This window comes from Vombatus ursinus, unplaced genomic scaffold, assembly GCF_900497805.2.
Source record: "Vombatus ursinus unplaced genomic scaffold, bare-nosed wombat genome assembly UNPS02015030.1, whole genome shotgun sequence".
NCBI lineage: Eukaryota > Metazoa > Chordata > Mammalia > Diprotodontia > Vombatidae > Vombatus > Vombatus ursinus.
The window spans coordinates 1,644,299-1,713,696 of NW_020954808.1; the positions used below are offsets into that span (position 1 = coordinate 1,644,299).

Here is a 69,398-nt window from a genome sequence, read left to right on the forward strand (position 1 = left end):
GGTGTGAACTCCAAATTAGGAATTCCTCTACTAACATCAGAGTCTGACGCTTTCCAAGGTCTCTTGGGAAAAGTGTTCTTGGATCCCCCCAGCAAGCGTTCAGGGGGACAAAACATCAAGTTGAGGGTAAATGTTTATCCTAGAGGCAGCAAGATGGCGGCATGGTGGATAGAGAACAGGTCCTGGCGTCAGGAAGACTTGAGTTCAAATCCAGCCTCAGATACCTCCTAGCTCTGTGATCCTGGGCAGGTCATTTCTGTCTGCCTCAGTTTCTCATCAGTAAAATGGGAGTAATAATAGCCCCTACCTCTAAAGATTGTTGTGAGGATTAAATGAGACACTATTTATAAAAAAATGCTTAGCACAGTGCCTGACATATAGCAGGTGCTTCATAAATGCTTGCTTCCTCCCTCCCTCCTTTCCTTCCTTCCCTTCTCTTCCTTTCTCCTTTCTTCCTTTCTCTCTTCTTTCCTCCCTCCTTCAAGAACTTGTACCTACACACAGAACAATTAAGAAAATTCCCTTTCTATCTCCAGTGGGCCTTCTCTCCAAGGCATCCACACAATCTTCCAGACTTAGAATTCCATCTTGCATGACATCTTCCCAGAAAGGAAAAGTATTAAGCAAATCTATTAAAAATGATATTTTTTATCGCATCAAACAGCTGTTTAGAGGACAGCTAACCTCTAAGGAGATCCCCTGCCATCAAGCAGTCTGAGTTTAGAATACCCTTGTGGAAACACTTCTGGAAAGTTCTAGAAATTGTTTCATATACCTGGATTTGCATTAAAGTTAGGAATTACCAAGAGAGATTGCCAAGATAAATCATTATCAAATGGAAAGGGAAATAGGCTTGAGATATAATTTGTGCCATTGGTCTCTAACAGGAAAAGATAAGTGCACACAATAGTTGATTAACGTTGTTCAGTAGTGTCTGACTCTCCATCAGCCCATTTGGGGTTTCTTGGCCGAGACACTGGAGTGGTTTGCCATTTTCTTCTCCGGCTCATTTTACAGAAGAGAAAACTGAGGCAAACCAGGTAAAGTGACTTGCCCAGGGTCACACAGTTAGTAAGTGTCTGAGGCCAGATTTGAACTCGGGTCTTCCTGATTTCAAGAACAGCACTCTCTCCCTCTGTGCTACCTAGCTGCCCTGACCAACAACATAGAAACCTACTAAATTTTGCCAAAGTCTTACACATTATTTAATTTCCAGTTGTCTTTTCATCTGAGACCCTAATATTTTGCTTCCGTGGTATGTATATATAGGACCTTTCTGTCTTCAACCTCCTTGGGATCTTTGCCCACCAACTGATCTCTGGGTCAAAGGGTATGAATGCTTTAGTTATATTTTCCCACCAGCATAATTTCAAGTTGCTTTTTAGAATTGTTAACTAATCAACAACTCCACCAATAATGTATTAGTGTTCCTGTCTTCAGGTAGCCCTTCCAAAATACTCTTCCCCTCTTTTGTCACTGTTGACAGTTTTCTCGGTATGAGGTGTAACTTTAGAGTTGTTTTCATTGGCATATCTCTGTTTATTCGTGATTTGGAGTGATCTTTCATAAGGTTGTCAGCTGTCTGAATGTCTTCTGCTGAGAAGTTTGTTTACATCCTTTGACTGCTTAATCTTTGGGGAATGATTCTTGGTCTTGTATATTTGTGTTAATTCTCTTTTTCTTTTGGAGATTAGAATATTATCAGAGATAATTGATACAAACATTTTTTTTTATTTTACCCAGTTGAGTTTCCCTTGGCAGCTAAGTGGAACAGTGGATAGAGTGCTGGACCAGGAGTCAGGAAAACCTGAGTTCAAACCCAGCCTAACTGGATGACCCTGGGCAAGTCACTTAATCTCTGTCAGCCTCAACTTCCTCAGCTGTAAAATGGGGATTACAACAGCACCCATCTCAAGGGGTTATTGTGAAGATGAAATGAGATAATATTTGTAAAGCACTTAGCACAGTGCTTTCACAGAGTGGGTGCTTAATAAATGCGTATTTCCTTCTCTCTCCCTTTCTGCTTGCCCTCGATGCATTGGTTTTGTGTGAACATTGTTCATTTCTGTGTAATTGAAGTTAATCTCTCTGTTTCTGGTCCTCAGATTCCTTCCCCCCTCCTCTCCTTGTTCCTCGGTCTTTCTCTGCTAGGTTTCTTCCTCTGTTCTTTATCCTCCCCTCCCTTTGTCCCTCAGTGTTCCCTTTGGGTCCCACAGTCACTCTCTTCTCTCGACCTTATTTTTCCTTCCTTCTCTCTTTCAGTCTCCTTTCTCTCTGTGGCTTGGGCTTCCAGAAATGGACTTTCTGATTCAGAAAGTACCTTTACAATGTCCCCAACAAGTAACCACTTCAGCATTGCTTGAATTCCTCCCATGGGGAACCAGGTTGGGGAGGAGAGCCTGCTACCTTCTAACGCGTCCCATTCCATTCTGGGACACCTTTCATCATCAGGAAGCTTTTTTCCTGCTTTCATTTTTCCCATGGGTCTGTGATCTGGTCCATGTGGATGCTTTATCCTGAGGCACAAATCCAACCCAGCTATATCTTCTCACCGTCCTGATCACAGAATCTCAAAACTTTCGATTTGGAAGGGCTCATAGCCTACTTCCCCTCTGGAATCACTCTAATTAAAGCATTATAAATTAATTAAAAATTAATTCAATTAAAATTTTAATTAACTTAAAAGCATTAACTTAATTAATTTTTATAAACGTTTTAAAGTATTTTATTGAGATACCTGAGTGGCCAAGTTAGACTTGGCGTCAGGAAGACCTGAGGTCAAATTTGGCCTCAGATACTTGCTGGTTGTGTGATTCTGGTCAAGTCACTTCCCCTCTGCCTGCCTCAGTTTCCTCATCTGAAAAATAGGGATAATAATACACCTACCTTCCAGGGTTGCAGTGAGGATAAAAGGAGACAACCCCTATAAAGTGCTTCAAAAGCCTTATAGTATTACAGAAATGCTAGCTGTTACTATTTTAAACATCTTTTTAATTTTATTTTTTCCTCAGTTACACATAAACAAAAATTTTTAACATTATTAATTCTTTTTTTAATTTTGGGTTCCAAATTCCTTTCCTCCCCTCCTTACCATGCTCCTTGACAAAGCAAGCAATCTGATATAGATTATGCACTTGCAGTCATGCAAAACATTTCCATCTTAGCCATGATGCACAGACCCAAAAAACCGAGAATGATAAAGTTAGCAAAGTCTGCTTCCATCTTCATTCAGATGCCACCAGTTCTCTCTCTGGAGGTGGATCACCAGTTATTATTGATAGTCTTTTTTAAAACGATGATATCACTCCTTCCCTCCCTAGAATTTTCCCTCCTAGCAAAGACAGTTAACCAAAACAAGTGCACCCACTGGCTGTGTCTGACACTGCGTGCCTCATCCCATGTCGGCATCCCACTACTTCAGTTAATTAGGGGAGGGAGGCATGAGAGTGTGGTGGTTAGGACATTCCTTTCCTTTCACAGATCTTAGTTCTAGAGCTGACAGGGTCCCCAGAGGTCATCGATAGTCCAGCCTCCTCATTTTACAGATGAGGAAACTGAAGCTTGGAGGCAAAGTGACTTGACCAAAGTCCCATGGGTAGCAAGCGACCGATGGAGCTGTGACCCAGCCTCCGTTTGCCTCTTCGTCCCCTCTCTGCTCTGGCTCTGTCCAAGTGGAGCAAGTGGAATCCCACCTCCCACAGGACAGCCTCAAAGGCAGCCGTCATTCCCCCCTGGTATCTTTTTTCCTCCAGGCTAAACAACCTCAGGGGTTGGTATTTTTTCAGGCTCTCCTCGCTGGTCCTCCACTCAGGTGTCTTCAGTGACCTGATCTCTTCTCTGCACGTCCTCAGCTTATGAATACAAGGGGCCCCAAAGGGAAGCCAGTCCTCCAAACAGATCCCGGGGCGGGGTAGCATTGGGTAAGACTATCACTTCCCTTATTCTGGACACTGCTTTGCCCTCGCTGACCGTGTCATGCCTCTGACTCATATTAAGACCCCAAATCTGCGTCACACCCCTCTCCCCATCTTTAGCACGTGAATCCAGCTTGGTCGTACTTCCTTCCCCTCTGTTGTGCACAGAAAGCTGATTTCCTTGGACCCAAACACAGGACTTTTTATTCATCTCTTATATTTCAGGGCTTATACTCATCCCTACCCGATGATTTGGCCCGTCACTTTCACCTGACTCATCGTTTATTTCATTTCATTTCCCCCGAAGATTTAGCCCATCATTCGAAGCTGTCTTTTTAGATACTGATTGTTGCTTACAATGTGTCAGCGATCCTTGTCACCGGCCGATTTGATAACTGCCATCAGGCTTTCATCCAGGTCATTGATAAAAGTGTTAAAGGGCAGAGAGCTAAGGACAGGTTCCTGGACTTCCTCCCAAGCTGACCTTCACCTATGGTCACTACTCTTTGGGTCCAGTCCCAAACTGGCCAGTTTCAAATTCTCCTAAATATTGCATCAACTACCCATCAACTCATACACCACATCACCAGGAGAATGTTTTCCTGAAAACTTCACAAACTGTGTCTACTACATTCATAGAATTGCACCATCTTATTATGAATTCTTTGGACCATTTTAAAGTTTAGAAGGGATAGTAGAGATAACCGGAGGCAGCTAGGTGACTCAGCAGATAGAGCCGTGGTTTTGGAGTCAGGAAGAGCTGACTTAAACTCTGGCCTTAGGCACATACTAGCTGTGTGACCCTGGGCATGTCACTTCACCTCTGTTTGCCTCAGTTTCTTCATCTGTAAAATGGGGATAAATAATAGCCCCTTACCTCCTAGGGTTGTTGTGACGATCACATGAGATAATATTTGTAAAAGAGCACTCAGCACAATGCCCGGTGCAGAGGAAGAGCTAAATAAAGGCTTATTCTGTTCCCTAATCCAGCTCCTTTTTTTTTTTAACAGATGAGGAAACTGAAGTCCAGAGAGGTCCAATGTCACATAGGTAGTAAGTGCAAAGTCAGGATTTGAACTCATATCCCGTGACTCTAGCTGCAGCTCTCCTTTTACCAATCATTCCACTGCATCACGTTTATTCGTACTTCTTTGTTAATGTTTCTCAACTCTTTTGAAAAATGTTTGTTCACTTAGCTATTCAGTAACAGCTGTTAGTCTTATGTATTTGTGTCAATTCCTTATACATCTTGGATATCAAAATTTTATCAGAGTTGATGCAAAGATTTTTTTTCTACTCAGTTTTTCTTCTTATTCTAGCTGCATTGATTTTATTCGTGCAGAAATATAATTTTATGTGGTCCAAATTGTCTATATTTTATTTTTTATGATGCCTCTGCCCCACATTTGGTTAAGAATTCTTCCTCGGCCACAGTTATGAAAGGTAGAGCCTTCCATTTTCCTCAAATTAAAAAAAAAAAGATTAGTTTATTTTTTTAAATTTAATTTAATTAATTACATTTAATTCAAATATCCAAATGGATCTTATTGTGGCATATGGTATAAGATGCTAGTGTAAACCTAATTTCTGCCCATTTGGTGAATGGAGAATCTTTCCCCCAGTCATTTGGGTCTCAAAGTTTTTGAACACTCAGCTGCTGAGTCGGGTAGTTCCTGAGACTTGCTTCCTTAGCCTTTTTTTACATATGGTCTGTTCCTGATGAAACCAAGCTGTCTTTATCATTGTTGCTTCCTCTTTTGTCTGTTCACAAACCATGCATTTAATCCTTCCCACAATTTGGACAGAGGTTGAAGTCAAGCTTACTGGCCTATAATTTTCATAATCCATTCTCTTCCCTTTTTTTTTTTTTTGAAAATCAAGGCAAAAGTTAAACTCTCCTCCAGTCCTGTAGTATCTCTTCCATTCTCTATGATCTTTCAAATATTAAATAACTGTGACTCAGCAATCACACAATGCCAGTTCTTTCAGGACCTAAGGATGTAGTTCATCTGGACCAGAGACTTAAACTTATCAGGGAAACATTTTTACCTGCATTTTTTTTTAAACTGGTACCCCATGTATCTGCATTAAGACTTTCGGGACACCCAGTATTTTGATGACAACTTACTTGTTCTTCCTCTGTTGAAGGAAGAACATTTCTTGTTCTTCCTATGTTCAACCAAATGTTTTCTGTTATGCTTTCCCCTTCCCATTTCTGGATTTCCCCACATCATTGCAAGAAAAGGTGCTAGGAGACCTAAATGAGATAGTATCTGTTAAGCACTCTGCACACTTTAAAGAGCTATGCAAATTCCAGTTTTAAAATTATTATTATTAGGGGCAGCTAGGTGGCACAGTGGATAGAGCACCGGCCCTGAAGTCAGGAGGACCTGAGATCAAATCCGGCCTCAGACCAAACACTTGACACTTACTAGCTGTGTGACCCTGGGCAAGTTACTTAACCCCCATTGCGTAAAAACAAAATTATTATTATTATTAATTAGCCTCTCATCTGAAGATGACTTCATTCCCCAAGCTTTCTCCTATACGTCTACTGAGAATGTTTATAGACCAATACAAGAGTGTGCTGGTAAATGTTTAATAATCAGGCTCTTGGGAAGGGGAAGGGGGAATTCTGCACACCTACTTTTAAGTTTAATGTGCATTATTTTTATACTTTATTAAGTTTAGATCTTCAATAAAACAAGAAATCAAGTCCTGATTTGTAAGGACTGATGATTTCTGAGGTGTAAATGCTTACAATATGTGATCACCTCTAATAAAGGTTGTGGCTAATTCCAATACACCCTTGTAACAAGTAAATCTATTCTTACAACTCCAAACTATCCACCACCCCTTCTCCTTTCCTCTTTGTTTTGAACGAATGGCCCTTTCAGAGCCGTAGTTCAATCTAGGGTTATATTCTTAGCACAACACACAGTTTCTGGAACATAGTATTAATAATAATAGTAACATTTATATAGCGCTTTAACATTTGCAAAGCGCTTTAACATTTGCAAAGCACTTTACAAATATCTCATTTGATCCTCACAACAACCCTGGGAGGTAGGTACTATTATTATCCCCATTTAACAGCTGAGGAAACTGAGGCAGACTTAAGTGACTTGCTCAGGGTCACACAGCTAGTGAGTGTCTGAGCCTGGATTTGAACTCAGATCTCCCTGCCTCTGTCCCTGTAGCTACTCTAGGCACTTACTAAATGATTGTGGATTGATTAATTCCATCTCATCAAGTCTTACAGATAGCTATGGGGCCATAGTAGCCCCCTTTCATTAATGTCTCCTCTTATTCCTTATTACCTCTATGTGGTACCTTCATGTAGGGACATCTGAGGTCATGGGTTTTATTGTTGGCTCTTTTCTTGAATTTTCTCTCTTGGGAACTTCTAGGTATCTTTACTGCTTATTCTCTGTCTTTTAATTTACTGATATATTTTAAATTTTTAATTGATACCATTTTCCTTTCCAAATATATCCACCCTCCCTCCTTTCCCCTTCCCCTTGCCATCCCTTGTAACAAAGAATAAAAAAGGAGTATACAACCAAGCCAACCACAGATCAGTAGTGCCTGACAGTATGCGCAATAGTCCGCCCCAATGGTCCTCCACCTCTTCAAAGGCGGGAGGGAAGTGCGCTTTCTTAAATCTTCTACTGGGCCAAGCTTGGCCATTATAATTCCACCTTGTTCTTTGCTATTACAGCGGCGGTTGTTGTTTCTGCCTCCATTGTGACTTTGTATGAATTGCTGTCTGGGTTCCCCTCATTTCATTTTGTATCAGTTTATATAAATCTAACCTGGAGGACCAGCTGGTAGGCCCACAGGGGCTGGGAGAGTGCACCTGACTCACCCTGTTCTATGCTCAGTTATGTGGATTAGATTGGATTCCGTCCTAGAGAGCCCGCCTTTAATGAAAGGAGGGGTTCCCTTTTTATCATATTTTTGTCTCACTAAACCCCTACCTGGTGCTCCAGATAGAAATCTACTTATAGCTTAAGTTATGGCTCATGTCCAAGAAAGTATCCAATATGAATCAGGTATATGATAGGTAATTTTTTTCCTACCCACAAAAGAAATGCTAACAACAACAAAAAGACTTTCAGTCTGCATTAACAGAATAACTCAAAATAGGATTCAGTAACTTAACTTACTACTATTACAATCTTTTGGGAGGCTGATACTTAGACCTTATCAGAACCTAATGCAGTTGGTGGAATAGCTAAGTAGGCACTTATATTTCACCTAGACTTTGCACTATCCAAATGAACTCCTGATACGTGGACCACTTCTGTTGTTTGTGGACATCTTCTCCAAGAATGTAGCAGTTGCTACCATTTTTGAACTCATGAGGTCACCTCCATTTTGGGATAGATACTCATTTGCCTGAGATCAAGAAAGAACAAACACAAAAGTCAAAAAGTAAGCCAAGGGTATATATGCTAGCTTCCTCTTTCTCTCCTACCCCCTCCCATTGATATATTGAAATCCATAAAACCAAATCCATCTTATGGGAGAGGCGTGGTTAGACAGCTGCTTATCTAAACAAAGATCTGGGGATTTTAGTGGACTATTTGTTGTCACATGGACGTGGTCAACAGGATGCTGGGGTGAATAAAAGCCAGCCATTCCTCATCTTTTACTGGAAATCTCAGGGATATGGGATACCCTTCGGAGAGTTGGTGAGCCTTAGTCAGACTCTTATCTCTTCTCTTAACTGATGCAGTTCCCAGTTATAGGGTAAGGGGAGACCAAGGGACCACTCAAGGTCTGCCAGGTCATGGCAAAATGCAAACTCCTTTCAGCATTGAGTCAATATCTGGCTGGAAGCTGGTCCCAAGGTTCCCACAGAGTTGACCGGAACCAGGAAAGTCAGCTCTTAAGTGTGTTCCATGGGATGGTGGGGATTGCAAACCCTCTTTCCATGATACCAAGTTACATCTTTGAGCCAACTTAGTAACTTAATTAGACCTTAGGTTCCCGGAACACAGAACTGAAAGCAGTTAGGGGAGTTTTCTAAGAGGCAGATTTAGGCTTAAGATCCGGGTTGCTTGGGAGGGACTGGATTCCCTTTCCCTAGAGGGCTTCAAGGGAAGTCAGGACTTACTCAGAATGTTATCGAAAGGGTTGAGTGTCTGCCTACTCAAAGGGTAGCTGCTAAGGGCTCAAAGCCCTTGTGGCAAGAGGTCACAATCTCTGCCTTCTCTCTGTCTCTCAGTCTTCCCCTCTCTTGGGCTCTTAGTCTCCCCATTTTCTCTATTTCTTAGTCTCTTAGGTTTTCTTTCCCTATGTGTCCTCCCCTCTCCACCTCTCAATCTCCCATCTTTTTCTCTTTTTCTGTTTCTCAGTGCTACCCTCATCCCCATTTTCATGTCTTAGGTTCTAATATCTGTGTGGTTCTGTTTCTTCTTCTCTATGTCCATCACTTTCCCTGCTGCCCCTATTCACCAGTCTCTTAAAGAAGTCTATCACTCCCATATACCCTCTGTTCCTAAGTATTCTTGTCCTTGTCTCTATCCTACAGCCTCTCCTTTCTCTGAGCCTTAGTATCCCCTTGTATAATGGTTCACACAATCTGAGTCGGAAGGGGTGTTGGATTCCATCTAAGGACAACTCATACCCAGAGTCAAGATCAGACTTGGATACTGGAAGGAACCTCAGTAGGTGTCTGATGTTTTCAGAACAACTTCCATCTAATTGCTTTCCCCATCTTGTACTTGTGATTTGATTTTTGAACCCAAGTTCAAGACTTTACTTGTATCCCTATTAAATTTCTTCTTATTAGATCCAGTCCAAATCCAGTCTAGCCTGTCAAGCAATTTTTGGGTCCTGATGGCCACGCAGGGTGTTTCCCTGTCTTCCTGCCAGCTTGATATCATTTACCAGTTTGAGTGGCATGCTATCAATGCCTTTATCCAAGTCATTGATAAATTAAGTAAAACAGCCCAAGTTCAAGCAGAATCCCTGGGGCACTCCACTGGTGACCTCTTGCCACAAGGGCTTTGAGCCCTTAGCAGCTACCCTTTGAGTAGGCAGACACTCAACCCTTTTGATAACATTCTGAGTAAGTCCTGACTTCCCTTGAAGCCCTTTAGGGAAAGGGAATCCAGTCCCTCCCAAGCAACCTGGATCTTAAGCCTAAATCTGCCTCTTAGAAAACTCCCCTAACTGCTTTCAGTTCTGTCTTCTGGGAACCTAAGGTCTAGTTAAGTTACTAAGTTGACTCAAAGATGTAACTTCCACAGAGAAGATTTATTAGCAGGTGTAGTTTCATAATTTTTCGTAAGTGATGGCCAAATAGTCTCAGCTAGTAAGTGTCAAGTATCTGAGGCCGGATTTGAACTCAGGTCCTCCTGACTCCAAGCCTGGAGCTCTATCCACTGTGCCACCTAGCTGCCCTGAGAAATTACATTTCTAACAACATTTCTGACACAATGGTTCCCCAAATTTCACAATAATAAGAAAAGAAATTTTAGAGACACAGTAGGAACATACACAATATCCTGAATTTAAAGAAACAAAACTCATGACCAGTTAGGTGACATCAATTCGATAGAATGAAACTCCAAATTTTCTAACAAAGAAAGTCATTCATTTTTATCACTTTTGGCATTCTATAGTAATCACATCTAAATTCAGTGTACAGTAATCCAATATAGAGTAATTACATTCAATTAGAAAATAATAATAACAGCTAACATTTATATAGTACTTACTATGTGCCAGGCACTATGCCAAACACTGTACAATCAGCTGATTCTCACAACAACTCTGGGAGGTGATAGCTATTTTATACCCTTTTCAGATTAGGAAACTAAGGTAGACAGAGGTGAAATAACTTACTTAAAGTCACACAACTAATTTAATTCAGTCTTTCCTGATCCATGAGTTTTTCAGCATTTAGCAAATATATTTTGCAGTAAGTTCTAATTTACTATAATTTTCCTAATAAAAGAACACATCTCACTGTAAATGAGACCACATAATTTAGTTTCAGGACAAAACTCCAAACAAATCAAGTTTGGGTTTACAATCTCAAATGGAGATATTTAGAACTTTGGTCTTCCTAAGGGCCATTTACTACTGTCCTTCAAACTTTAGGGTCTGTTGTTCTTCAGTTAGCTGATTTTTAAAACATACTTGGTGGCATTAAAAAAAAAACACCCAGTAAACCAAATCAATTCCACTTATTTTCTTAATATAGCTTCTTCCCCATACTTTCAGAGGGCAGATAAAGTGTATGTCTAATTTTTCTCCTGAGGCATTTATTACTCTCTGCAGTTTTAACACTGGGAAACCCTCACCCTCACATTCTTATCTTTGGTCCTTGGGAAGACGTTAAAGGGTGGAACTATCCTCTCAAAGACAAGAGTGTTAGCATGCTTATCCAAATAATTTTATTAGGCAAATTATTACTTCTAAGAGTTTCCATTTGATAGAATACATCTTTCGCAAATTGCTAACAGGCATTTCTCTAAAAAGTTTTTCAAATCTTTCTTATCTCAATGGGATCAAAAACTTCTTTCCAAAAACTCTAATTACTTTACAATACCATAAATTTCTGCAGACTGGAAACAAAGATTCTTTCCCTTCTTATCTGTCTCTTGTCTACCTCCCCAACCTAACCAGAGTTAGAAAGGCTGAGAGAGAGAGAGCTTTCCTTTTGAAGTCTATGGAAAGTTTTTCACTTTTTGCACTCTATTTCCTTTGATTGCTCAGACCACAGGAAAAAGTTAGACACAAAACACAGACAATATGACAAGACAGACACATAGAAGTGAAGTTTTTCCTTCTTATCTCTCACTGACGGTTTAATTAAAAAGTCCATGAAAGTAAGTCCCTGTTTGATATTATTGATAGCCGGGAGAGCTGTTTTGAAACTTTACTCTCTTTTCTGATTTTTCCCAACAAAGTGATTTCTTAAGATTGCCATTCTCTCTCTCTCTCTGTGTCTCTCTCTGTCTTTGTCACACACACACACACACACACACACACACACACACACACACACCATGCCTCTGTTGGGGTCTTCTTAGAGCTCTATCCTTAAGCCATCCCTTTCTGAATGGGAAGCTTTCTCTGTTCTCAGGGCCAATAAAAACTTCCTTGTCAGCGACCACTCAGCTCTAAGGAGGTATCTGGCTCTGTATGGGTTGAGAAGACAAGGAGGTCTGGGGATGAGTGGTCCATTGGTAGAAATCTTACCAGAGCATCCTAGGTTATTCCTTCAGTGAAGGTGCAGCCGTCACATGGAGACCTGAAGTCTCAATCCCTTTGTCAGTCACCATGACTGTTATGATGGAAGAAATAAACCAAGTAGTTATGTTCACACAACAATTTATTTAGCAATGCATTCAATTGTAGGAAACAAACTGGATCCAAGGTTCTCAGTAGCTGAGAGCTCAGAACCTTGGTTTACACACAGTTAAAATACAATTTGGAGGGAGTAAAAAACAGGAAAAACAGGATTATAAGGATTGAGATAGCTGGTTTCCTATTGGAGGGGATCAGGGAACACAGAGGTGAGAGGGTGAGGGGTAGTTTTGTGACATTCCTTAAATCTGGCGATCTTTGGGAGGGGGAGTAATTTTGTAACTTCTCCAAAAATCAGGTGAAACTCAGCTTCACAAAATGGAGAATAAAGGCAAAATGAAATCCCTAATGTTATTTATTTATTTATTTTAACAAAGCAATAGGGGTAAAGTGACTTGCTCAGGGTCACACAGCTAGTGAGTATTATGCATCTAAGGCTAGATTTGAACTCAGGTCCTCCTGACTCCAGGGCTGGTGCTCTATCCACTGCGCCATCTAGTTGCCCCTAAATAGTGAATTGTTTCATCTTTTTGTTTTTTCTCTCTTCTTTTTGGCTAGGCAATGGGGTTAAGTGACTTGCCCAGCCTAATGTTATTTTTAATGTAATGCTGGGCACTGTGTTAAGTACTTTACCTATATCTCATTTGATCCTCACAGCAATCATATTTTTAAAAATTAATTCATTTTGAAATATCAACCAACACTTCCACAAGCTTTTGAGTTTCAAATTTTTCTCCACCTCCCTCCCCAAGATGGCGCACAATCTGATATAGGCTGTACATATACATTCCTGTTAAACATATTTTCACATTAGTGATGAACAACCAGATTTTTACCCGTATTTTACAGATAAGGGAAGTGAGACAAACAGATGTTAAGTGTTTGCCCAAGGTCATACAGCTATAGTAAGTGTCTGAGACTGAATTTGAACTCAGATCTTCCTCATGCTAGGTCCAGAGCTCCATTCCCAGCAGCAGTGCCTCCCTGCCTTAAAGGGAATCTCCCTTTTCCTCATTTCTTGCAGTATCCTATTACATTCATGGGCTATCATTTGTCCTGCCATTCCCCAATTAATGGTCACCCCCTTTGTTTCTAGTTCAATAAAAAGTGCTGCTCTGAATATTTATGTAACCATGCAACCTCCCCTATTTTTTACCTAATAAGAAAATGAGCCCCAGAGAGATTCAATGACATGCACTAGGTCATATAGGTAGTAAGTGGCCAAGTCGGGGTTCGAATCCAAGTTCTCCAACTCCAAACCCGTTGCCTCTGAGATAAATTGCAAACTCCTCAGATTCCCATTTAAAGCCCTTCCTAGTCTGGCTTTATTATTCCATATGACTTTTCTTCCTAAATGCTGCATTGTAGCCCAAAGTGGCCCATTTGCTGCTCTCTGACCTCCACCTCGCATCTCCCACCATGTGCCTCTGGGACTATTACTACCCCGTGGTGGGGAAGCATTGCTTCCTTTACCTCACCTCTGAAAATGCGAGGCTCAGCTCGGTGGTCACCTCTTCCATGAAGCCTTTCTGGATTCCCTCATGCCCTCTCTCCCTCCACTTCTGTTAATGCTCTCCTTTCCCTAAATCATCTTTCTTTATCTATTTACGCATTTCATCCCCTAGAAAAATGGAAGCCTCTCCAGAAGAGGGACTTTTAAAAAATCTTTTGTCTTTGCATCCTCAGCACCCAGCATACTTGCAGGCAACCGGTGCTTAAATGGATGCTGAATTGACTGGCGTCCAGTCCCCAAGTTCAACCTCTTCTGGTTGCACTCCAGGTCATCAGCATCTTTCCTAAAACATGGTAGCCAGAACTGAATAAAATTCTTCAGATGTGATCTGACCAGGACAATATGGAAACTCAGTCATCACTCTCATTCAGGATACCCATTCTCTCTCAGTTCCCCCAACACCACCCCCCCGCCCCTTTCAGGAATCCCATTTAAAACATCATTTAATTTCAATCTTCTATAGGAAGGACACCAATTATAAAATTTTTTGTTAATATTATTTTAATTTCTGAATATATTACTTCCTCTTCCTCTATCTGTTGAGCTATCCTTTGTGTCAAAGAATGAGAATGAAAGAGGAAAAATGCAGTTCAGTAAAACTAACCACCAGACTCATCCACCCCCGCCTGAGGTCAAGCTTTCATCACTCCACATCCTGAACAATTTCAATAGCTTCCCAATTGGTCTCTCAGGCTCAAGTGTTTTCCTCTCTAAGCCATCCTTCACCCAGCAGTCAAACTGATTTTTTCCCCTAAATTGCAGCTCTAGTCAGTAAGCTCTGAGTAAATAAAAATTCTTTATATTTGCTATTTGATATATTTAATATTTATATCTTAACGATCTTCACAACCTAGCCCCAATATGCTTAGGACCCAGTACCCAATGTACAATAGTACAACACTCCATTTCCTACCTCTTTGTTTTTGCACTGGCTGTGCCCTCTGTCAGGAATGCTCTTCTGACTCACCTGCACTGGAAGATCCCCGATGCCTGGATTACTTCAACCTTCAGCTCAAATGCCACCTTCTCAAGGAAGCCTTTCCTGCCCTTTCCAGTTGCTGGTGTCCCTCCTTTAACTCCACCCCACTCCCCAAATGACTTTGATTTGACTTTGTGTGTGTTTTATGTGTACCTGTGTATATGTTATCTCCTCCAGTAGAATGGAAGCCCCTTGAGGACAGGGGCCGTATCACTTTTGGTTTGGTGTCCTCAGGGATGCATAATAATAATAAGAGCTAGGATTTATATGGAGATTTAAGGTTTGCAAAGTGCTTTACACACATTTAATTCAGACAATAACCTTGTGAAGAAGGTGTTATTATCTCTATTTTTTACAGATGAAGAAGCCTTAGGCAGAGAGAGTTTAAATGATTTGTCCAGTGAATGAGGCAGATCTTGACTCTAACCTCAGTGCTCTATCCACTGTTCCACCAAGTTGCCTAAAAAAAGCTTCCTGAGTGAATATATACTATATCCTGTACCTATAGCCTACATACATTTTCTCATCTCCTCTCTAAGACCAGTCTTGGTTATTATAACTGCATCTCTCTGAATGAAAACTCAAATAGCATTACTTTTGGTGGCTGCCAAATCATTCCATTCACTTACATTAGCTTGTGGTCCACTAAGACATCCAGATCTTTCCCAATAGGAACTGTAGTCTTTGAAGCCTCCCTCAATCTGTATTTGTGAAGCAGACTTTTTTTTTTAACCAAACTGACCATTTCTGGTTTGGGTAGAGGCAGGGTTATAAAAGTATTCCATTTGGTACAGGGAGTGGGAGAGTTGGAGTTGAGAAGACCTAGGCTCATTTCATTCAAAATAGTGACCGAGTGTATGAAATATTCAGGAGTCTGTCTACCAAGTCACACTCAAGAAATGTAAGAAGGCAGCTACCAGACACTCTTCTCAGAAATAGTGCTTGGCACATAGTAGGTGTTTAATAAATTCTTGTTAACTCAATTTGACCTAAATAATTATAGAAATATGAATTGCTCAACACAACTAATGTGGAAATACGTTTACTGTGATTGTACATGTATAGCCTATAGCAGATTGCATGTTGTCTTAGGGAGTGGGGAGAACTTTTAGAACTCAAAATCTTATAAAAATGAATGTTGATAACTAAAGATAAATAAATTTAATTTAAAAAAGAAATATTAACTGCTCACATAGGTTCTGCCAAAATAATAAAAATAACAATGCTACCTAAATTGATTTATTCAGGGTCATACCAAACTACTAAGGAATTATTTTATAGAGCTAGAAAAAATAATGAAAATCATTTGAAACAGAGGTTTTAAAGTTTTTTCATGTAAGGAGGAAAGGGACAAGCATTTATTAAGCACCTACTGTGTGCTAGGCATTATGCTCATTGCTTTACAAATATTATCCCATTTGATCCCTCACACCATAACCTTATGAGGTAGGTACTATCGTTATTCCCATTTCACAGATGAGGAAACTGAAGCAGAATGAAGTGATTTGCCCAGGGTCGCACAGCTAGTAAGTGTTTGAGTCTGGATTTGAACTCAGATCTTGTTGACTTCAGGCCTAGTGCTGTATCCACAGAGCCGCCTAGCTGCCATGGCCCCCTTTGGCAATCTGGTGGGAGCTATTGACCCCTTTTCAGAATAATGTTTTTAAATACTTAAAATATATTGTCGTTGTTGTTGTTTCATTTTTAGTCATGTTCAACTCTTTGTGACCCCATTTGGGGTTTTCTTGGCAGAGATACTGGAGTGGTTTGCAATTTCCTTCTCCAGCTCTTTTTACAGATGAGGAAACTGAGGCAAACAGGGTGAAGTGACTTGCCCAGGATTACACAGCCAGTAAGTGTCTGAGGCCAGATTTGAACTCAGGTCTTCCTAACTCCAGGTCTAGCGCTCTATCTAATGTGCTACCTACCTGCCCTAAAACAGAACACGTAGGATTGCCAAGGAAACCAATTATATTGAAATATAGTTATCAATATTTAAAAAAAAAAAGTTCACAGACTCCCAGGTTAAGAACCCCTGATTCCAGGGAGAAGAACTGGGTTTGAAGCCTGTATAATCACTCACTAGTTTTATGAACATAAAGAAATGAGTCCCTCCCAGCCTCAGTTTCCCCATCTGTCAGACTTCAGAAGATTGTTATGAGGCTCAGATACCAGATTGAAAGCCCTTGAAGGTTCTATATGGGGCAGCTAGGGGGCGCCATAGTGCATAGAGCGCCCTGCCTGGAATCTGGAAGACTCATCTTTCCTGAGTTCAAATTTGGCCTCAGAAACTGACTAGCTGTGTGACTCTGGGCAAGTCACTTCACCCTGCTTGCCTCAGTTTCCTCATTTGTAAAAAGAGCCGGAGAAGGAAATTGCAAACCACTCCAGTATCTCTGCCAAGAAAACCCCAAATGGGGTCATGGAGAGTCGGACACGACTGAAAAACGACTGAGCAATCCCCAGGTGGTGCTAGATATTCTTACTAATGGCCTCGTGTTCCACGTTTGGTCCCTACCAGGCACTGTGGGTCCCACAGTCAGAGACTACGCAGATTATTACTGGTCTGAAGATTCCCCCGTGGACGGGGCCAGGGAATATTCAGCTTCGGAGATCATCTCCTTCGTGGTCTTTTCCGTGGTCTTCCTGGTGGGCGTGCCAGGCAATGCAATGGTGGTCTGGGTGACCGGGATCGAGGCCCGCAAGATGGTCAACGGCGTCTGGTTCCTGAACCTGGCCGTGGCCGACCTGCTCTGCTGCCTGGTGCTCCCGCTCTTGGCCGTGCCCATCATCAGGCACGACGACTGGCCCTTCACCGAAGCCGCGTGCCGCTTCCTGCCTTCCGTCATCCTGCTCAACATGTACGCCAGCGTCCTGCTGCTCACGGCCATCAGCATCGACCGCTGCATGCTGGTCATGAAGCCCATCTGGTGCCAGAACCACCGCAGCGTGCTCATCGCCGCGGCGGCCTGCTTCTTGGCCTGGACACTGGCCCTGGTGCTGACCATCCCTTCCCTGATATACCGCCTGCTGAAGGAGGAGCCCTTCCCTCCCAGCTGGCATTGTGTGGTGCATTACGAGTCGAAAACAGTCGAGTTAAGCGTGGCCGTCTCTCGCTTTCTGCTTAGCTTCCTGGGTCCTCTCATCATCATCTCCTTGTGCTACTACCTCCTGCTGAATCGTCTGTGGAGCCGCCAGGCCACCCGCTCCCTCAAGACCGTCAAGGTGGTTCTGGCTGTGGTGGCCGGCTTCTTCATCTGCTGGACCCCCTATCAGATTGTGGGCCTCCTGGAGGCCGCGAGCGATCCACGCTCCGTCGTCTACTCCTGGGCAAAGAGGATAGACAGCTTAACCATTGCGCTGACTTATGTTAACAGCTGCATCAACCCCATCATCTACGTGGTTGCTGGCCACGGCGTAAAGGACCGCATGACAAGCTACTTCATTTGCACCAGCCTCCGGAGAGCGCTGATAGAGGATTCTGTTGGGCGAGACAGCAAATCCTTTAGCCGCTCCACGATGGCATCGACCGTGGTCCCTGAGGAGCAGCTGTGAGGCTGAGGGAGCAGAGATGCGTGAAGGGCCCTCTCTCAGGCTTAGCCTGTGGACAGCTCCCTCCCCTAGCCTCCAGCTAGATTCGGAACTTCTCCAGGGCAGAAACTGTTTTTGTCTTTCTTTGGACCATCAGTGCCTGACTCAGGGGATTAATAAATTGGGCTCCCATCTCTCCTCAGAGAATCCTCCATGGCCGCCTTGCCAGCCCCCAGCCCCTCTTGGAGGCCTTCTCTGAATGTCCTCCACCGCCGGGGGAACCACTCTGAGCTTCTCTGCTGTCCTCTTGCCCTCATTCTCCAGGAAATCCTCCCAGATTGCACCCCCCCCCCCCCCAGCTCTTGACTCTGCCACTTTGTTTCAATAAATCCTTTGGCTGGAATTGAATGGGAGTACAGGTGGATTCTGTTCCTGCAGGGTTTGGATGTACAAGGGTGCTTCCCCCGCCCAGATCCCTCAGGGAATCTGCCCTGGTGGGGTCTCCTGACATGCCAACAGTCAAACTCATCTCCAGCTGAATCACGGTGTCACAAATTTCATTTTGCTGTACCGGTGCCTTAAGAAAATAGAAGTGACTGGGGTGGGGCAGGGTGCAGGGTAGGGTGGGATGGGACCGGGTGGGGGCTTTTCAAGAAAGGGAAGTTAGTTCCAGCTCCCGAACTTCCCTCCTCCCATCCCCAGATTTTTGCCCCCTCCACTCCTCAGCTGCCTCCTACAAAAAGCCTTTCTGGATTAACCTCCTCGTCCCTGTTCTCTCCCCACCACTCTGCTTATCTCTCCTTTCTCTCACCAGAGATGAGACATTCAGCGATTCAAATTCATCTTATGGAGCAGGCCCAGTTAGACAATGATATATTTGAAAAGAAGAGGAGGAGGGTGTCTTAGTGGACTTGTAAGTTCAAAACGAGTTAGCCAGATAATGGGGCTGTCAGGCTCCATTTCTGGGATCCTGTCCTCTTATGGGGGTCTTCCCCTAGCAGGCTGGGAGAACTTGGAGCAGAGGGTCTCTGTCTCAGGCTTTGCTTGATCGGCACCAAGTCTGTCCATCTGCCTACCTCTTTTTGTTCCCCCATTCTTTTTTTTTTTTTAGGCAGTTGGGGTCAAGTGACTTGCCCAGGGTCACACAGCTAGTAGGTGTCAAGTGTTTGGTCTGAGGCCGGATCCGAACTCAGATCCTCTTGACTTCATGGCCGATGCTCTATCCACTGCACCATCTAGCGGCCCTTTGTCCCTCATTCTTGCCTCAATTCCTGGGCCATGAGGATTATCCTTTCTCTTGCCTTTTAAGGTCCTGAGTGTTCACTCTTTCCCATCTCCAGCCTCCCATCTTGGCCCAGAAAGCCTTTAGGGAAGGGGCAAAGAAAGCACCTGGGGACACCCTAAGAATGCTAAGACTTTGGGATGGTCAAGGGCCGTCGAAATAAGACATAGGCTTTTAGAAGAACCTAGAACATTTGATTCACAGGATCACGGTTGTAAAGGAGGAGGGGCCTCAGGGGGCCATCTGCTCCAATCCCTTTATTTTTTGGAGGACCCTGATTGTCCAGGGTCACATGGGTAGTAGAGGGTAGGGCTGGGCTTTGAATTCAGGTCTGCTGTAACCCAACTCCCACATTTTGCACTTGATTCTTCCCCTGAAGCCCGAGGGTCTCCAGTCTAATGCAGTCAACATGTTAAGTACTGACTTTCACAAGGTTCTATGTCAGAGCCAGAAGGGGCCTTATAATAGGGTGCCTAATCCTTTTTTGTGCCAAGTACCCCTTTGGAAGTCTGGTGTGATCAATGGATCCCTCCTCAGAATTGTTTTTTTTAATTCATTAGTGATGGAAATGCTCAATTTCAGTTTGAGGTGAGTAAAAATAAATATATGATTTTTTTTCCCCATCAAATTTCAGAAGCCCCCTGAAATCCACCCACAGGGTCCAAGTTAAGAAACCCAGCCGCACATAACCTAGAATGCCAAAGTTGACCTCAGAACCAGCAGCAAGAAAGAAGTATATGCTTGGTGTCAGGAAAAACTAAGGGGTTAGATATGTCCCCAAGTGGAATGGGCTGCCTCTAGAGATGGAGCAGGTGATGGATGGATATTTGGCAGGACGTTCCAGTGGAGGAATTCCTTTCAGGGCCCATCTAACTCTAAAATTCTGTGATTCGGTGAATGTGGGAGTGCTCTTAGCTAAGCACCCCACTTGTGTTTTTATAGGGCTGTAACCTGAGGTCTAGAGGAGGGGAGACACTTTCCCAAGGTCACATGTGAAGCTGTGGGCACAGCCAAAGAGGCATAGGGCCAAGCTATCATTCTTCATTCAACAAACATTCCATGAGCCAGGATCATGGGGAATACAGGGCTTGATAAACTTGGTTTCTGTCCTTGGGGAGATAAGCCTTGGACAAACTGTGCCTGGTAAAGGTTCTACCAGGGCCCTGAAAGTCTGAGTCAGAGGATCTCTGAGTGGGAGCAGGCACTGGGTGATGGGAGGGCTTTTGAGGCAGATACAGAGAAAGCAGCCCTCTTTGAGTCCTGGGCAGAAAGGGAAAAGGAGAGGGCCCAAGATTCACCTCTAGGCCTAGTGAGATCCCAGGCAAATATGGAATCTGGTGAGTGTCAGGGGAGAGGGTCCTGGACCCAACCCCAAAGGTGACAATTCCAGCTGAGCCCTGGAGAGGGGAAAGGCCAGAGTCAAAGGAGAGAGACTCCCTGGGCCCGGGCTGTGGAGGCTTCCCATGCCAAGCCGAGGGGTTGATCAGGGTCTGAGACCAGGGTGGGCAGGCCTGGGAGGCAAGGGCTCTGAATCTGCCTGATGGCTTTGCCCGTCCTGGCTGCCTCCCAAGCCCTTATCCCGTCCTCCAGAGGTTAGAGGAGTGGTGACTCATGAGGAAGCAAAGAGGCCACCACACCCTGCCTGGCACTGGTCTGTATGTGTTCTCCTTTCACAGCCCTTCCCATGGGGTGGAGAGTGTGGCAATGAGCGTGTGCAGACTCAGCATCCCAGAGGGTGCCGAGAGCAGAGCAGCCCTGCTCCCCTCCAACGCCCAGCGCCTTTGTGACGATTCCACGCGTGAGAGAGGTGGTAAGGCTGATCTGGTCTTACAGTGTGGGGTAACGGGGAGGGGTAAGGGAAATGGGGTGTTGAAATCTCCCTGGACTTCCTCTTCTCCCCCTCTGTGCCCCACCTTCTGCCCAAATTTTTCCTGTTGTCCCACTGAAGGGACAGCTGTCATTTGCGTTTGGGGCCCCTTAGCCCAGGAATAGCCCCAGCCCCAGCCCCAAACTGACATCTAACTAGCAAACCCCCTAGAATGGAGAACTCTCTGTCCAACTGGGCAGCAAGTCCTTAGCTCTTCCTTGGGGGAGCCTGCTCTGACTGCCAGGCAGTTCTGCCTTGTCTGAAAGTGGGGGACTTGAACTAACTATGACTTCCCCCCTATGATGGCCCTTCAGATAGCTGAAGAAATGTGCAGGGCTCAAGCAGACATTCGTCCTGGATGAGTATCCCCAGTGCCTTCAACATAACTGCAGTGTGAAAGGTAAGAGTTGGGAGAAGTCCTAGAACATGGGATGTCCGAACTGGGGGCAGGACATTAGAAAGGGGAATGTCAGAGCTGGGAGAGGCCTTGGAACATGGGATGTCAGAGCTGGTAGGGCCTTAGAACAGGGGATGTCAGAGCTGGGAGGGGCCTTGGAACATGGGATGTCAGAGCTGGGAGGGCCTTAGAACAGGGGATGTCAGAGCTGGGAGGGCCTTAGAACAGGGGATGTCAGAGATGGGAGGGGCCTTGGAACATGGGATGTCAGAGCTGGGAGGGGCCTTGGAACAGGGGATGTCAGAGCTGATAGGGGCCTTGGAACAGGGGATGTCAGAACTGGGAGGGCCTTAGAACAGGGGATGTCAGAGCTGGGAGGGCCTTAGAACAGGGGATGTCAGAGCTTGGAGGGGCCTTGGAACAGGGGATGTCAGAGCTGGGAGGGGCCTTGGAACAGGGGATGTCAGAGCTGGTAGGGGCCTTGGAACAGGGGATGTCAGAGCTGGGAGGGCCTTAGAACAGGGGATGTCAGAGCTGGAAGGGCCTTGGAACATGGGATGTCAGAGCTGGGAGGGCCTTAGAACAGGGGATGTCAGAGCTGGGAGGGGCCTTGGAACAGGGAATGTTAGAATTGGGAGGGGCACTAGAAGAAGAGATACTGAATTATAAAATGAGGCGTTGGCCCAGATCAGGGGTGGGGAACCTGCGCATGTGGCCCTCCAGATCTTTAAGTGAGGGCCAGCACTTGAGGACCTAGAGGGCCACATGTGGCCACACCCCTGGCCCGGATGATCTGTGAGGTTCCTTCTGGCTTTCGTTCTATGGTCCTACTATCTCCATCCTGGTCTCACTCATCTGGGGGCATCCCAGATTGTCTTTCCTCAAGTGTGGTACCCAGAACTAAACACAATTCTTCAGGTAGACCCTGACCTTCCCAGTGGAACTAATAGCTCCCTCTCTTTGGATGCCTTATTGCTATTTTTTAAAATTTGATTTGATTTGATTTTCAGATCTTCATTTTTCCCCTCCCCCTCCACCCCACTCCTCATTGAGAAAGCAAGAAAACAAAACCTGTTATGCCAACATGCATGATCATCCAGGACAAATTTCCCCCCCATTCACGTTTCCAAATCTATCTGTGCCTGACCAGCCCTTCATCCTGAATCCATCACCTCTCCATCAGGAGGTGGGTAGGATGCTTCATCACGAGTCCTCTCAGATTGAAACTCTCTCTCAACTAAGGCAACCCAGGATTACACTAGCCTTTTGGCTTATGTCAGCACCCTGGTTGTGCCCATCAAAGTTATGGCGCCACTCAGACTCGCAGGTCTTTTTCACACAATGGCTGTCTAGACACATCTCCACTATCCTACCCTGGGAACCCAAGAACAGGTTTCACATTCAGGGACAGACTCTAGGCCCCGTTCTCTGTTTCCAAACCCAGTGTTCCTTAGGTACTACCTCCTTGGCTACGTTTCATCTTGGTCTCCCCGGCTCAGTAAGATTTTTTGGGATTCTGGTTCTGTGCCTGAATGATCTTGGAGAAGTCCCTTTCTCTTTATCAGACTCCAGCTTTTCCCTCTGTAAAATGGAGACAGTCTCCGAGAGAGCCATCCCGGTGGCACCGGTCTGTAGCTCTCAGTTTCTTTCACCCAATCTTTGAGCTCTTCCTCCCAGTATCACAAAAGCGTTCATCTTCTGTGTCTTCATCCAAGGCCAGAGGGACCTTCATAGGGATGATTCAGAGGGAAATCATCTATCACAGAGGTAATTAGATCAGGCGACCTCTAAGGTCTATCTAAATCTGAGATTCTCTGATTCTAGCAGATTCCCAATGCAGTCCTGTGTCTTAGTTGCTAGAGTTGGCATGGTTTTCATCTTCTTTCCCAGGGCCCCTTGGATGCTGTGCACAGGACTGAAATGGAGAATTCCTCTATTAGCTACGATTACGAGGATTACAGCCTGGGTTCTGACGTGCGCATAGACTGTGAGCCAGGGGGCTCGTGTGTGTCGGTGGATCCTCTTCGGATCTCTCCCCTGCTTCTCTATGCCGCAGTTTTCCTAGTGGGGGTGCCGGGAAATGCGATTGTGGTCTGGGTGACCTGGGCCACAGCACGACGGTCAGCCCCCTCCATCTGGTTCTTGCACTTAGCCTTGGCTGACCTGCTCTGCTGCCTGCTCCTGCCCCTGATGGCTGTGCCAATCATCCGTCAAGGTGACTGGCCCTTCGGCTCGGCCGCCTGCCGCCTTCTGCCCTCAGTCATTCTGCTCAACATGTACGCCAGCGTCTTGCTCTTGGCCGGTGCCAGCATTGGCCGATGTCTGGCTGTGCTTCGGCCGAGCAGGGCCCGGGACCGTCTGTGGCCGGCGTGGGCGGGCTGCGGAGTCGCCTGGGCGCTGGCGCTACTGCTCACTCTCCCCTCGGTGCTGACCCGACGACTTCACCAGGAATACTTCCCAGAGCGCTACGAGTGCGTGGTGGACTACGGGGGGTCCCGCGGGGTTGAGGGGGCGGTAGCTGGCATCCGTTTCGTTGGCGGCTTTCTTGGGCCATTGGGCGTTGTGGCTGGATGCCACGGAGCCCTGCTGGTTCACCTGAGAGGGCAGCCGAAGCCCCGCATCCTGCGGCTGTTGACCCTGGTTGTGGTTGGCTTTTTCCTCTGCTGGGCACCTTACCACGTGGTGGGTCTGGTGATAGCTGCTGCGGCCCCTCACTCAGAGCTCCTGGTCAGTGCTCTCCAGGCTGAGACCCTCGTTATAGGCTTAGCCTTGGCCAATAGCTGTCTCAACCCCACCCTATTCCTGCTCGTAGGCCGGGCTCGGCTCCAGAGGTCGCTCTGGGCTGCCTGCCGCCTGGCTCTGGGTGAGGACACGGAGGAGAAGGATGCTGCTGGGTCCACAAGGAGCAAGTCTACTAGCGAAGGGATGGTCTCAGAGATGGTCTAGATTAAGGAGGTGCTCTACTGCTCATTAAGTTAGTGACCTTGGGTAAGTTCCCATCACCTCTCAGTTTCCCCATCTATAAAATGAGGGGTCTGCAGAAAGTTACCAAGCTGCACATACCCAATGAGGTCAAGGACAGAGGGAAAGGACCCCCATATACAAAAACACAAATATTTCTGTATGTTAGCAATTTTTGTTGTAACAAAGAACTGGTAACAAACTGGGCACTGTCAATTGGGGAATGGCTGAACCAGTCACGCTGCAGGGATACAACGGGACTTCATTGCACTATAAGAAATGAGGAATATGCCAGATTCAGAGAAATATGGAGAGTAACATCTAAACTGAGGCAGAGTGAAGTGGTCGGAGTCAGGACAGCAAATTGCATACTGCCCAGAACTGTTCGAGGGCAGATAGCTCTGAAGGACCTCAGAAATCTGACCAAAGCAGGGACCAATGATGACTTCAAAAGCCATAATGAAATGAACCTTCTGGGAGGGGGTGGGGAGAAGGTAGCTAGTGATCGAAATGGAAAGAACAACCAAAAAAGTTATGGATGCTCTGCATAGCTATGGGCTTACTTTCTCACCTCAAACTGGACTAGGAGGGCAGGTCCCCAGCGAGGCGCTACCACTTCTCCTTTCCTGTTTCTAGGCATAGGTAATCTTGAAGGGTTGTGGCTTCTAAGAAGGTTGCTCACGAGCCCCCATCAGGTGTGTCCCTCTTACTATCATGTAACTGGTGGATATCTCCCCAATATCAATTAACCAATTAACATCAGTTAGCTTTTACAAAGGATATTTACTAGAAGCAAGGACTGAAGCACAACCACATCCCTTTCCCTTCTCTCCATCTCAAAGTGCCTGTACGCGACTAGATGGAACAGTGAATAGAGTGCTGAGCTTGGAGTCAGGAAGGACCTGAGTTCAAATTTGGCCTCAGATACTTACACTAGCTGTGTGACCCTGGGCAAGTCACCTATCTTTTGTTTGTCTCAGTTTTCTCAACTGTAAGATGGGGATAATAAGAGTACTTCCCAGGGTTGTAGTGAGGATCAAATGAAGTAATATTTATAAAAGAAAAGTGCCTGATGTGTAGTAGGCATTATAAATATATATATTTTATTCATTTTAAACTTAAATACAAAGCAAAAAAGATTATTTCCATGTACACAGCAGAACATAACAGAGAATTCAATACAAAACAATACATTTCCATTTCAAGAAAACCTATATAATAAATACCACACATTGTTTCCAAAACTACCCAGCTTTTCTTTGTTTCCTTCTAGGTTTTCTTTTGTCCTCTTCTGTATATTTTTTACTTCATTTTTTCCCCTTCCCTCCCCAAGAAAACTACAATTAAAAGCAAATATCTACATATCTATGTCTGTGTGTATCTATGTCTATATATCTTACACATATATGTAAGATTGTACTATGCATATTTCCACTTATCATCTCTTCCTCCAGAGGTGTTTAGCATCTTTCTTCATAAATCCAAGTCTTTCTGTGTTTTTTTTTCTAAATCAACCAGCTCATCATTTCCTACACCACAGCAGTATGTCAAAACAATTACATCTTATCTGAGAGATTGTCTATGAAAGTTTTTTTCCCCAGTTTTCTGCATTCCTTCTATTCTTGGCTCTATTGGTTTTATTTACACAAGAAAATTTTAATTTAAAATAATTGAAATTATCCATTTTATACTTCAACCATGTTCTCACCTTATAATATAGTTTAATGTCTGATACTGCTGATTCTCCTTCCTTTACATCTTTTTTCCCCGGTTTCCTTGAAATTCCTAACCTTTTGTTCTTCCAACTGAATTTTGTTATTTTTTTTTCTAATTCAGTAAGATACTTTTATACTTTTTTAAAAAATAATTTAATTGATATGACATTGAATAGATTAGTTAGGTAAAATTGTCATTTTTTTATTATATTGGCTTTACCTACCCATGAACAATAAATATTACTCCAATTATTTTGGATCTGATTTTATTTGTATAAAAAGTGTTTTATGTTTATGTTTGTATAATTCCTGTGTCTGTTTTGGCATGTATACTCTCAGTTATATTATTTTATTTCATTTTACTTTATATGGTTATTTAATACTATCTACTTATTTTAAATAGTCTAAAACAATATTGGATAATATTGGTGACACGTAGTGTAATTTCCCTACTTTTCTCTTTTGCTTATATTTATTTTAGCTTTAACTTTGTCTGATATCATGATTACTCCCCCTGCTTTTTTTTACATAATATATTCTACTCCAGCCTTTTATTCTATCTTTGTGTGTATCCCTTATTTTTATTGTGTTTCCTGAAAACAACATATTGTTGAATTCAAAATCTTAATCTGCTATTTGTTTCCATTTTATGGGTAAATTCATCCCATTCACATTCTAAGCTATAATTACTTGCTATGTATTTCCCTCCTTCCTATTTTTCCTTACTATCCTTCTCACCCTATTTACTCTATCCCTCCTCACTCCTTTAATTTACTTCTACTGCTACCTTGCCCTCCTAGTCCTTAACCTACCTACCCTTATAAGGGTCCCTCTTATACTTTCCCCCCACCTTGCCCTTATTTCTTTCTAAATTTAGAAGACTTTTATACCCTTCTAGATATATATGTTCCTTCTTTAACCCATTTTCTTTTCTCTCTCTTTTTTTTTTTTTTTGGCTAGGCAACGGGGTTAAGTGACTTGCCCAGGGTCACACAGCTAGTAAATGTCAAGTGTCTAAGGCTGGATTTGAACTTAGGTCCTCCTGACTCCAGCTCTATCCACTGCACCACCTAGCTGCCCTTTCAACCCATTTTCAATGAGAATAAGGTTCCAGCACTACCGGCTCTCCCGAACTTGCTTCTTCTGTATCAGTTCTTCCTTTTGTGCCTCATTGGAATGAGATAATTACTCCTTTTTATCTCTTCCTACACAGTGTTATTTTATTTTTTTAATGAATTATCCCATCATACATGGCTCAGCCCAAGCTTTTCTTCCAAACTACCCAGATAACGATGACAGTCATCAGAGTACTGATAACATTTTCACATATAAGAAGTAAACAATTTGACCTTTTTGAGTCACTATTTCTGCTTTACCTTCTTGTTCTAGAACTTCAGGGCACTTTTCCTTGGTAATTTCTTGCAATATTGTATCAAGATTCTTTTTTTAATCATAATTTTCAGGCAGTCTGATTATTTTTATATGATTTGTCTTCGATCTGTTCTCTAGATCGGTAGTTTTTCTGATAAGATATTTCACATTCTCTTCTATTTTTTCATTCTTTTGATTTCGTTTTATTATTTCTTGGTGTCTTATAATATTGTTAGCTTCTCCTTGTCCAATTCTAGCTTTCAAGGAATTATTTTCTTCCTTAAGTTTTTGATTCTCTATTTCCAGTTGGCTGATTTTTTTTTTTTTGTAATTTTCTTGATTTTCTTGGACAGCTATTTTTTTTTTCTATTTTTTCCTCAATCTCTTTTATTTGACTTTTTAAAGTCCTTTTTAAGTTCTTTGAAGAGCTCTTTTTGGGCTTGGGACCATTTGACATCTCTTATTGATAAAGGAGTGGCTTTTTTAGCTTCACCATCTTCCTCTGAATATGAATCCAGATCTTTTCTGTCTCCGTAGTGACTCTCCATGGTTGAGTTCTTTCTCCTTTGTTTACTCATTTTTATTTTTATTTTGTTTTTAGCAACTACTAGTGTAATCAAGGTTGGGTCCCAAAGTGTAGGGAATGATGCCCCAAGCCTGGGGTCCTCCTTACTGTTATTTTCTGAGGTCTGTCCCAGGGCCCAACCTTGGGGTCTCTTCTCCACCCCTAAGCCACGACTAGGGCCCCCAGCTACTTTGTCCTACAATGTTGCTCCAGCGGCTGCAAACTACAGCTGTCTTCTCTGCTCCGGAACCGAAACCAGAAGCTCTGCTCTCCTGCAAATGCCCTCAGCCAGCAGGGTCCCAGCCCCTCTGCTACTGCCCTCACCAGGGGTGTGTTAGCTCCCTCTCCCCACAGCCTCCACCCAGGACCTCGTCTGGTCAGCGAAGTTGTGCTTGGTGTCCCCAGGCAGTGGAAAGTCCTTCAGTCTTCTCCTACTCAGCCTTCAGACCCTCACACAGTCGGTGAAAGTGCCGGAGGAGGCCGAGGCTGCCTCCCAACCCCGGCTGCCCCCAGGGCCTACTGATCCCTGAGTCACCTGGAGGTGCTGAGTCCCAAAACTCAGTCCCAGGAGGTCCGGTCTTTCGTGGGGTCTTCTTAGGTTGTCTTAGGGGGACGACTGCTTTACCCTACCCCTGTTTATTTCTGCTGCTCTACGTTCACCCTGGGGTGATGTTCTGTCTTTTTTTTTGTGGAGGAAATTTGGGAAGCCAAAAGTGTTCTGACCTACACCGCCACCCTCCCGGAATCCCCCTAGTAGGCACTATATAAATGCTTATTCTCTTACTTTCTTTTTGTTCTTTAAAGTATGGGAAAGGGCCCCAACCATGTCCATACCTCGAAGCAAGCCCACCATGCCTCCATGTGAGTTTGTATTAGGCAGGCGATATTGAACCTGCTCTAAGCACTAGATTCTCTTTAGCCAATCCACTCATTATGTAATATTTTAGTCATTGAATTTAAGTTAACTGTGAATGGTTACTAAACAAGTCCACATGATTGCACTGATGTTCAATACTAAATTTTCAATGAAAGATCTAATTTTAAAACATTAAATAAAGGGGTTTGGTCTAGTGATCCCTTCCCAATCCAAATCTTAAAATCCTTTGATTCTAATGAAGCACCTGGCTCTCTGTCTTACCCCTGGGAAGCCAGGAGGTGGAGATGAGGAGGGAGAGAATTCCAAGTAGCCACTGAAAACACTAGGAGTCAGAAGATGGAGTAATGTGTTGGAAGAAGGGCCCGAAGCCAGGGTCACTGGATGAAGACTGTGAAGTTGGTATGCGAAGGTGTAAGGCGTAAGAAGCCTGGAAAGACAGGGACTGTACCTGGGATTTCATTGATAGAGGGAACTTCCTCTACCAATATAGGCTGGCATCTTCCGTTCAATTTATAGTCTTAGAGAATTGCCCAAACTCAAGTGACACTTAATTAAATTAGCAAGCATTTATTAAGTAGCTACTTAATACCAGGTACTGTGGTAAGCACTGTTGATATGAAAACAAACCACATACAGTTCCCCCCAATGAGCTCACATTCACTTTGTCTCTCACCCACCAATGGAGAGCTCTTGGCCTTCCAAAAAGTAGCTGCCAATAAAAGTTTGTTGAATGACTGACCGAATGTCTCTTGGCCCCTACTAGATGATGAGTTTCCCAAGAGCGAGACCTTTCCACACCCCATGGGTTTCCTTCTTCCTAGATAGATGGAGCGTCAATCGGTCCAAAGCATCGATTATGTGCCAGATGGCAGCTAGGTGGCGCCATAGTGCATAGAGGGCTGGGCCTGGAGTCAGGAAGACACATCTTCCTAAATTCAAATCCACTCTCAGACACTTACTAGCTGTGTGACCCTGGGCAAGTCCCTTAACACTGTTTCTCTCTGTTCCTCATCTGTGAAATGAGCTGGAGAAGGAAATGGTCAATCACTCCAGTATCTTTGCCAAGAAAACCTCAAATGGGATTATGAAGAGTCAAACACTGATAAATGACTGAATGATAACATGCCAGGCATTGTACTAAAAGTTTAACACAGAGAAAGGAAAAACTACCTTCCCTGACCTCAAGGAGTTTACATTCTAATGAAGACAAAAGGGAGGTCAAAGGGGAGAAGTACCCAAGCAGCGGCGGGAGCCTGCACAGGGCTCCTGCAGAGTAGTCTGGGAGAAGACTTCTTTTGCCATTTTTTAAAGGTAATTGTGAATGTTTATTCCACATTATACACAAATTCTAGTCTTGGAAAGAAACCAGATGTTTTAGGGTAGAAAGCGGTAAGCACAAAACTTTAGTGCGTTTGTATAGATAGTAGCTAAGCATTTTAAATTGAATGCTTAAAAAACAAAGAAATCTCAAAGATCATAACTCCAAATTTTTATATCCTATTGGCAAATTATATAGCAATATGATTATGAAGAAATACAGACTACTCTGTCCAAATCTAGACTAATCTGCCAAAGTACAAAATCATTATATATCTATACATATAATTATACACACAAATATATATTATACATATATACACACATACATACATTAGACACCAATTTTAGAACCTGCATGTTCATACTGGCATGAATTCTCTGCCTTGGAGATATCGCCTTCCTAATGGAATGATGGGCAAGGATGCTTCTGAGACACCCTTTCAAGGCATAGAATTCACACCAGTATGAACATGCAGGTTCTAGAACTGGTGTGTCTCACAGCCTTCAGGGATTCTGCTTCATAACTTTGTTATAAAACTAAGTACAATGAGGTGGTTGCCTCCTAATTTACAAAACCACAAGATCTATAAACATTTTGGCAGTAGAAAGAAAAATAAGTTTCACACCTGTCTCTTGCAATTGGTTTTAAAAATAAAGACTTCTTTTGAAGAAGGTGGACCTGGAGTGGCACCATCCTTTTTCCTTTTCTCCAGACCCCACCTATCACCCTTCTCATCTCTTCCTTCCCCCTCAGCACCTGGCTACTCCCTCCCTCCCCACCCACTCAGGTACAGAGACATCCAGAGGAGTCAGCCCGACATTATATCAGTTAAAAAAAAAAAGGACATTTATTTAGCTCCTACTGAGTACTAGAGGATGCAAAGAAAGGCAAAAGACAGTCCCTGCCCTCAAGGTGCTTACAGCCTAATGGAGGAGACAGCATGCAAACACCTATATACAAACAAGCTATATACGTGCAACCAACAACCCAGGGAAGACGCTAGCATTAAGGGGTAATCAGGGAAGGCTTCCTGTAGAGGGTGGGGTGTTAACTGGGACTTGAAGGAAGCCAGGAGGTGGAGTTGAGGAGAGAGAGTATTTTAGGCATGGCGGGGGCGGGGTTGGGAGACAGGGACACAGCTCTGACATCTTGTGATGAGGACCCTTCCAAGCTATCAATCAATCAGCATTTATTATTTATTAAGCATTTATTAAGCTCATTAGATTGTGAGCTCTTGGAGGGCTGGGACTGTCTTACTTCTTTTTGTATCCCAAGCGCAGCGGCTGGCACATAATAGGTGCTTAATAAATGTTGATTGATTGAGTGAATGTAAACTCCTCTCAGAAGCTTATTGCTAAATTTTTTATTATTACCTAGCACTTACAGGGTACCCTAAAGTTTGCAAAGCTCTTTACAAATGCTATCTCAATCGATCCCCAGGCCAACCGCATTTTAGGAGGACTTGCCCAGGGTCACAGTCGCTTGAGCCAGGGACGTTCCACCACAACTCAGGTCTGGCCGACTCCCGGGCTTGCAGCTACCGGGGCGGGCCATGCTTGGCTCCTCCCCTCCGCTCCCCGCTGGCCCCGCCCCCGGAGCGCGCGGCTCCTCCTATTTCCAGGCGCTCGGCGGGGGCGGGGCCGGGCGGCGCGCGCAGGCGCAGTAAGGCAGGTGGCGCGCGTGGCCCGGAAGTGGCAGCGTAAGGGCTGGTTGGAGAGGTGAGGGCGGGCGGGGTCGGGGTCCTCAGCAGGGTCGGGGTGCCCCCGGGCCCTGACTCTTCCTCGAGGATCACCGGTGCTCACCCGGAGCGGGGCCGCGCCGCTGGGGGAGGGGGCCAGGCGCGTTTCCGGCCCCCATCGTCCGGAAGGGGAAACTGAGGCTCGGAGCCTGCGTGGGGGCCGCGGGGGTCCGGTCCTCCCCGAGCCTCAGTTTCCCCACCTGGACCAGGACGTGGCGGCCTAGGAAGTAAGTATAGGACGCAGCCGAGAGGCCCCCATGCTCCTCTTTTACAGAGGGGGAGACTGAGGCCGGGGGAGGGGAGGCGTCCTGCCCGAGGTTCCACAGGCCCCGAGGGCCGGGGGCGGGATTGGAACCCAGATCCCCCGGCCCCAGAGTCAGTGCCCTTGCCATTGGACCACACCGTCTGCCCTCCCGTATCCTTAGTATGCTTACTGACTGGCAGATAGCACCGGGGCCGAGGCAGCATCGTGGAGCGCTGGGAGCTTTGATCCCCCATGACCCTGCGGGGTGGGGGTTATTGTGACCCCTCCCCGGGTGGCTGGGGCTAAGAACACCCGAGTTCAAATCCAGCCCCGAGGCACTAGCTAGCGTGTGACCCTGGGCAAGTCACGTAACCTCAGTTTGTTCATCTGTAAAATGGGGATAACAGCAGCCCCTACCTCCCGGGGTGGTTGTGAGGATCGGAGCCGAGGTTTCTAGAAAGCACCCGTAATAAACCCCACGTGAATATATTAAATGTAGGCTTATTCCCCCTATGGAGGAGGAAACTGAGGCAGACAGGCGCAGTACCTGGCCCAGGCTCCCGGGGCTGAGGCCGGATTTGTGCTCAGCGGGCACCCCCTAGTGGCCTCCGTAGGGAACCACAGCGGAGGACGCTTCGCTCCCTCAGCGTCTCCCTGCAGCCAGGGACTTGGGGGGGGGGACAGTTGGGCGCTGCTTGGCATACAGTAAGCGCTTAATAAGTGCACCTGGATGGGACTCTTGATAGGCTGCCTTCCAATGGCTGAAGCAGCATCATGTGGATGCACTCTTTCTGACACCACAGGGCAGAATTGGGGGCCGTGGGATGGGAAGAGGCCCTGCCCCAGTCACTGCTCCCACACTTGTTAAGGCAGAGCCGGCCGGGGCTGCCAGCGGATCGAGCCACCTCTGTCTGCCTCAGTTTCCTCATCCGAGAAATGGGAATGCTTACAGCCCCTGCCTCCCAGGGAGGGTGTGAGGATTCCGTGAGATTTGTTTGTAAAAGGCCTGGTTAGGAGGCCCTCTCAGTGAGGGCCAGGGAGGGAGGGTCCAGGGCTTTTCTAGGGGGATGTCCTAGGCTAAGACGAGTCTTAGATGGGTTCTGGTTGTAAGGTGACTTTTTACCCCAGCAGGCATTCCCTGGCCCAGGTGACCCTGGTCCGTTCCCAAAGCCCGCTGGCCCCACCGTCGGAGGACAGACACAGCCCGGCTCCAGCGGGCTGCTGTGCGGCAGAGAGAGGGTAGAGCCCTCTGGTCGCCCCTGAGGAGGAAAGGAGCAGTGGTGAGCCCTCTGACTCCTCCCTGCCGAGCCGCTGATGGACGCGCCTGCTTCTCTGCCTCTTCTCAGAGGGAATGAGGTCCGTGGGCTGGTAGCCTGCTCCCGAGGACCATAGGACTGGGAGAGCCTGAGGCCTGGGGGGCTGGGAGAGCCCGAGGCCCGGGGGGCCAGAGCCATGGCCTCGTCCAGACGAGCCGAGGGCCGCGGCCGGTGGGACTGGGGCTGCCCAGAGACCCGGAGCCGCCTGGAGGAGGTCTTCTTCGGGAACCAGGACATCATCCGCCGGGGCTCCGAGGACTGCCGCAGGTTCTGGGCCTTTTTCGAACGCCTGCAGACTTTCCAGAAGCCTAAGCCGGGCCCGGCAGCCAAGCAGCTGGCTGAGGGACCCAGATGCCCGGCCCTGGCCGGCCTCCCTGCCACCTATGACCCCCGCTACCGCATCAACCTGGCCTTGCTGAGCGGCGAGGGTGAGCCAGGCCTGGGGGCCCGCGGGCAGCTGCCCCGGGACCAGCTGGCGGAGTTCCGCCGGGCTGTCCTACACTACCTGGACTTTGGTCAGAAACAGTCTTTCGGGAAGCTGGCCAAGCTGCAGCGGGAGCGGGCGGCCCTGCCCGTGGCCCGGTACAGGGGGCACCTGCTGCAGGCGCTCAGGGAGCACCAGGTGGTGGTCGTGGCCGGGGACACGGGCTGTGGCAAGTCCACCCAGGTGCCCCAGTACCTGCTGGCCGCCGGCTTCAGCCATGTGGCCTGCACCCAGCCACGGAGAATCGCGTGCATCTCCCTGGCCAAGCGTGTCGGCTTCGAGAGCCTCAACCAGTACGGGTCCCAGGTAAGCACAGGGCTGGTGGAGCGGTCAGTCAGGACGGGCCAGCTCGAGCCCCGAGCCTCAGTTTGCTCACCTGTAAGATTGGGCAGGGAGCCCAGATGGCTGTGTGGGGGAGCCATTGCAGAGAGGAGAACCCCGGGGGTCAGGGCTGGCCACATCCTCTTCTTCCTCCTACACCTGGGCATTGGGGGCGTGCTGGAGAGAGCTCGGGACTGCAGTTAGGAAGCCCTGCGTTCAAATCCTACTTCAGACGCTTCCTAGCTGAGTGGCCCTGGGCAAGTCACTGCCCCCTTCAAGCTGTCTGTCCCCTTCCTCTGCCCCAACTCCTGACCTCCCTGGCTTCCTTCAAGGCGCAACTACAATCCCTCCTCCAGGAAGCCTTCCCCAGTTAATGATGTCCTGTTTACCCCAGCTCAGCTTGCGTGGGCAGCCTGATTCCTGTTTGCCTTCCTCTGTGCCCGCAGCACGTAGCACAGTGCCTGGCACATAGTAGGCGCTTAATAAGTGCTTATCGACCGATTGATTTGTGTGTAAGAGGGGGAAGGCCCCAGGCTTGCTGTGGGGGCTTGGATGAAGGATTCACAGAGCCCCCAGCCCAGGACAGATGCTCGCTGTTGCTGGCAGTGAGAGGTCGGGAAGCTGGGCCTCGTCTTGCTGGTAGCCGCGCCAAAGGGGGCAGAGGGATGTGGCTCGGGCCGGCCGGAGCCCCTGGGTGTGGCTGGTGGCTTTAGTGAGCCTGCCAGGATGGCGAGGGCGGGGGGTCTCTGAGACCCTTCCCCAGTTCTCAGGACCCTCGTCATAGAACGCTGAGTGAGGTCAGTAAGTGACCAGAGAGGCCTAGCATGGATGCTGGGATGAAGCGGGCCGTGGGGTTGCGGAGGACCGTGGAGCGAGAACCTCGGGTGCGGGCCCCCCTCCCACTGTTGCCCCTCTGCAGGTGGGCTACCAGATCCGCTTTGAGAGCACGCGGTCGCCGGCTACCGGGATCGTGTTCCTGACGGAGGGCCTCCTGCTGCGCCAGATCCAGCGGGAGCCGGGTCTGCCCCAGTACCAGGTGCTGATCGTGGACGAGGTCCACGAGCGCCACCTGCACAGTGACTTCCTGCTGGGCGTCCTCCGGAGGCTGCTGCCTGCGCGCCCAGACCTCAAGCTCGTCCTCATGTCGGCCACCATCAACATCAGCCTCTTCTCCAGCTACTTCAGCTGCGCGCCCGTGGTGCAGGTGCCCGGAAGGCTGTTCCCCATCTCGGTCAGTGCCCATAGCGGGGACGCTGAGATGACAGGGTGGGGGCCATCACCCTCCCAGACGTGGGGCTGGGGTGGACTCTTAGCGAGTCCCTTCCGCCGCTCTCTGCCTCAGTTTCCCCAGAGGTAAGATGGGTGGACAGGATGGTGTCTAAGGCTCCTCCATTTCTAGCATACCCTAACTCTGCTGCCTCAGAGCGAGGGCTTTAGAAAGGTGGCGAGAAGGTGGTCATCTGCCAGAGCGGGTGTGGCAGGAGAGACTGCCCTAGCAGGGCCACGAGGCTTGGGTTCGAGGCTCTGGTCTGCCCCTACGGGTCAGGTCCCTTCTTCTGGAGCCTCAGTTTCCTTGCCTGTTGAGTAGTGGTGACAAATGTTGGAGAGGCGGCGTGTTGTGGGGAGCACTGGCATCAGAATCAGGGACCCCGGCCCCAACGGGCCATGCGTGGTCAGGGTTGGGGAGCCCTCTGGAGACAAGAGCCGGCATCCAGGATCTCTGGTCCTCCCCGTGCCTCAGTTTCCAAGTCTGTACAGGGAGGGCCTCTCTGATCCTGCCCCACCTGGGATCCCCGGATGCCACCCCCTGGGGTGACTGGGCCCATGTTCTCTCCCCCAGGTCATCTACCAGCCCATAGCAAAGGAGGAGGTGCCGACGTCCAGGGCGGAGAGGTTGGACCCGCGGCCGTTCTTGCGCGTGCTGCAGGCCATCGACCACAAGTACCCGCCAGAGGAGCGCGGCGACCTGCTGGTGTTCCTCAGCGGCATGGCCGAGATCGGCGCGGTGCTCGAGGCCTTCCAGCCGTACGCCGCCCACACCAAGCGCTGGGTGGTGCTCCCCCTGCACAGCGCCCTCTCCATTGCGGACCAGGACAAGGTGCCCGTGGAGGGGGAGCATGGCTCACGGAACCCCAAGCTGGGGCTCCCCCACCTCCGTCTCTCTGCTCTCTGTCTCTGTCTCCGTGTCTCTGCTGCTTTTCAGTTAGGGGGATTGATGAGCAGGAGACATAGATCCAGGGGCTAAGCGTGGAGATCCCCTCCCCCTTCTCCCCCACCGAGGTCCTCCGCTGCAGTGGAGGGTCCCCCCCCGGGTCCTGAGGCCGGGAGCACAACCCCGCTCTCACTCTCCTTGTTCTTCCCTCCCCCAGGTGTTTGACATGCCTCCTCCTGGGGTACGAAAGTGTATCCTGTCCACCAACATCGCAGAGACCTCGGTCACCATCGATGGCGTCCGATTCGTGCTGGATTCTGGTGAGCGCCCCCGCCTCCCCCTTCTCCTGCCAGCCGCTGGACGTGCAGGGTCCTGTGACCCTGGCCGAGGGGAGCCGTCTGTGTCCTCGCGAGCCTTCGGCGGCTCCCCTCAGCCCCCTTTGGGGCCGCCTTTGTGCCATCCTGGGCTGGGCGCTGGGGCTTCCTCGGCTGCAGCCACAGGGTCCTGGGGGTCATGGGCATGGGCATGGCAGGGCATGGCACAGAGACGTGCGTGTTCAGATCCCTCCGGTGCTGCTGGGCCCTGGTTTTCTCATCCACAAAATGGGCAGTAAAGGCTCCTTTATCACAGAGGAGAGAAGGAGGGCTTCCCTGGCAGAGGCGCACAGAACCCCTGAGTGTGGGCTGCGGGGGTGAGCTCCAGCCCTGCCCCTCCCCCTCAGAGGCCGGCTTGTGCGGCCCCCTCCTGTGCAGGCGAGGGCAGGGGCTATTTTCTTGTGTCTTTATACGCCTGGCATTCAATGCTTGTGGAGCGATTGATTTGGGTGGCAAGTAGAAGGGCGGGGAATGAGGGAATCGACCCTCCACATCCTGGCCTCATCCCGCCGCCCCGCCGTCCGTCACCGTCCCGCCGCCCGTCGCGGCCCACTGCCATCCTGCTGTTCCGGGCCAGGCAAACCCTTTCTCTTGACTCTCTAGCTGCCCTGTCCTCCAGGCCAGGGCTCAGGACCTGCCACTTCCAGAAAGGCCAGCTCGACCGCCTCCAGTGTGCGGCGCTGACCTCTCCTTTCTTTAAAGTTCACAACGTGAAGTCAGCATGAAGACAGACCTTCGGGGCTCGAGGGTCCTCAGACAGGCTGAGACAGGGGACGGTCTTGGCCGAGGTCCGTCTGTGAATTAGCAGGTCGTCGAGTGTCAGAGCTAGGGGGCCTTTGGAGACCGTCCCATCTGGTGCGCTCATTCTACACGGGAGGAGCATGAGACGAAGCCTAGGCCGAGGTCACCTCGTTAATCGGCGGCCGAGCTGGCACGCGGAGCCAGGGCTCTGGCCTCTCATGTGGCGCCCGGCACAGAGCTAGGCACACGGTGGTGGCCCTGTGGGTGCCGCGGCTTTAGCGAGTGGATTGAGAGGTTCTCCTGTGCCCTCCAGGGAAGGTGAAGGAGATGAGCTTCGACCCCAAGGCCAAACTGCAGCGGCTCCAGGAGTTCTGGATCAGCCGGGCCAGCGCTGAGCAGCGGAAGGGCCGCGCTGGCCGCACGGGGCCGGGCGTGTGCTACCGTCTCTACGCCGAGTCCGACTATGACGCCTTCGCTCCCTATCCTGTCCCCGAGATCCAGAGGGTGGCCCTGGATGCACTGGTACTACAGGTAAGCGGGAGGCCAGGGCCCTTCCTGGGTGCTGGTAGCAGAATTTTGAGTCCAAAGTCCTGGGTTCTAATCCCCCTTCTGTCATGGCCTTGCTGTGTGACCCTAGCTAGGCAGATCACCTTCACCTCAGTCAGCCTCAGTTTTCTCATCAGTAAAGTGGGAATAGATGTATTCCTTGTACTTCCTATACCCGGGGCTCTAATGAGGAAAGTGTCTGGTAAAGCGCCTCAGACAAGCAGAGACACAGTATGTGCAGCTCAGTCCAGCATCATTTTGGGAGTTGGGAGGGGAACGCCGCCACCTGCAGCGATGAGCAGGGCCTCTTCTCTGGCTTAAGAGGACCTGGGTTCGGATCCTGCCTCGACACTTCCAACCTGTGTGACCCTGGGCCAGTCATTTCCCCTCTGCCTGCCTCAGTTTCCTCACGGTCCCTTCCTGCTCTAAATCTACGATCCTCTGAGCTGAGCTGGGCTTGAAGGGAGCGAGGGTCCCTGGAGGTGACAGTGAGGATGGAGCACAGCTTACGCAAATGCGTGGAGAGGGGAAATGGCATGGTGTGGGTGGGGAACAAACAAGGCTGGGGTGTAGGGAGCCTGGGCAGGGACGTGAAGAGTCCACGCTCCTCCCCCAGGTCCAGCCGCAGCGGCGCTCTTCATTGTACTCGTGCTTATCATCGCTGCTCTCTTGGTGCGCACGAAGATTCCTGAAACATCATTATTTGAATTGAAAGAAACCTGACCTGCATACAGTGGCAGTAAATGTGCTTTCATACCATGATTCTGGGTGATTATTTTTTCAGCATATACGCACATGTGCGTAGAAACACACATGTTGTTTGGTCAGGCTTGTGTGACTCCCTGTGACCCCATTGGGGGTTCTCTTGGCAGAGATACTGCAGGGGTTTGCCATTTCCTTCTCCAGCTCATTTTACAGATGAGGAAACTGAGGCACGCAGGGTTTAGTGACTTGCCTGGGGTTGTCTGAGGCCGGATTTGAACCCACTAAGATGAGTCCTTCTGACTCCAGGCCTGGTGCTCTGTGCCCCATGGCGCCCCCTCGCGACCCAGAAACCCGCGTGCACACGTGTACGTTTCCGCCTTCCACAGCTGTATCTGTGTTGGGATGGCATGGTCCTTCCTCTTCATCCCTGAGCATCCCAGGGAGCAGAGATGGGGGCGTGTCAGAGCCACACACTTAGAGATGCTGGTGGCTAGGGGGCTACCCGGCCCTGCCAGCTGGGGACTGGCTGCCTGGCTCGCTGTCCCAGGATGAGGCAGTGCGTAGTTTGAGGAGCTCCCCCCAGAGCGTGTGGCCCTGGGAGGGCGCAGCTGAGGGCTGCCAGCACACTTTTGGCCTGTGGCTCCCGGTGACTCCTAGGCAGAGGCCCATGGTCAGTGGGGGTCTGACACCATTCCTCGTGGAAGCTGCTTTCCATGGGAAGAGGGAGGCCAGTGTCCCAGCCCCAAGCCCTCCAGGTGTGGGCCTGTGCTGGTACTGGCCCAGACCTTCGTGGGCAGAAGCCTTGGGCCCCTCCCAGGAGCTCTGTACCCTGAGGGTTCCCTCCAGAGCCTGCCGGGGCCTGAAGGATCATGAGGACGCATGGATGGGATGGTTGTTGGCGGTTTCCCTCCAGTGCCCCTCCTGTTCCCTTGGGGGCATCTCTTTCCAGAGCAGCTTTCTGTGATGGTCTTGTTGGGAGACTGAGGCTTGAGCCCCGCACTGACTTTGGCACGGTCCTGCCCCCTCTGGGCTAGGGCTCCCGGGTCTCTCCTGCTGAGAGAGTTTTGTTCTATGCTTTAGATGAAGAGTATGGGGCTCGGAGACCCCCGCGGCTTCCCCTTCATAGAGCCCCCGCCTGCCGCCAGCCTGGAAACGGCCATCGTCTACCTGCGGGACCAGGGCGCTCTGGATGCCTCGGAGCACCTCACACCCATAGGGACCCTGCTTTCCCAGCTTCCCGTGGACGTGGTGATAGGTGAGGACGCACTCTGAGTGGGGATCCTCATGGGGGCTGAGGCAGGTACAGGGGTCAGATTGTTTGTACAGGAGAGGGGAAAGCTGGGGGTGGATTACCGAGGGGTGGCTCGCTGTGCCCCTGCCCCCAGGGGTGAAGTGGGGCCAGGCTCTGCCTCTCTCTAAGACTAGATGACCTCTGAGCTCTCCATTCCGTGACTCATGGAGGGAACAGGTCCCTCGCTCTTGTGGAGAGAGCCTGAGTTTGCAGCCGGCTGACCCGCTTTTGAATGCCCGGCCTGACTTTCAGCTCTGACACTCCCCTCACTGTGTGACCTCGGGCACGTCCGAGCCTCAGTTCTCCCTCTGTGCGAGTGGATGTAATCCCTGGGCTGCTTACAGCGCAGGGCTGGTGGAAGCTTCTCTAGTTGGTCAGCAAGTATTTATTAAGCGCCTACTGTGTGCCAGGCCCTGTGCTAAGCACTGGAGGTAAAAGAGTGGCAAAAGCCAGTCCCTGACCTGAAGGAGCTTACCATCCAATGGGGGAATCAACATGGAAACAGACATATATCCAGCAAGCTCTGTACAGGGCGAATAAGAAATAATTGATAGAGAGAAGATACTAGAATTAAGAGGAGTTGGGGAGGGCTTCCTGTAAAAGGTGGTGTTTTAGTTGGGACTTGAAGAAAGCCAGGGAGGTTGGTAGTCAAAGCAGAGGAGGGAGAGGGCTCCACTTGGGGCAGCCAGAGCGAAGGCCCGGAGCTGAAAGGTGGGGGGTCTTGTTTGTGAAACAGCCAGGGGAACAGCGTACCTGGATGGAGAGGACGTGCCAGGGAAGTCAGGTGTGGGAAGGCTGGAAAGGTGGGAGGGGGCAGGCTAGGAAGGGCTTCGAATGCCAAATAGAACTTTTTTTTTTTGCTTTTTGGTAAGGCAGTCGAGGTTAAGTGACTCGCCCAGGGTCACACAGCTAGTAAGTGTCAATTGTCTGAGGCTGGATTTGAACTCAGATCCTCCTGACTACAAGGCTGGAGCTCTATTCACTGCTCCACCTAGCTGCCCCTCAAATAGAACATTTTGTATTTGCTCCTGAAGGCAATAGGGAGCCGTCGGAATTTACTGAGCAGGGGGTGACGTGATCAGACCTGCGCTTTAGGACAGTCCTTTGGTGGGGAGAGACCTGAGGCCGGCAGAGGCCCCAGCGGCTATTGCATTTATCCAGGGGTGGGGGCCGTACCAGCGGGGAGAAAGGGGCGGATTCAGGAGATGCTGCAGAGGTGATGACAGCCGGCCTTGGCAACAGCATAGATGTTCCTGCGGGTGGAGGGTCACTTCTGAGGGATGGGAGGGCGGTACTGCCTTCTGCAGTTACGAGGACAGAGGAGTTCTGTTTTGGACGTGCTGAGTTTGAGATGTCTTAGACAGCTGAGGATGCAAGATAGGGCAGCAGAGAGGTTGGGGCAGGGAAGGTAGGTTTGGGAATCATCAGCATAGGGCTGGTAATAAGATCCATGGCAGCTGACAAGGTCACCCAGTGAAGAGAGCCCAGGATAGCACTGAGGGTCCCCTCGGGTCAGAGGGCACGATCGGAGGAGGATCCAGCACATGAGACAGAGGAGGAGTGGTCAGAGAGTTTGGAGGGGTGGGGGTGAGGGGTCCTGAAAACCCAGAGAGGAGAGGGATTATTATTGTGAGAGTCAGTGGGACGTGGTGGACAGACGGCCTGAATCAGGAACGCCTGGTGGGGGCAAGTGTCCTTTGCACTTGGCCTCCCGATGACCCCCGGCACTCTGTGGGGCTGAAAATGCAGAGAAGGTGCCGTTAGCATTGGCACAGAGGGTTTCCTTCCCTGATGACGTCACAGGGCAGGCCCCAAATCAGATTATTAACATGCCTCAGCCCTCGCCCTCCGGGAGCCCACAGTGAGGTTCAGAAGGCTGGAGCGTGGCTTTGGGGCGCACTGGGAAGCGTCAAGGGAGTGAGGGAGGAAGAGGGAAGGCGCTCTCGGAGGGCAAGGGCCTGGGGGCACTGCAGGGAGGGCAGCGGGGCGAGCCCCAAGTCCTCTTGCTGACCCCCCATCTTCCACTTCTCCGGTCGGTTTACTGGGCCCTGGGAATGTAAAGAAAAGACCAACCTAGCCCTGCCCTCTGGAGGCTTCCATTCTAGCAGTATTCTGATTCTGTCCAGGGAAGATCCTCATCCTCGGCTGCATGTTCGACCTGGTGGAGCCTGTGCTGACCATGGCAGCGGCCCTGAGTGTCCAGTCCCCCTTTGTGCGCAGCGCTCAAAGCAACCTGGAGTGTGGGACAGCCCGGAAACCCCTGGAGAGCGACCACGGGGACCCCTTCACTCTGCTCAATGCCTTCAATGCCTGGGTGCAGGTGAGGCCATGGTCATGCGGGTGGCTTCCCTTTCTATGTCGTGTGGCCCATCTGTTCCTCAGACCGGCCCCTCCCAAAGTATGGGTGGGCCTGCGCTCTGCCCCTTGCCCTGGCAGCTCTGAGAAGCCCCTCCCTCCCGCTGGATCTGGGCCCCTGGGAGGCCTGTTTCCCACATGCAGGAGGCTGAGGACCAGGTCTTGACCCTCGTCCTGTGGCCCGATTGCTGAATCCCCTGGGCCCCCTCCTCATCCAGGTAAAATCAGACCGGAGCGCCAACTCCAGGAAGTGGTGCCGCCGCCGGGGCCTCGAGGAGCATCGCATGTATGAGATCGCCAATCTGCGCCAGCAGTTCAAGGTCAGGGCCCGGCCTGCACCCCCAGACGGGCCGACCTGCTTCCCTGGTGACAGCGCGCCATTCCCAGAAAGGACAGAGCGAGTACCCGCTGCCCTGGGGGTCCAGCCGTGGCCTGGGCCAGACCAGGCTGTGGGGCAGGGAGGAGTGCAGGAGACCCTGCCTCGGACCCTGCCTCAGCCTGGCCCCGTAACCTGGAGCATCCTCCCTTCTGGGATACATTTTGCCCACTCTAAAGTCACTCCCGAAGGGCCAAGCCCCAGAGTTCTGGGTTCATAGGGTCCTTTCATGTGTAAATGGGGAGCCCAGGCTGGAGGACTAGCACTTGAGAGGGGCTTCCCAGGCTGGGGTGGCAGGGACATTGTGGCAGGGAAGGGCCCAGCTGGGTGCAGCTGATGGGTGTGGAGGGAAGGCCGAGGGGCCGGCCCCTCGAGAGCGCAGAGCCTGGCCTAGCCCCGTTCCGGGGGGGTGAGGGGAAGGTCCCGGGCAGGGCGAGTGCGCTGGGTACACTGTGAAATCCCCGTTCTCCGGCCTTTCCTGGAGCAGGGGCTGTTGCAGGACCACGGGCTGCTGGCTGAGGCCAGGGCGGTGCCAGGAGACAGCTACAGCCGCCAGCAGCGACACCGCCAGCGCCGGGAGCTGTACCAGCTGAAGCGCCAGCACGAGGAGGGCGAGGGCCGGAAGCGGAAGGTGCTGCGGCTGGAGGCCCTGGACGGCGGCTCCTCGAGCGGGGAGGATGCAGAGGCGTCCGGCTCGCAGGCCGGGGGTGGCGCCCACCGCATGGACATCCAGGTGGGCTGCCGCCTCACTCTGCCCTTCCCGCCTCCCCCCTGCCGTGGCTCAGGGGGCCTCCAGAGCCTTTGGGGTCACCAGGCCGGCCCAGGGCCGGCTCCCAGGTAGCCTCGCTCCCGTTTCCTTCCCAGGACGTCAAGTTCAAACTTCGCCATGATGTGGACCAGCTGCAGGCTGCTGCCAGCTCTGCCCAGGACCTGTCCCGGGACCAGCTGGCGCTGCTGAAGCTTGTGCTGGGCCGAGGCCTCTACCCCCAGCTGGCTGCCCCAGACCAGTTCAACAGCTGCCGCAAAGACTCGGACCAGGTACGCGCCCCTGGCTGACCTGGAGCAAGGCCCTTCTCTCCGGGCCTCAGTCGTTTCATATGTAGAATGGGGCCTGGCTTTGCCACTCCCTCGCTGTGTGACCTTGGGTAAGTCTCTTCCTCCCTGGGCCTCAGTTTCCTTAAAGTGTGGATCAAAGGGCAGGCTTCCAGGAGTCTCGCTCCTCACATTGTCATTGCCGGTTCTGTGGCCGTGTGGCTCTCCTCCCTGTGGCCCTGGGATGTGGCGACCCCATTTTATAGCCGAGGAGACTGAGGCTCAGAGGCGGTCACACTGCAGGTCGGGCTTAGTGCTGACCAGGCCTGCCCCTTCCCCCCCATCCCCAGGCCGGGCTCCCCGGGCTGGGCCTGGGGCCTGAGCTCCTCTGCCGGCCTTTCAGTTCTTCCACACCCAGAGCAAGCAGGGAGCTGTCCTTCACCCCACCTGTGTGTTCGCCAATAACCCGGACCTGCTGCAGGGAGGCCAGGCCGAGGCCCAGGAGAAGAGCCTAGGTGAGTGGGGGGCAGGGAGTCTGGCCTGGACCCCAGGACTCAAGGCGATGACCCTTCCCTGGGCTGCCCTGAGGATCGCCTTCTGTGTGGTGGAAGGGCCTTCTGGGGCATCAAGCCCAGCCGCCTCAGGGGCCCTTAGCTAGGAGGTGTCTCAAGAGGGTTTCGAACCTAGGGCTCTGTCCCCTGTAGCAGGCTGCCTTGGCTCATGGCGCTGAGACTTTGGGACCCGCGGGAGACACGAGCCGTACCACTGTCCCTTTCAGATCGCAGGGATGGGCCGAGCGGCCAGCACCAGCTCCTGGCCTTCGTCTCTCTCCTGGAGACCAACAAGCCATACCTGGTGAACTGTGTGCGTCTGCCGGCGCTGCAGGTGCGTGGGCTCCGGGACCCCAGCCCCAGCCAGAGGGCAGCTGGCCCCTCATCCTCCCTGCCGCTGAGACCTGACTGTACTCTCTAGCCGTCCCCCAGGCAGGCTTGGGAAAAAGGTCACCGCTTCCTCCTCTCTGTTGCCCCCCCCCATTCCCCATTAATTCTCCCCCTTCACCCACACTGCACTTGAGAGGGGCTGACCTTCTTACTGTTGCTCACAGGCTCCCTCCATCTCCCATCCGTGGTTCCTTTGCCCAGGCTGTGCCTCCCTCCTGGAGCACCCTCCCTTCTCTCCTCTGCCTCTTGTCTGAGGCCCATCCTGATGCCCTTGGCTGCTGGTGCTTCCCCTGAATCACCTTGTGCCTTGTTGGAATGTGCATTTTCTCCCCCATGAGGGCAGCCCCTTGTTCTATTTATTGTCTGTGGCCCCGGTGCCCGTGGCATCTGGCACGTAGGAGGGATGTAATCAGTGCGTGGTACCTGATCTGTAATCAGTGGTTGGCTGCCTGAGCTGCCATCGTAGTTCCTGCTACACAGGCCAGGCCGCCCCTCACCCTGGGTTCGAGGGGGAGCAGTGACGGCGTGTTGCCTTCCACAAGTGTGGGTTTGGGCTGAAGGGAGGCGCGTTAACAGTACCAGTTGGGGTGTGGGGGCCAGGGGAGTTTACAAGGTGTTTTCCCTGTCGTCTCACCTGTCCCTTAACGGCAGCCCTGTGGCCTAAGGGCTGATTCACCCTTCTTAGAGTCTGAGAGGCAGCACGGGTCAGAGGTGGGCCTGACCCCAAGCCCAGCCCTGTCCCACCATCTTTACCCCCAGCCCCCTACTCTTCACTTGGGGCAGACGTTGGGACCCCCCACGGGAAGAAAGAATGGGTGTCCCTGGGGAGGAGCAAGCTACCTGCGACCCCTCACCCTTCCCTCCTCTCTTCCCCATGCCAGGCTCTCCTGCTTTTTAGCCGCAGCCTGGACACAAATGGTGACTGTTCCTGCCTGGTTGCGGACGGCTGGCTGCAGCTTCAGCTGGAGGGCAGCGAGGGCGCCACGCAGCTCCTGTCGGCTGCCCTGCGCCTCCGGGCCCGCTGGGAAGAGGCCCTGGACCATCAGCTGGCCCGCCAGGCCCAGCCGCGAGGGGAGGACGGGGCAGCCGCGGCTCCCAAGACGGAGAGGAAAGCGGCAGCGGCATTGGGCCGGGACCTGCTGGACTTCATGAGATCCAAGGTCTCTAGGCCAGATCCCGCAAGCTAAGCTAGGGGGACCTTAGGATCTAGAAGAAATGAGAAGTCACACCCTCGGGCCAGAGACTCGACTGCCCGGGGCCAGGCTTGGGAGGCTGCCCTGGGGGTGAATGCCCCTGGCATGCTGAGCCTGCCCAGACATGAGGCCCAAGGGGCCGGGTTCTGGGCCGGGTTCCAGGCCGGCCTCTGCACCTGCCTCCTCCCTCTGGGACCTGGGCAGCTCCAGGTGGTCTGAGGGTCCCATACAGCACAGGGTGTGGGATGCCCTACCTCGGCCCCCCATCCCTCTGCTCTCTTCCCTCTGTGGGCCTCTGGCCTTAATCGTAGCTGGCATCAGCTGGGTGTCTGATAGTGTACATGCTGCTTCCTGTCCATTCTCTGGGGTCAGCGTGGCTAGGATGGAGCCCGAGGTGGGGGCCGGGGTGCCAGGCGAGAAGGGGGAGCTCCGAGGGATGGGGCAGGTCCTGGCCAGAAGGATTGACTCTCACACCGTCCCCCCAGGTGTCCTACAGCATCCACAGGCTGACCGCCTTGGAGGCTCAGAACCTCTATGTGGGACCCCAGACCATCACGGCTGCCCCGCAGCTCCCAGGCCTGTTTGGGGAGGCGGCCTTGACCCCCAATGAAACCAAAGGCGGCTATACCGTCACCAGCTTCCTCACCTACAACTGTCTCATGGTGAGTGGGGGGCATTGTAAGTGACCCTGAGGGCAAGAGACGGGCAAGGACACAGTCCAAGCACACAGATGGGCTGAGCATCCGTCCTCCAGGCCCAGGGCCCGACAATCCCCCGAACCCCAGTGACTATGAAGGGCCCCAGGGAGAGTCGGGGAGGGTGGGGAGAGAGCTCTGGAATGACATCGCCCCGGACCTTCGGAGAAGTGGGTGCTGGGACCGGGGGGGGGCCTGGGCCCGGGCTCTGACGTGCGTGCTGGTCCTCAGAGTGATGCAGACTTGTACAGTGACTGCCTGAGGACCTTCTGGTCCTGTCCTCACTGCGGCCTCTACATGCCCTTCACCCCCCTGGAGCGGATGAGCCATGAGAGCAGCTGCCCTGCGGCCCCCGACAAGGATGCCCACGGTGAGCAGGAGGGCGGGGGTCCAGCCCGGGGTGGGGGATGTCTGGGCCTCCCAGGCCAGCCCATCCGCCCCAGCTGTGGGGCGACCAGCGCCCAGCTCTCAGCCCACCTCCTTTCCCTTGCCAGGGGCCAGCGAGGAGGAGGAGGAGGCCGCCAGCCACCAGGTGTCCACTCTGCGGCGGGCCTACCGCTGTGAGATCTGCCAGAAGGATTTGCTGCTCACGCCCACGGAGATCCTCCGGCACCGCAGACTGCACATGTGAGCCCCCTGGGGGATTCCCGGCCCTCGCCCAGGCTGGGGGCCGGGTGTGCTCTGTGAATAAAGTCGACCTCTGCCAGCTTCTCTGTCTGCGTCCCCTCCATGCTGTGGTCGGGCCGGATTCCTGGGGAGAACCCAAGAGGTCGCTGGTGTGCTCCAGCCCTGGCCTTCGAGCTGTGACTGTCCGTCGCCCTCAAGGTCTGGAGTCACTTTGCTTTGTATTCACCTGGCTGGACCCTGGCCTCGGTCTTCTGGTCACCTGGTCACCTGGTGCGCTTGAGCTGGGAGGATGCCCCGTCCTTTCCTGTCCCAGAACTTCACTTGGCCCCATGTCCAAGGAGCATTGGGGGCATCACACAAGATAGGCTTATATTGGTGGGCGAAACTTGACTGGACGGTCTCTCCTGTCAACGTTCAATGGGCCGTCAGAAAGGGGGATCCCTGGAGGGAGGGCCGAGAGTCCAGGGAGGCCGGTGTCCGCTAAATGCCTGGGGGAGATCATGGATGGCCAGGGCCGGCCTGGTGCCACACCCCGCTGTCAGGACAGTTGCACCTGGTGGCCCTCGGGCCCTCGCCAGCACTGAGAAGCCCAGCCGTCTGTCCTGCGTGCCCTGGCTTGTGTGGGGCGATCACCCCTGGGAGGTCCACAGAAAACAAGCCCCTTCCTTGGGGGTCCCCAGAGCCGAGATCCAGAGCTGCAAAGGACTCTTTTTACAGAGCAGGAAGCCAAGGCCCAAGGAATCCAGGTCACACCAGTCATGTCAGAGTTGGGATTAGAACCCAGGGCTCTGGGCTTTCCTACCAGGGCTCTGTGTCCTTCACAGCATCCCTGGTAAGCTGCCTCCCCTGCTCTGTTGGGGAAAACTTGTCCATCACACGGTTTTCTCTCCTTTCCTTCAGCTGGTCAATTGGTCTGATGGTTGAGCTGGGCCATGGAAGGGCTGCGGTCATGCCCTCTTCCTGAGGAGTAGCCCGTCGGGCAGTACCACAAAGCAGGCACTCCCCAGGTGCCCATAGCCTTCCGGGCTCCCTCGGCCCCCACCTCTTTAGGTGACAGCGGGCCACTCTGCCTGACGGCTGCTGTGTTTCTCAGGGCTGGAAGAAGCCGCCAGGTCCTCGGGGGCCAAGGGGTTCTTAACCTGGGCTCCCAGACTTGTTTTGGGGCAAGGATATTTCCATACAGTTGGTTTCCTTTGTAATCCTACATTTTTTATGCATCTTAAAAGTTATTTTTAGAAAAGGTCACTAGGCCTCACCCGGACCCAAAAGGTCCATGACACCCCAGAAAGGTGGGTAACTTGCTGGAGGGCCTTGTTTGACTCACTTTCAGGGAAACGTTCCTTCAAGGCAGGGCAGCTCGGGGCAGAGCCTGAGCTGGAACAGGGTTCTCCCTTCTGGGCTCTGGGCTCTCGTTCTGTCCTCTGTGGCCCCAGCAGTTCTCTACAAAGCTTCCTTCCTCCCAAATGGGTGGGTTGGGGTAGGGAGGGCCTTCTCAGAGGAAACTGGGGCCTCCCTCAGTAATCACAACCAGCTGCCTCCCTCCGAGAGCAGGAATCCCTCCGAGCCCCTAGTAGACCTTGACGAGCCAGCTGACAGATGGGTGCTGACTCCCCAGCCACCATCTTGTGTTCCCAGCCATGTACTGAGCCCCCTGGCGAAGAGGAGAGGACCCTAGTCTGCTTTGTTCTCACTGATGACCTCAGGGATGGCATTTAGCGAAGGGAGCCGGGCTCTCCCAGCGGCAGGGTGGCTGCGCCCCAAATGGGACTTCTGAGGCTGGGCCGTGAGGGCAGGAGTATGTGTAGTCAAGGTTTCCATGGACGCTGTTCTGGGGGAAAGATGCAGAGGAGGGATGCAGAGACGTGGGGGGTGGGGTTCAGCTAGTTGGATGACTGGATCAATTGAGGGAGGTTTGGTGGTTGGCCCTGGGCTATTTAACATTCCTTTTCAATTCCTGGGTAATTAATAACAAACAAACAAACGAAAACCTTGGGAGAGAAACTGATCACATGCAGTGAGCTGGGCAGGAATCCTAAACTAAACAAAGTTTAAAATAATTCTGATTATGTGAAATTGGAAAGCTTTTACCTGAACAAAATCAATGCATTGAGAATAAGAAGGGAAGAGGTTGACTGGAGGGGCATCTTTGTATCGACTATCTCCAGTAAGGGTCTGATAGATAGGCAGCTAACTTACTTTTAAAATTGTTGTATTTTATTTTATTTTCCAATTACACATAAAAACAATTTTTAACATTCGTTTTTTAAAATTTTGAGTTCCACATTCTTTCCCTCCTTCGCCTCTGCTCTCCTTGAGAAGGCAAGCAATTCCATATAGATTCTACGTGTGCAGTCATGCAGAACGTTTCCACATTAGCCATGTAGGCAACTAACATAAACAAATTATAAGTTCTATTACGAACTAATATAGGCAAGATATGTAGGCAGCAAACAAATGTAGACCAAAAGCCATTCCCCAGTAGAAGAGTGGACAAAAGCTATCAGCAAACATTATTCAAAAGAAGAATTGCACACCTAACACCATATGGAAGAATGCTCCACACGAGGGGATTTTGGGGGCAGCTACATGGTGCAGCACCCGGGTCTGGAGACAAGAAGACTCCTCTCCCTGAGTTCAGATCTGGCCTCAGACACTTCCTAGCTGTGGGACCCTGGACAAGTCACTTCACTCAGTTTCCTCATCTGTGAATGAGCTGGAGAAGGAAATGGCAAACCACTCCAGTATCTCTGCCAAGAAAACCCAAATAGTGTCACAAAGAGATAGGACTGAACAGCAAAAGAGGGCAGCCCTGAGGTTTATACCTCACACCCAGCAAACTGGCAAAAATGACAAAAGACAAGAATAAAAGGATAATCAGGGTTGTTGGGGCGGTGGGAAGACTGGTGCGCTAATGCATTGGTGGAACTGTGAACTGACTCAACCATTCTGGAAGGCAGTTTGAAATGACGTGTACATTTACACGTACAATTACGTGTAGCAAGTCACTTAACCCCAATTGCCTAAAAAAAAAAAAAAAGTGGTGGCTTCTTTGCAATTCTTTGGGAGAATTGCATAATATCACCATTTGAAAGATGGATTTTTATTTTATTGATAGAGTGCTGAAATTGGAGTCAGGAAGACAAGATCAAATCCAGACACTTACTAGTTACATGACCTTCAGTACAATGCACTGGACCCTGAGCCCAGCTCATTTTCCATCAGCAGTATCTGTCAAAGATGTTCATACCCCAAAATAACCCAATAAATGAGCTGTCCATCAAATTGTCACAGCCACAGTCTGGACAATAAGAATTTTTCATCCACTTGGTTTTTCACGTGTGGATTTCTTAGGCCAGACCGGAGTCCTCCACTTAAGGAGACCGTTGCAATCGGTACAATGTCATCCTTAAAGGGAAGCATCCAAAAAGGACCTCAGCATTCACAGGCCATCTCTTTTCCATTTAGACCCTGCAGAGGAGGTAGAGACAGTAGATGGTGAAGTGGACAGAGTGCTGGACTTGGAGGGAGAAAGATCTGAGTTCAAATCGTACCTCAAGTCCTGGTTAGCTCAGTGGTCCTGGGCGAGGCACCTAGCTTCTCTCACTCAGTTTCCTCATTTATCAAATGAAGATGATAATAGCAGCTAATGGCAGAGTTGTTAGAAGGAGCCAATGAAATAATGTAAGGTGCTTTGCAAACTTTTAAGGGCTATAAAATAGTAATAGCTAATATTTGCGTTGTAGGGGGCAGGGTAGGCAGGTGGTTCTTTGGATAGATCCGACAGGCCTGGAGTCAGGAAGACCCGAGTTCAAATCTGGCCACAGATTATTAGCTGTGTGACCCTGGGCAAGTCACTTTTCCTCATCTGTAAAAGGGGAATAATAATAATGGCATCTCCCTCCCAGAGTGGTTGTAAGGATCAAATAAAATAATATTTGTAAAGGACGTAGCACAGTGCCTAGCCTACAGTAGGCACTATAAAAAGGTTAGCTATTATTATTTTATGTAAATGTGTTGATTATGATTATTGGCGTCCTCCTTCCTAGTGGCAGACATCTTAGGAAAGCATCAGTCTAATTGTATGCCTTGATTGATACCCAATACAATTCCATTTAACACGTTTATTAGGGGTTTACCGTGTGCCAGCCACAAAAGACCCTTCCCTCCAAACAACATGACCAGTTGTAGGAGCGCTGAGCAGAAGAAAGTGAAATGAAGGAATCATGCATGGGATTTGGAGGGCTTTGTAATTGTGAGGAGGGCTGATTTATCGAGAAGAAATTTGGGAAGATGAGGAAAAGTTGAAGGAGAGGGATATAAACTGAAGGAAGATTCAGTCTGAAGATGGAATCCATTGGAGTCACTGTGGTATGATGGATGGACGGCTGGAACCGGAGTCAGGAAAATGTGGATTCTAATCCTACCTCAGCCACTTACTAGCTCAGTGACTGGCCAAATCCCTTCACCTCTCTGTGCCTCGGTTTCCTCGTCTGTAAAACAAAAAAAAAAAGTGTGTGTTAGTTTGATGATCCCAAAGGTTGTTTCCAGCTCTACATCTATGAACCCGTGACCACTCTGGAGTTGGCATTCTCCAGAAGCAGTTTGCCCAACCAGTTCTGAAGGACAATTCAGTAAACATTAAAAACAAAGACCGTGGCCATTGGGGAGATTTGTGCCCGGATGGCCTTCAGAATGTGATATTTGCACAGCCGAGACCTGACATCTAGGCTCAAAGTCTGGAAAGAGAAACTCAAGGAAATCCTTCACCTTCCAGGTTATTAAGGACAGCAAAATAATTATACCTTAAATAGAGAAGGCAAAGGGGAACCTCGACTTGTGTCCATAGATTAGAGCGGGGAAGAATATGGCAGAGATCTGAGAGAGGGAGGAAGGAGCATTGAAAGGCATTGGAGGCTTTTCCTAAAAAGGAGGGGACAGGATGCCCTGACAGGAAGGGGCTGCTTATCTCTTGAGGATGGTCAAAGAAGTCCATAGGTGCTGCAAGCTAAGAAAAGACCATCCATTGTGGGTCAGTCGGTCAAACTTGCATGAAGCACCTTTTGACTATGTGTCAGCGACTGTGCTAAGAACAGGAGGATATAAAAAGAGACAAAAATATGGTCCCTTCCCTCAAGGAGCTCAGAGTCTAATGGGGGAGACGACATGCAAAAAAACCACAACTATAGACAGGGTAAATTGAGAAAGGCTACAGCATTGCCAGGCCTCGGGAAAGGCTTCTGGCAGAAGGTGGGAGTAGAGCAGTGGCCTTGGTGATTCCTTGGGAAAGAAAGACTTCTGCCCTGATAAGACTGAATAGATCTGCTGCCTTCTGGGGCGCATTTCCAAGACTCAGCAGAGAACCTCCCCAAGCTTTTTGGAGCAGAGCTGATTCTACTTGTGATTATTTACGGAGATCCAAGGGGTGCTGCCTGAAGGAACATAGCATGGCCAAAGACTAGTCATGGGCAAGAAACTGGAGGTCTTAAGTGGCCCACATGGTGCACGTGTGGGTTGCTGCCTGAAAAAAAGAGGGAGAAGGATGAAGGGAATAAATCGCTGGTTAGGAAGATGATGTCTGAGAATGGGGTTTGGATTTTTTTCTGGACCATGACCTAAAATGTGGGAATAGCAGTTCCCTGGCCAGGGATGGAGTGTACCTAGCAAAGGTTTCAAAGAATGTTTGCTCCTAGTCTTGCAAACCTAATCAAAAGGGCTTTATACTGAAAAGAAAAGACCTGTGTGTTTACACCAGGCTAGATACTGTACAGAGTAGCTTTGCTCTGGGGAGAATAGCTGCCAAGACTCTTGAGAAAAAGGAGACAAAAACCCATGACTTCAGATGTCTATACACAAATGCACAAAGTATGGTTATTAATAAAAAGAACTAGAGATCCTAAAATAAGGAGATACACTTGATTTTGCCGCTATCACTAATTTGGTGAGATAAGGCCTGAACGGCCAGGTGGTGAAGAGGATAGAACATTGAGCTGGCGGGAGGCAGGAAGACCTGAGTTCCAGTCCAGACACTTAATGGCTGTGTGATTCCAGCCAAGTTACTGAAGCTTCTCTGAAACCATCCGTTTCCTCATTTCTTACATCACAAAAAGTGTTCTTGCATACCACAGCTTGTTCGGCCATTCCTCAGTTGATGGGCATCCCCTTAGTTTCCAATTCTTCACCATGATAAAAATTGATGCTACAAGTATTTTTGTATATGTGGGTGCTTTTCCTCTTCCTTTGATCTCTTTGGGGGCGGGTCAAGAGGTATGCACAATTAATAATTTGGGGGGCAGAGTTCCAGAATGGCTGGACCAATTAACAGCTAGCTCTACCCCGCCAACGAACAGGGCAACAACATGCCTGTTTTCCCACAGCCTCACCAACGTTTGTCTCTCAATTTTTTGGTCAACTTTTGGAGTGGAACCGCAGAGTTGCTTTACTCTATTAATGACTGAGCACTTTTTTTCACATGGTAATAGCTAGCTTTGTCGCCTTGAGTACTGTGCACTTATGCTTTGAAGCTTATCACTTGGGGTGTGATCAAGAGAAGCACTTCTGCACAATGTAGAAATTTGTTTTGCTTAACAAAGCCTATTTGTCACAAGGGTGTGTTTTTCTTTTCTTTTCATTTGGAGGGGTGGGAGGGAGAGAAAATGGGAGAGACAATGTTTGCCCATTGAAAAATAAATTATTTTAAAAGTGGATTGAGAACTATGGAAGTGGGGAGAGGACCAGATATCCCTTGGGTGGATGAGACAATGATGGCAGACAACAGAGAAGCCAGAACTGCTTGCTTTTTAATTTGCCTCCGTTTTCTCCACCAAGGAGGACGATCTCTGGACTGGAACAGGAGCAGGACAAAAATGGGCCCACGGGGAGCAGGTAGCCCAAATAAGTAAGGATGTACTAAGATAGCCCCGGCTTCCCTCAATGAATTGTCTTACCTCCCCTGGTGCACCATAACCTTGGGCACTGAAGAACAGGCAGAAGTGAACCCTGAGCCACTGTCAGTGACCTCTGAAAAGTCATAGAGGAAGGGAGAGGGAGAGCGGCAGAGGACCAGACCACGTCAGATGTCATTGTGATTTTCAAAAAACAGAAGCTAGTGGTTTCTGTGAAGACTAGACCAGTGAATTCTATTTGAATTTCTGGCAAAGCTCCAGAGTAGTAATTTTTTTTCTTTTTTAAAAATTTATTTATTTTTAGTTTTCAACATTCACTTCCACAAGATTTTGAGTTCCAAATTTTCTCCCCATCGCTCCCCTTCCCCCACCTCAAGATGGCATGCATTCTGAATACCCCTTCACCCAATGCGCCCTCCCTTCTATCACTCCCCCCCTATTTTCTTATCCCCTTCTATTTTCCTGTAGGGTAAGATAGATTTCTACACCCCATTGCCTGTGTACCTTATTTCCCAGCTGCATGTAAAAACAACTTTTAACATTTGTTTTTAAAACTCTGAGTTCCAAATTCTTTCTCTTCCTCCCCCACATTGAGAAGGCAATTGGATATAGGCTATACATGTGCAGTCATGCAAAACACTTCCATAATTTTGTTGTGAAAAACTAACTATATTTCCCTTCATCCTATCCTGCCCTGTTTAGTCTGTTCTCTTTTAACCCTGTCCCTTCCCAGAAGTGTTTGCTTCTGATTACCCCCTCCCCCAATCTATCCTCTCTTCTATCACCCCCGTCCCCTTATTTCCTTCCCCCCTACTTTCCTTAGGGTAAGAGAGATTTCTGTACCCAATTGAGTGTGTATGTTATTCCCTCCTTAAGCCAAATCCAATGAGAGTAAGATTCACTCATTCCCTCACCTCCCCCCTCTTCCCTTCCACTGTAAAAGCTTTCTTGCCTCTTTCATTTGAGATAATTTACCCCATTCTATCTCTCCCTTTCTCCTTCTCCCAGTATAATCCTCTCACCCCTTAATTTTATTTTTTAGATATCCCTTCATATTCAACTCGCCCTGTGCCCTTTGTCTATACATATTCCCTCCAACAATAATGAGAAAGGTCTCATGAGTTACAAATACCATCTTTCCATGTAGGAACGTAAACAATTCAACTTTACTAAGTCCCTTATGATTTCTCTTTCCTGTTTTCCTTTTCATGCTTCTCTTCAGTCTTGTATTTGAAAGTCAAATTTTCTATTTAGTTCTGGCTTCTCAAAATTCCTCTACATCATTGAATATCAATTTTTCCCCCTCACTGATAACACTCAGTTTTGCTGGGTATGTGATTCTTGGTTTTAATCCTAGCTCCTTTGACCTCTGGAATATATTCTAAGCTCTCTGATCCCTTCATGTAGAAGCTGCTAAATCTTGTGTTATCCCGATTGTGTTTCCACAATACTAGAGTAGGAATTTTTAACTTGGGGTTTGTGCATAGATTTCTGAGGGTCCATGAATTTGGATGGGAAAGTAAAATTGCATCTAACGTCTCACTGGAGTTTAGCATTTTCTTCAATTATGATTTAAAAAAACCAAACCAAACCAAACCAAACCAAACACGAATCTGAGAAGGGGTCGTCTTTCCTTGACACAAAAAGTGTAAAGAACTGATGAATGTAGCACATTTGAGAGAGAGAGAGAGAGAGAGAGACAGGAGAGAGTGAGGGAGGGAGAGAGAGAGAGAGGAGAGAGTGAGGGAGGGAGAGACAGGAGAAAGGGAGGGAGGGAGAGAAAGAGAGAGAAAGAGAAAGAGAAAGAGAGAGAGAGAGAGAGAGAGAGAGAGAGAGAGGGCAGACTTTTGGTGTGGAAACTCTTTCTACCACCAGGTTGTTGTTCAGTCATTTTTCAGTTATGTCCAACTCTTCATGGCTCCATTTGGGTTTTTCTTGGCAAAGACACTGGAGTGGTTTTGCCACTTCCTTCCCCAGCTCATTTTACAGATGAGGAAAAAGAGATAAACCAAGTTAAGTGATTTGCCCATGGTTACACAAGCCAGTGTCTGAGGCCAGAGTTGAACTCCGTTCTTCCTGACGTACCCACCCCCCAAACCTAGCCGTGCAATTGTGGTTGAAGCACCATTCTAAAACACATTTAGGCAGAGAACTTTGAGATCTGGTCCAATCACCCTCCCCCCAAATTGGACTCCCACTTCCCCAGTGAAATCCTCTCTTAATCTCTGCTCCACAGAGCTGCCAGAATAACCCTCAATGGGTACAGATCTGACCAGGTCACTCACCCACTTCAGAATTGTCAATGGTTCCCTCGTTATTCTAAGATAAAGTACTAACCCCGATCCCCCTTCTCCTTCAAATGCTTCATTCTAGCTCCAGTCTTCCCCAAGCTCTGTTCACATTACTCCCCCCGCTTCATACCTGCCACATTCCAGCTTTGATAACTTCAACAGTTTGTCTCCCACCTCCACGCCTTTGCCCAGGCTGTGCTTGATGCCAAGAAGGCACTTCTAGGTTTTGCTCATCTGAGATCCTTTGGGAAGCAGTTCCCAATCATCTCAGTTGTCAGGGGACCCCAAATAATCACAGTCTATAGTCACTTCACATGATCTACCTTCTCAGTAAGCTCCTGGAGGGCCGAGTTGCATTTAGTAGCCCAGCCTACAGTAATTGTTCACCTTTTTGATTTGGCAGAGGAAGACTTGGGGCCCATAGAATGACGAGGTGGCAGGACCAGCCTCCCAACCTGGAGACCCCAGGAGCTGCCTCCCCTCTCCCTGCCCAAGACCAGAGTCACAGACGTAACCAACATTTAATTTCTTCTATTTATTAATTAGCCCTTGTGGTGAATACTGTTTCCTAAGGCCTTCCTGGGCCCCGCCAGGCCAGGTGGGACCCTCCCTCCATCCCCAGTCAAGGTGGAAAAGCCCCCCCTCCAATGTACAAGGCCACTCTGAGCCCTGTCACCCTCTCATTTTACAGAAGAGATGTCTGAGAACCAAGGGGCTTGGACAGGAGGGCCAGCACTCCAGCAGGGAAGAGGGAAGGCCCAATGGACCTGGGAGGGGCTGAGGAAAGGATGCCTCAATGGGGGAGACAGCACTGGGGTTAAGTCGGGGCAGGAAGAAGCAGGAATCTGAGAGGAGTCGAACAGACCCATAGGACAGCGAGACCTTGGACAAAGGGCTAGCGACACACATACACGCAGCGCAGGATCCAGGGGCATCCGTCCCAGCCCCAGCCCCAGCCCCAGCCCAACAGATGCAAGGATTTCAGGGAAGAACCAGGAATCCAGAGGACATTTCAATCCTTCCCGTCATAAAGCACCGTGGGCAGGGATGGGAACAAGGCCCCTGAGCTAAGGAGAGAAGACAGGGGAAAGTCAGGACCGCCAGATTTCAAGGCTGACCCATGAAAAGTGGGACCACCTCCCACTTTCATTCGGGCAGGGTCACCCCTCGGGTCAGGATACGAGTTTGTCCTCAAGCAGAAACGGCAGCCCAGAAGGCCAGCCCCATCCCTGGCCTGGCTGCCCCAGGGCACCCCTCACCTCTGCCTTCAGGCCTCACTTGCCCAGGGCGGCCTTGATCTCTGCCACAATACGCTGGTATTTGTCTGAGGAGTCCACGAAGCCATGCCCAGCCTAGGGAGCAGAGAGGGGGTGAGCCAGAGCTGCCCCCACCCCCCAGCTCCTCTGGCCACAGAATCTCAGCCCAATAGCTGAATGCTTCCATTGTGCACAGGGCCCTCCCCCGCTCCTCATGGAGGCAGCTGCTGGCCTCAGGTCACCAAGCAGTGACCAGGCAGAAACAGGAGGGAGGGGGATGGAAGACCCAGATGCAGCCCCACTCACCTTCTTGGAATGCACAAGCTTTCCAGCAACCATTACTTCAAAGAAGCCGGTGACCTCCTGGGTCCCCTCGCCATTCTGGAGGCAGGGAGGAAAGAGGCTGAGGCTTTCACAATGTCCATCCCCCCACCGGCCCCACCCCAGCTCTGGGACAGTGGGAAGTGGGTTGGGACAAGGTGTTTGCAGTAACTAGGGCAAGTCCCAGGAGCTGTGGCCCCGGGCACTGAATTTACTAGGTACCACCCCCGCCCAGCTGAAGCGGAGTGAAAAGGTAGAGCTCCCGGATGGTGAGCTGGGGTGCGAGCCGCCCTGCTCACCGTCTGCTCAGCAGACATCTGAGGCTAGAATCTCTGGGGCTAAGATTTCTTGTTACATGACACCCTCCTCCCCCCAACACCCACCCACCACGATACACTCACGATGTTCAGGAGGCCTGGAAATTCCTCTTCCAGCTTCTTCTTCAGCAATAGATACTGAGATAGAGCAAAAGATGCGACGATGATCACATAGGGTGGCGGTGTTTGCCAACACAGCCTCCCCAATCATTCCCCGACTCCACCCTCCGCCCCACCCCCAGAGCACTGACCTTGGGCTTGTAACCTCAGGCACCGCTAGCAGGGGGGGACGCGTCAGACAAGGTGGGGGGAGAAGACAGAAACCTCAGTTAGGATAAAAACATTCAATGTTTTTGAATGGAGGGGAGGGGGAAAATTCCCTTCCAAACCCACTCCACCCCCCCAAAAGGGCCCGCTTGGAGTCCCCCCCAAGGTGTGTACCCCCTCCTGACTCCGGCACCCTCTCCCCCCACCCCGCGCCCCAGTTTCGGCTCCCCTGGGAGGTTCCGGAGAGGAGCTCTTTCCTGGACAGGCTCCCGTGCACACGGGCGTGGGTGGCTGGGGGCTGGGGGCCCCGTCACAGCCGGGCCCCACCATGCACGCCTCCCCGAGGGGATCTCCCAGCGCCAGAGCGGCTCACCAGTAAACCACACGGACTTTGACCGCCATGGCTGCAGCCCCGGCTTTGTCCCGGACGCTATAGACCGCCGCAGGAGGATGGAACGTTGGCGCCGCCCGCGATCCAGATTAGGACGCTGCGGTCGGCAACAGTTACAAAGTGTTCCATGGGGCGCCTCCACTGTTCGCAAGCGGCGGGGGGAGGCCAGGGAGGGGAGCTGGGGCGGGGGGCACAGCCCCGCCAGCGCTGGCCCGACCCCCTTCTCTGCCCAGAGCGCTGCGGAGGTCGGGCCTTGGAGTGACCAAATGGGAGCTGGACACGCTGTGGACACTCAGCAGGAGCCAGAGAAGCCTCTCCCCCCACCCTGCTCCCCCTCTCGTGGGGCAAAGATGGTAAAGCCCGAGTTCTGGGCGGGCCCATGCCGAGAAGCAGCCCACTTCCCCCTCCCCGCAGATTCCAGCATGGGGTGGGCAGGGTCCTCCATCTCTTACTAGCACCTGTAAGGGGGCTGGGTACTCAACTGCAGATCGCAGCCCCTCTCTCCCTGCGCCGATGGCTTTTGAAGGGTGCTGAGGCCGGAAACTTGTCCGGCGGCCAGCCGAGGTAACTGGCCCTCCCCACCTTAGCCGGGCATGTCTGGGCCGGCACGCACTCAGTTCCACCACCCTTGGCCGTTCTCCACGCGTTTGCAGCCTGTCTTCAATTCAGTAAACATATTTAGCTCGCACTGTGTGCCAGGGGCTGTGCTAAACGCTGGGGATGCAAAAAGAGGCAAAAGACAGGCCCTGCCCTCAGGGAGCTTACAATCTCAAGCCAGGCAGTTAACAAGCTATTTATTTCAACATTCTTTTTAAAAGATATTTTGAATTCCAAATTCTCTCCCCCCCCCTCCTCTCTCCCCCTTCCGGGAGACAGTAAGCTGTTTGATTTGGATTATACATGTGCAATCATGCAAAACATATAACCAGAGGTTTATTAAGCGCCTACCACGTGCCAGTCGCGGTGCTGAGTCCTGGCGATACAGTGAAAGGCAAAGCCCAGTGCCTGTCCCCAGGAGCTCCGAGTCTAACGCAGGAGGCAGCGTGCGAAGGCCAAGATTCAGACGGGGTAGATAGACGGGACTGTCAGAGGGGAGGGTGCCCGGGGATCCGGAAAGGCCTGGGACAGAAGCGGGAATGAGAGCTAAGCCTTGAAGGAAGCCAAGAATAGGAGGCAAAGAGCCAGAGCATTCCAGGTGTGGGGTTCAGCGAGTGCAGACGGTGGGAGATGGAGGGGAGGAGCGCATTTAGGGCGAGGGGCCGGGCTGGGAAGGGTGTTCACTGCTGAACTGAAAGTTTCTATGTGAGCCGGTGGGGGAGGGGGAGTGACTCTTAAGAAATCACTGGCTACAGTGTCAAGAATGAGTTGGAGTTGGGGGAAATCTTGGAAGACTAGTTAGGGAGTGTTACTTGCCCATAGGATTTGTAGCCTCTCCAGGGACTTCCTAGGGCTGCTTTCTGGAACAGATCCAGGCCTTGGAGGCCACTCCCAGATTAGACCTGCCTGGGATCACCAGCTCAGGCCTCCTGTGGGTGCCGCCTGTCCTCCAGGCCTGACAGGAACTGACAATCACCGCCTGCTTACATTAACCTGGCTGAATCCTCAGCCTCCCTCAATGGACTTCTTTCCAGTCACTAAGAATCTGCCTGAACTCATTGCTTAATGGTTAGCATTCTCCCACCTCACCAGCCTCTGCCCATGCCAGGGATTCTGAACTCCATTCCCAGCCTCCACTGCCCACTCCCTTTCTCCCATTGCACTCAAGCCTACCCCCCACCTTCCACTGTGCTCTCTGGAATGCCTGTTCCGCAGTTAAAGTTGAGGAGCGCCAGTCCTTTGAACATACACTCCGTCCATATTTCTCGGCTGATCAAGATTCTGGGGACTGCTGTCCACGGACCTCCAGGTGCTCCCCTTTCTTTAATGAGTTCAGGCCGGAGCTCACAAGTTTTCTGTCTCCCTAACTCTTCCTCTCATAGTAAAGGGCTTGAACATACATACAGATGCTCCCTCCGACCCTCTGACCTCCCAGGTCCTGGTTCACTCATTTTCTATGACTCGCTCTTCTGTTCCACTTTGGCCACAAAGAGAGCCATAGCCCGTCTTGTCATAACCCACAAGGGTTCAGCTTCCACATTCAGGAACGCTGAGAGTGCTTGTTCTGTTGTTATCCCATCTCTCTCTTTGACTTGCAACCCCTCACTCCAGCCCCTCCCCATTTACCAGGTCGTCCCTCCTGACTGGCTCCACTCTCTTCCCTTCCCTGTCCTGACCCGCTCGTGACCAGACCAGCTGTAGCCTGTCCTCTTCCCTTGAGTCCCTGGCCCCTTATCACTGCCAAGCCTCAGCCTATGCTGTCCACCAGACCTTCCCTTCTATTGGGGGGACTACACAAAGCCTTGCAAGGGCTCTGGCCGCTGGACCACCCGGCTGCCTCATAAATAACATAAATAAATAAGTATAGGGACAGGGACTGTGATTTCAGTGCTATAGGAAACCCTTCTGTCAATGTTGGGATTTTTTATGTCCTGGTAAAGTTGTAGTTTCGGGGAGTTGTCTAGAATCCTTGAGAGGTTAAGTGACTTCCCAGGATGTGTCAGGGGCGGGACTTGAGCCCGGGGCCAGCTCTCTATCTGCTTACAAAATATATGCACAATAAATATGACATAATTTGGAGGGAACACCAGGGGGCATAAGAGGCCTATGATTCAGTCGTGTCTGACTTTTTGGGACCCCGTTGGGGTTTTCTTGGCAGGGATGCTGGAGTGGCCTGCCATTTCCTTCTCCAGCTCATTTTACAGATGACGAAACTGAGGCAAATAGAGTGAAATGACTTGCCCAGGGTCACACAGCTAGTAAGTGTCTGAGGTCAGATTTCAACTGGGGAAGATAAGTGTTCTTGACTTCAGGCCTGGCACCCCGTAGCGGCCATGTAAAAGTCCTTAGCTTTCAAGTAAACTAAGGATTCTGAGAGGCAGAGATGCTGAGAGAGGGCGTTCCAGGCATGGGGAACAGCCTAGGCAAAGGCACAGAAGTTGGAGATGGGGTGTTTCATGGGAAAGCAGCAGGAAGGCCAGTTTGGCTAATATATATATACATATGTATACATATACATACATACACATACACATATATGTATATATAAATATATATGAAGGAAATTATAATATAATATAATAAGGTTTGAAAGGTAGGTTGGAGTCAGGTGGTGGAGGGCTCTAGAGGCCCAAAGAAAATGTTTGGAAAATGTTTTGTTAAACTTACAGTTATACTCACACATATAACTGTAAGTTATATATGTATGTATGTGCATATATACTTATATACACATATATAATTTTTGAAAATCAAGGAACCAAAAAGTATTTTTAAGTGCCTACTTTGGATAACAAAGAATATATCAATCTCTATTCTCAAGGGGTGTGTGTATAACATTTATTTTATACATGTAAATATATACATATAATTATAAAGAGAATAAATATAAAACCACATAAAGGGGAAAGCCTCCAGGGAACCCAGCTTTCCTGGGTCTCTCAGAATTGCTTTGTCCTTCCCACGTCCCCCGGACGGTGGGTCATTCGCCAGCGGCAGACCTGGGTCTCGGGAGATCTGATTCTGCATTTGCTGAATGGTATCTGTCAGACTCCTTCCATTCTCCAGGCCTCAGTTTCCCCATGTGTACAACGAGGTGATTGGATTACGGCTCTGCTGACGTGGGGGGGGTTTTAACTGTGGACTTTGAAAACATATGTCGAACAACTGAATTTCCATCGAATTGGTTTTCTTTGTAATCCTCTGCATTTTATTTAATGCATTTAAAATCTTGATTCTGAAAGAGGTCCAGAGGCTTGACTAATCTGTCTCGAGGGGTCCAGTGCCCAAAGAATGTGAAGAGCCTTTGCAGGTGTAAAGTGAATGAATGAATGAATGAATGAATAGAAAGTGGGTCTGGCATAATTTCGAGACTTAGTATTATTGCAGATTCTCACAGTCCCTCCCCCCCCTCCCCCGCAGCACACGTTCCCTCCGGAGGAACCTGGGAGAGTAGTTCTGAGCAATTCTTGACCCTTAAACCGATTTCATAAGACCACAGACCTAGACCACTGGTCTAACCTCCCTCATCATGCAGAGGAAGGAACTGAGGTCTACGGAAGCCAGAATATTTTCTCGGGATAGTAATCGCCGGCATTCATTGAGGCTTGCAAGTATCAACTCCAGCCCTGGGAGGTAGGTGCGATTATTATCCCCATTTTACAGATGAGGACACTGAGACAGACTGAGGTAAAGGGATTGCCAAGGGCCACACAGCTAGTAAAGTGTCTGAGGCTGGATTTGAACTTGGTCCTCCTGATTCCAGGCCCAGTGCTCTATCCACTGAGCCACCGGGCTGCCTTGACAAAAGCTTGTTGATTGATTGGGTTAGTGGCCCCTGTGACTTGAAGGGGCTCAGTGTTTGCCAGCAGTTGGTGAGACCCAGATGGAGTCACGACAGCGTTCCACAGATGGCGAAGGACATACCAGAAGGTAACCTAATTGTGCCTACGGATACATGCTGTCTCTGTGTCTCTCTCTGCCTCTGTCTCTGTCTCTGTCTCTGTCTGTCCCTGTCTGTCTCTGTCTGTCTCTCTTTCTCTCTGTCTCTCTCTTTATCTCTCTGTCTCTTCCTCTGTCTTTTTGTCTCTCTGTCTCTCATTCTTTCTGTCTGTCTCTCTCTGTCTCTGTCTCTCTCTGTCTCTCTGTCTCTGTCTCTGTCTGTCTGTCTGTCTCTCTCTCTTTCTCTCTGTCTCTCTCTTTATCTCTCTGTCTCTTCCTCTGTCTTTTTGTCTCTCTGTCTCTCATTCTTTCTGTCTCTCTGTCTCTGTCTGTCTCTCTGTCTCTCTTTCTCTCTGTCTCTCTCTTTATCTCTCTGTCTCTTCCTCTGTCTGTCTCTCTGTCTCTCATTCTTTCTGTCTCTCTGTCTCTGTCTCTGTCTCTGTCTCTGTCTCTGTCTCTCTCTCTCTCTCTCTCGGCTGGGGTCTGACCAGGGGTCCTGGGGGTCGGAGGGGGCCAGGTATTTTTAGTTACCATTAACCTTCCCTCCCACCTCCCTTCCTTAGGCTCTGTGAAGCTAATTGCTTTAATTACAGTGAATGAAGTAGGTAAGACCCCGGGTCACAAGAAAGGGTGGGGGGAGCTTAGAGCCTCCTAGAGAAGATTAGAGGGGGGGAGGTGGCACAGTAGCTGTTTCTTCTCCCCACACAGCTTCCATTACAAATGCAGCTCATCCCTCTAAGAACTCCTTTCTCTGAGCCTCCGTTTCCCCATCTGTACAATGAGAGGACAGAGAAGAGTGAGTCTCTGGGACCCTCCCAGTCTCAGATGGTCTCAAATTCTCCTTTCCTGCCCTTTCATTCCCATCCCCTATCATCTTTTCCGTATCCTTCCCCCCTTTCCTCCCGCTCCTGTAGACACACTCTCTCCCCATCCCACCCACCCCACCATACTAGGTAGGCTCCAAGTGTCCAACCCCCAGAGGCTGGAAGCTGGACAGTGATGGGGGCTAGGTAGCCTGATATCTCAGGGAGGCTTAGGCTGGATTGGGAAATCCTTGCTGCTGTTGGCCAGACCCCATTCCACCACCTGTGTATCTGCCTTCTGTCTCTGTTTAGTATGGGCAACAGTGATAGCATCTCAGAATCATACACGCTCAGACTTCATAGAATTATGAAGTTACAGACTCTTAAAAACAGAGAATTTCAAAAATTGTGGTCTCAGAATTGCAGTATTTTAGAATCAAAGAATCTCAGATTTTGTACAATAGTAGAATTTTTGAATCAGAATTTCGTTGGGGCGTTGCTGCATAGTGAGCTTTGGAGTCAAAATCTGGGTTCAAGTCTCACCTGTGACGCTTGTGTGATCCTCAGTAAATCATTACCTCTCAGAGTCCCAGGCAAGTTTCTAATGTTATATAAACACAGAATTGAACTAGCAATCCTTTAGTTCGAAATATACATGAAAGAAATCCCTACTCTAACATACTCAACAAATGGTCATCGAGATGAATGTGGGAGCTTCCCCCCATAGAGGGCATTGACCTCGGAGCCAAGAAGATGTGGGATCAGATTTCTCCTCTGACCACTGCTAGCTGCATGACCATAGGCAAGTCACATAACCTCTCTATGCCTCAGTTTCCTTATCTGTAAAATGAGCATGTTGGACTCTGTGGTTTTGAAGGTCCCTTCTAGCTATAAATGTACGCCCCTACGACCTCTGGAGGCAGGTGGCCCATGCCACTTGTGAACATCTCTAATGATTAGGAAGCTTTTCCTGACATCAAACTCAAATTTCCCTCTTCAAAACTTCTATTCATTGCTGTTGGTTCTGCACTCTGCAGCCATACTGGACTAGTCTATTTCCTTCTCCACAAAGCAGCACTTCGGATACTTGGAGACAGCTATCGTTTCCTCCATGACTCTTTTCCAATTTAGACATGCCCCATAGTGAGCTTTGAGGTGTTACCCACTTGTACTAGTGGAGGGAGTTTCCTTGACAGGGGAAATAACCTTGAACAATGAAATCATAGATCTGGACAAAATAAAAGAAAGAAAGAAAGAAAGAAGGAAAGAAGAGAAGAGAAGAGAAAAGAATTGCAACATTTCAGTCCATAGAATCTTGGATTCCTAGAATTTCAAAACTGATGGAATCATGGAGTCCTGAGTATTAGCATCTTAAAAACCTAGAATTTTAAAGTGATCATATCACAGAATCAAAGGATTTCAGACTTCATAAAATCATAGATTTGCCAAATCATAGAATCTCTCTGACTTTGTATGATCTCAGAATTCATATAATCATATGATCTCAGAATTCGTGGAATCAGAGGATCATAGGATTGTAGTATTGCAGAATTAATAGAATCATGGAAATGCTTCATAGCCATTTTTAAATTTTAGAATCATAGACTCTCAGGAGAATCAAAGGATTTCGGACTTCATAAAAATCATAGATTTGCCAAGTCATAGAATCTCTCTGACTTTGTATGATCTCAAAATTCATAGAATCATACAATCTCAGAATTCACAGAATCATATGATCTCAGAATTCAAAGAAGCATAAGATCATAGAATTCATAGAATCATAGGCTTGCGGAATTAATAGAATCATGGAAATGCTTTGTAGCCATTTAAAAATTTTTGAATCTTATAATCTCTGGTTTCATGGAATTTTGTAATCAAGTTTCATCCAGGGACAGTTAGGTGGCACAGAGCAGTGGCCCTGGAGTCAGGAGGACCTGAGTTCAAATCCGGCCTCAGACACATAACACTTGCTAGCTGTGTGACTCTGGGCAAGTCACTTAACCCCAATTGCCTCACCAAAAAAAAAAAAAAAAAAATCAAACTTCATCCATAGGCAGATGGAAAAACAACCTACACAGAGTTTGACTTTTTAATCCTATCTCTTAGACAGATGCTGATCATGGTTAATGCCCAAACCCAAAACTGAATTCCAAAGGAGGAAATAAGATTGAATTACCTTTGAGAATGTGTCCAGAGTTTTTAGTGACCCAAGTTTGTCCCTAAAATAAAGGCCCATTTAGAAAAAAACCAAAACGTTATTCCAGGGAATAATAAAGCTAGGTGGTGCAGTGAATACAGCTCCAGGCTGGAGTCAAGAAGACTCACCTTCCTAAGTTCAAACCTGGCCTCAGACATTTCCTAGCTGGGTGACCCTGGACAAGTCACTTAATCCTGTTTGCTTTAGTTTCCTCATCTGTAAATGAGCTGGAGAAGGAAATGGCAAACCACTCCAGTATCTTTGCCAAGAAAACCCCAAATGGGGTCACGAAGAGTCAGACATGACTGAAAAACCATTGAAAATTCCAGGGATGACATATGACTTCCACAGACCTCAGTGAATTCAAGTGCAAGATGCCTTAAAGGTCACTGGAGAGGTGCCTGGTGGATGTGAACAGACTGCATCCCACAAGTAATGAAGACCCACTTAAGAGAAGAGGCATGAAGGATATTAATAGAAAAAATGTATGACTGGCAAAGATGGGTTGGTCACGTACTGAACGTGGAGGAGAGATGGCTCCAGTGACTTCCATGCAGTGTCCTCAGATGTAGAGGGTGATCTTCCAGCATGGTGGGTGGAGCTCTTATGGATGAAGGACAGGAAGACCAGAAGGACGGGAGAGAGTGTGGAGGGCTGCCATCTACACCGATTGAGGCAGCCCGAGGTGGAAGGGTCAGCCTGGGATCAGAGCTTTAGAGCTGGAAGAGGCCTCAGAGGTCCCACCTAGACCACTCTTACCCTGGGCTTACATTTTACAGAAAAGGGCCCTGAGGCCCCAAGATGGGTCTGGTCTTGCCTAATGTCAAACAGGCAGGAAATGACAGCCATGACTTGAACCCAGCTCATCAAAGCTGGAAGGGCCTTTGGAGGCCCCTAGTCCAACCCCCTCATTTTGCCAAAGGAGAAACTGAGGCTAAGGGGGGAGGGGAAGATTGCAAGCTCAATGGGAGTCAATGGAATAATGTATTAGCCAAAAAAGTCAATGGCATCCTGAGCTGCATAATAATATTTGGGCATAATGGGCATGATATTCTGAATGAGACAGGCAATAGTCCTGATCTCCTCAGGTCTGATCTCATCTGGAGGGTGGTGCTCAGCTCCAGGGACTCCGGAAGAAGGCCAATGATCCAGAGAGCATTCAGAGGAGGGGAACCAGGAGGGAGAAGGGCCCCAAGTCCACCCTGCATGGCTTATTAAAGGAACTGGGTGGGCATGCTTAGTCTGGAGAAGAGGATGCTCAGAGGGCACAGGGCCGGGTTATCCCATGGAAGAAGGATAAGCCTCACTCCAGAGGGCAGAACCAGTAATGATGGGTGGACATCTGAGGAGGCCGATGAAGGCTGGATGGAAAGATTTTCCTAACAGAGCAACCTGAAGCCAGAATGGGCTGCTGGGAGGAGGGGAGAGGCAGTGGACTTGTCCTTCCTGGGAGTCATTAAGCAGTGGCCGGGTGGTTCCATATCAGAGATATTACAGAGGAATTCTCCATTAGCTAGATATGCACTGGGCCTCTGCCCAAGGTCACATGTGGAGTCAAGGGCAAGGCTGTGTCTGTTATAGTGTGTGTGTGTGTGTGTGTGTGTGTCCTGAGGCTATCTGCTGGCCTCTGTGGTTAGTACAAAGGTTGGAGTCTCCCTTTACAGAGAGAGAAATTGAGGCCCCAAGAGGGGCAGGGACTTGGCCAAGGTCATGTAGAAAAGCAGAGAAATGGTCAAGTCGAGAACCCAGGTGACTTGGGTTCTAGGTTCAGGCTTCCTTCCCTTCCATATCACAGACACATCTTATAGACAGACCCACACAATCAGAAGCAGAGCTTGTCCAAACTAAAAGAGATGTTAGAAGCCAATCAATCACAGAATGTTAGAATTGGAAGGGACTTGGGTGGCCGCGTATTTGGACTGTGATGTCAGGAGCTCGCCCCCTCCCAAGCTGACCCATTTCATTGTTGGACAGCTCTCATGGTGGTAAGGGTTTCCTCATGTCCAGGCTAAAGTAGACTCCTTTCAGTTCTGTCTCTGCTTCTCTCTCTCTCTCTCTCTCTCTCTCTCTGTCTTACACACACACACACACACACACACACACACACACACACACACACACACGCGCGGTCTGGCTGCTCCTAGTTGATGAGTCAAGGGCATGCCACCTCTTTCACCCCACTCTATTTCACTGACCCCAGCCTATATTTCCTACCAAGGCTGCCCCAGCCACCTTGCTACGCGCTCCCTTTTCTCTTTTGTTCTGGGTGCTGTGATGCAGGTAGGGTCCTGGTCTTCTGCGGCCCCAGCCCTGCTCAGACCCAGTGCCCTTCCCGCCATCCCTCTCCCTTTTCAGTGTCAGCTCC

General features: G+C 49.5%; 4 protein-coding genes across 7 annotated transcripts in view; 3 read left to right on the top strand and 1 right to left on the bottom strand.

Annotated features, from left to right (window-relative positions):
* Positions 1-18,673, top strand: part of C5AR1 (complement C5a receptor 1) — a 28,136-nt gene extending 9,463 nt beyond the window's left edge. The window contains exon 2 of the mRNA XM_027845869.1: positions 17,256-18,673. Coding sequence (XP_027701670.1) covers positions 17,256-18,289 — 1,034 coding nt within the window. The 3' untranslated portion in view covers positions 18,290-18,673. The remainder of the gene's footprint in view (positions 1-17,255) is intronic.
* A 1,604-nt stretch (positions 18,674-20,277) lies between these two features.
* Positions 20,278-25,708, top strand: LOC114030923 (C5a anaphylatoxin chemotactic receptor 2-like). Its single transcript, XM_027845870.1, is given in 4 exon segments — positions 20,278-21,386; positions 23,256-23,408; positions 23,447-23,578; positions 23,702-25,708. Coding segments are annotated over 4 exon segments (1,569 nt in total). The 5' UTR covers positions 20,278-21,158; the 3' UTR covers positions 24,758-25,708.
* Positions 25,709-32,287: 6,579 nt separating this feature from the next.
* DHX34 (DExH-box helicase 34) lies at positions 32,288-47,831 on the top strand. 4 transcript variants are annotated; one of them, XM_027845967.1, is made up of 17 exons: positions 32,288-32,339; positions 33,732-34,709; positions 35,644-35,955; positions 36,565-36,822; positions 37,094-37,196; positions 38,305-38,522; positions 40,323-40,497; positions 42,660-42,853; positions 43,107-43,208; positions 43,752-43,997; positions 44,129-44,302; positions 44,700-44,811; positions 45,075-45,181; positions 46,119-46,397; positions 46,916-47,092; positions 47,357-47,495; positions 47,620-47,831. In XM_027845967.1, the coding sequence occupies exons 2-17, from the start codon at positions 34,056-34,058 to the stop codon at positions 47,754-47,756; spliced, it is 3,387 nt and encodes a 1,128-aa protein (XP_027701768.1). In that variant the 5' UTR covers positions 32,288-32,339; positions 33,732-34,055; the 3' UTR covers positions 47,757-47,831. The 4 variants fall into 4 exon arrangements, with proteins under 4 accessions (XP_027701768.1, XP_027701769.1, XP_027701767.1 ...); XM_027845968.1 differs by having other exon boundaries at positions 32,307-32,339; positions 33,735-34,709; XM_027845966.1 differs by lacking the exon at positions 32,288-32,339 and adding an exon at positions 32,379-32,586.
* A 9,630-nt stretch (positions 47,832-57,461) lies between these two features.
* SELENOW (selenoprotein W) lies at positions 57,462-59,598 on the bottom strand. The gene is made up of 6 exons (XM_027846008.1): positions 59,480-59,598; positions 59,091-59,115; positions 58,924-58,977; positions 58,508-58,582; positions 58,205-58,297; positions 57,462-58,012 (listed from the first exon to the last, which is right to left on the bottom strand). Exons 1-5 carry the CDS (start codon positions 59,506-59,508, stop codon positions 58,220-58,222), a joined length of 261 nt encoding a protein of 86 aa, XP_027701809.1. The 5' UTR covers positions 59,509-59,598; the 3' UTR covers positions 57,462-58,012; positions 58,205-58,219.
* Positions 59,599-69,398: the final 9,800 nt, after the last annotated feature.

Bases quoted from the DNA above. Each gene is read 5' to 3' on its own strand.
- DHX34 (XM_027845967.1), top strand. From the start codon at position 34,056: ATGGCCTCGTCCAGACGAGCCGAGGGCCGCGGCCGGTGGGACTGGGGC. The intron at 42,854-43,106 runs GTGAGGCCATGG...CTCCTCATCCAG, and splicing joins CCTTCAATGCCTGGGTGCAG to GTAAAATCAGACCGGAGCGC. The intron at 47,093-47,356 runs GTGAGTGGGGGG...GCTGGTCCTCAG, and splicing joins TCACCTACAACTGTCTCATG to AGTGATGCAGACTTGTACAG.